The sequence below is a fragment of the Triturus cristatus genome, chromosome 7 (assembly GCF_964204655.1).
Source record: "Triturus cristatus chromosome 7, aTriCri1.1, whole genome shotgun sequence".
In the NCBI taxonomy this organism is placed as follows: Eukaryota; Metazoa; Chordata; class Amphibia; order Caudata; family Salamandridae; genus Triturus; species Triturus cristatus.
In genome coordinates this window covers 1,339,069,196-1,339,141,284 of record NC_140590.1, presented here as the reverse complement: position 1 = coordinate 1,339,141,284, position 72,089 = coordinate 1,339,069,196, and the positions used below count along the sequence as shown (strand labels likewise).

At 46.8% G+C, this 72,089-nt stretch overlaps 1 protein-coding gene across 1 annotated transcript; it reads right to left on the bottom strand.

Annotated features, from left to right (window-relative positions):
• Nucleotides 1-38,505: 38,505 nt before the first annotated feature.
• LOC146811997 (uncharacterized) lies at nucleotides 38,506-52,917 on the bottom strand. The gene is made up of 4 exons (XM_085615118.1): nucleotides 52,579-52,917; nucleotides 42,312-42,912; nucleotides 41,743-41,936; nucleotides 38,506-38,775 (listed from the first exon to the last, which is right to left on the bottom strand). Exons 1-4 carry the CDS (start codon nucleotides 52,915-52,917, stop codon nucleotides 38,506-38,508), a joined length of 1,404 nt encoding a protein of 467 aa, XP_085471244.1.
• Nucleotides 52,918-72,089: the final 19,172 nt, after the last annotated feature.

Sequence of the window (72,089 nt, the reverse complement as noted above, 5' to 3'; positions counted from 1 at the left end):
ATGGACTTGTAATGACAAATTCTCTTTAACGAGAAAGTCGGATTTACCATTATAACTTTAAAAATGTCACTTTTCGAAGATTTCAATACCAAACAATGCCGATACTGACTATTCTTTTACACATACATAGTTTTATCACTATAATTAATAACAGTGGTCACCATTTATTTTTTTGATCATAAATCATATAAATTCTTTCATATTTTTTTTTTAGAAAAAACTCTTTTTAATATGCAGTTAGTTGAGAACCACAGATCAATCATAAGCAATGAAATATACTCTTTGTGGGCTGCTTTCAGGGGGCCTGTACAACGACAAGTATCAATGTGTGTCCTAGTACCCTCCTCATTACCCTCCCCTGCTAGTCTTTCGGTACCCCTGTGGTGTCTCCAGGGTCCTCAGATCTTGACAAATTTGTGTGGGCAACCCCAGGAGCAGTATGTTGCGCGATCCACTAGCTGGCACCAATCAAGGTCCTCCTTCCGTATCTCGGGCCGTGGGAGGCCTGTTTGCTCCCCATAGTCTAGCTAAGTTGTGCTTCGCCACCCCTGCTGCCATGTTGAACCAGGTATGTGCATGTCTGGGCCACCTCTCCTCCCCCGACACATTCAGCAGCAACGATCTGGTCTCAAGCGGGACCGATAAGCCCATCACCTACCTCATTACCTCTGTTATTTCTGCCCAAAAACTTTGGCTAAATGGACACAAGTGTGTGATAGAACGTGCCCACACTGCCACAGTTCCTGGAGCATTCAGCTGAATCACTGCGGCCCTTCTTATACACCTTGGCCCTAGATAGCCCATATGGCAATCTCCCTGGGGATCTGCAGCGCCTCACTCCCCCATCAGCTATCCAGTCCTCTCTGAATGAGTCAAGACAATCTGGCATGCGTTTATTATCTTTCTGTATATTAGGGAGACTGCTTTGGTGGTCATAGGGTCTAGAATCAGTCGGTCCTCCATGGGGGAGTAGTCAAGGATTTGTTCCCCCTCTGGCAGATGGCATTTCAGGGCATGCTGTAGCTGTCGGTATCGGAAGGTCTCACCCTGCATCAGCTCGTATTCTGATTTCTACTCATTGAAAGTTGCTAGTGTGCCACCTCTCCAGACATCTTCCAGCTTATCTTTCCTTACTGTGTGCTTTTGTGTGTGGGTGCGTAACTTTTTAACCTCCCCAGGCTGTCACTGTGTTAAAGAGGGGTCTCCGCTCTTAGTTTATGGTGCCATCCCAAACTATGATTGGTGGCTCTCCACGCCTGCAGCACAGCCTGGGTGTGGGGTGGGAGCAATCCCCTCTTGGCCCTTCCATAGAGGAGCGGCAGGTAGCCCCTCCTTCCTATGGACAGGTGATCCACCCTGTATGCCGGTTCAGTTCTTTCCCCAAATACCCAGTCGTTTAACACCACCAACTGGGAAGCCCAATAGTATTAAATTCTTTCATAATTAATCATACACAGAAGTACAATACGAACATATCATGTATTAACAATATATTAATCCCACACCACATTTAGTTTATAAAAATCCAGTGGCTAAAAACAATTTGCAAATATTGAAAAAAACAAATGACAAAAAATTATTAAAACAAAATATATCAGTTTTTACTTTCCCAAAGAAGAGAAGATCATTATTTTCACATAACACTACAGTTAATGTGTTCACTCCTTATGGCTGGGCAATGCAACAAAACGATGCTACTGTAACCAGAAGTGTTATGACCACATTGTACAATCTCTTCTGCCCTGATTGCCAGGGCCACTATTTTGCTAGTTGGTTGCACAGATGTTTGTCAACGCGTTTCAAACCCGTAACTTATTTAAGGATTCTCCTCAGGACTCAGAACTGTTATCCACTATAAGAAAAACAAAAAAATATGAATCACTACCTCACAACTCATATGACGGGTCTAAAAAACCTTTCTGTCAACGTTGTCCGGCTTCCAATGAATTGACCTCATATTTACTTGACTTTTATACACATGATAGACACACAAGCCCCTGAAGATAATTCCAAAAATACACACGGGTAACTGGGAGTCTTTTCCTTAATACATGGTCCCTGCGTCACCGTTACATCTGACTTGCTTCAAAAAGCCTTCAATCTACAACACAAAGAAACTATAAACCAAGGGGCAAACCTTGCCTTGTAGCTCATTACCGAGCAATACAGCACAACACCAAGCTCCAAATCAGTGTGCTACACAGGGTTAATAGTGATACCGTTCGGCCCGATGCCGATCCTCCTGATATTGTCAATTTATATTATCGTCACCCACAGAACGGAGAAATTGTTTTCAAATTCTACGGAGCAATAAACTGATGGTGAACTTATGGGCTCAATATTACTAGCAGGATGCATTCTACTCTTAGATTAAAATGACATGCAGCCAACTCCCGATTGTTTCATACTATATTGCTGTCAATAAACAAACTAGCAAAATGCTTTCAAATTCATTGGAGCCTTAAAATAACAGTGAACTTATGCGCTAGATGCTACTAGAAAAATGTATTCGAGTCCGTAACTCCATGGCCTTCAAGAGCACGCAAAATGAATAAACACTTACTTGGGCAAATCGTTCTCAGTTCCTCCATGGAGACGGACTTTACTCTTCTGACTCCTTGTGCATACCTAGCTACCAGGGGCTTCTGACAGCTGGAACGAAAACTATTTCCAATAAATTGCGATGCATCTGATTGGTGCAATGGGAGAAAGTATTTCCAGGACTCTGGGTTTCTCGAACAAGCATTCTGGGATGTGTAGTTTGAAAAGACAATCTATGTGTGAAGACGGACTACAAAGCAAATACAGAAAGGAAATGCCATGTTAGAGGCATTCAGGGATCTTAGGTGTGACCTGATAAGTCATCCTGAGAGTTTAGGAGGAAGGAGCTGGGCACAGCCTTACACTTACACCTGGATAGGTTGTGTCCTGTCCTCACTCAAAGGGCTGCATACCCCCTGTAGTGATTCTAGAGCCAGGGCAGGAAAGGAGGACCTATGTGCACAACAAAGACCCTTCTTTGAAGTTTCCCCTTACTTCAAAGGCACCCCTTGGTATAAGAACTGGACCTCAGACCCTACCATTTCATTACACTTCAAGACCAGTGGATACTGTGCCAGGAAGAAGAACTGCTATGCTGCTGAAGGACTGCCACTCTGCTGGACTGCTGCTACTTTCTTGCTGTGCTGACCTGTTGCCTGCTGCCTTTCTGGTCTGGGTGAGAAGAACTGCAACTGCATCACTTCAGCCCGAGAACCCAGAATCACTCCAAGGGCTAGTTGGCCGTTCTCCTAATCTGAATACTCTGGGACATAAAAGACTTTCTACTCTCCTGCATCTGGATTCTGCCATTTGTGAGAATGCCCTGCCAAATGGTGCCACCCCAGTCCTGGACCCTTAGAGGAGGGCCTAAGGTGCTAGGGCTTGAGTCAAAGCCACACATCGTCTCTTGAACTGGCGCATCAGCACCATTGCATGGGTTGGAACTGGCGCATTGCACCCATTCTATGACTAGAACTGGCGCATCGCTTCTGCCTCAAGGATTGACGCATCGCCTTTGGCCAGCACTGCACGGCACTTAACCCGGCCCGAGGTGTTCCTATGTCGTTCGCCAGCAGCCTCGATGATGATGCCAAGAACTTTGCATAGCGCTCATTCGAGCTGACGCATTGCCACTGCTGCGTGGATCAGGACCAGCGCACAGCTACCACTGTGAGGATCAACACCGACGTAACGCTACTACATCAACAAATCGCTTTCGGTTGCCTCCTGCATCCCCCACTTCGACAGGATCCTCGACGTTGACTCAACCCGGACTAAGGTAATTTTGCTCAGCGGGCCAAGCTTGGTCCCTGTAGCCGGCCCGCACTCTATCGTAGTTGGCCTAAACTTTTGACTGTTCCCCGGTCCAGCACCACCAGATATCCCTTTTTGATGCTTCGTACTTTTTAGCAATATTTTCACTTATTTCTTTAAAATTCAATATCTCCAGTTTTACTCATTGGATTTTTGTCATTTTGCTCTATTAATTAATTAAGAGCTATGTTTCTAACTTGGTGTGGAAACTTCGTTTGTGGAATTTTCACTGGTTTAGTGTTTGTGGTGTTGTCCAAATACTTTACACGCTGCCTCTTAAGTTAAAGCTGACTGCTCTGTGCCAAGATACCAGAGGGTGAGCACAGATTAATTTAGGGTATGTTTGTGACTTACCCTTACTAAGATTGTGGTTACTGCTTGACCACGGCTTATACCTCAGTCATCCAGGAGAGCAATTTCGAACAAATGCCAAAAAACTGAATGTTCGGAGAAGGTTTAAAAAAAAAAGTGCATGATTTTATCTGGATTGGGACTTAACTATTTGGATTGTTGAATTACTTGAGACTTGGTTTTATGAATTATCAGGTGAGAACGCAAACATTGATTGAAATTTGTAAAAAATTACTGCAAAAATGGCAACTGAATTTGAGTATGTAGTCAAAACAATCAAATAATTTCAGACAGTATTAGTTGTTGTTAGTAGTGTAAGATGTATGCAATTTTGCCTAGGTAGTCTGAAGCTCCCATCAATTAAAATTGATGGGTGTTTGCAAATAGTCTTTCAGACATCTCTTTATTTTTTGATACACAAGGGTTCAAATTACCTGACGTTGATTGTGCCATTCTCATTTCCTGGAAACTTTGTTCTTCAAAAATTCCATAAAATTATATAGGTTAGGGTGAGTTTTTCCTCTGAACTTGTTGAACAAATTATGCCAACCCTTTATGGCATTACTTGTTTTTGCACCTTCCTCTAAGCAGGTCGAGTAACAGTTCTAATAGTCAATGGGAAACTTTGGCTTCCTTCTGTGACACGACCTGCTTAGATGGCCAATCCAAATGTCTTCAAAATAATTTTGGAGTGGAGACAATTTTTCTTAATTTTGGTTAAAGTAGTCAGACTGAATAATTGATGTGTAGAACTCATCCACGCACTCAGGAGGTACAAAACACAAATAAGTTAGTTTTTTTAATTCATATTGCAGTTTACTATTTGACATGTACTTCTCAGCTAAGGATTTTTTTTTAACCTTTTGCCAATATGCCTGGGAAAAGTGATAAAACATCCTTGAATTTGTGTTAGGATACATTTTAGTAATTGTAGTAATACTTTGCAATTAGAAGTCAGTTATAATTTTCCCAGGACTTTTTTATTCAATGTTTTGAATGTTATTACTGATAAAAATTCAGTGTAAGTGGAAGACAGCTTGTCAGGGAACAAGCTGTATACTAAAGGGATTGTAGTGTTGTTAATGTTGGCATAAATAGTGTAAATGGGAATCAATGGATGGGGAGTTGACTTAAAAGTTCCATCCATCATACAAATATCACTATTCTCCAAGGTTACTAAATTATGGACTCTACGAAAGCTTAGGAATCATTTCAGAGGGTTCTCATATCATAGGAAAGGTTCATAAGCAAAAAATAAAGTAATTTCATGGGGGGTGTTAATACCAGAGTATGATTGTGGAGTTATTCTTTGGGAATACTCACCTGTTTTTGTCATTCTCCCTAAATTTGGTATTGGTGGCATACTACTGGCAACGTGAATGAGGATGTTTTGGACTACCTCCCTCAAAACTGGGATACAGGGTTCATTGGAGGTGGCTGCTAGTATTTTGATTTGCTAAATGTTTTCTCTAACTTCTGTCTCAATTGCAGAGGCAGAGTGGTTATGGTTCTGTGCATCTTTCTACAGTGTCACCAAGCACACCTGCTCTGCCTTTGCCATGGGATAAAAATTACTCGCCACACCTCCAATGACTCCTGGGCTCAGTTAATCTATCCTTACAATAAATGTAGCCACCATCCCTTATAGCTTATTGCCACGTATGGATGGAATGTAGCTTGCTTGCTTTGAATTATCCATGCTTCAGTGATCTGTTGAGAAAAAGACAAAACAAATATATAAGTGTACGGTAACAATTCTGTCGAGGTTTATCTGCTTACTAAGTAAAAAATAAATGAATGGTTATTTTATTAAGTCTTTTGAGGGGAGAAAATGTTTAGTTATCCTGTTAAAAAAGAGAGGCAATAAAGTGTTGGTTAGAGTATTGCTCTGTGAAAAGAACATTTGTTTAAATTGGAATTGTATTTTTATTGAAAAAAACATTTATCTGAAGATTTATTTTTTGTTCTCATGTGGTCCAATAATTTTTTGGTGGAATTGCTTAAATTAGACAGGTATTCGGGTCTGTTGTTGAATATCTATTTAGGTTAGAGATCTTTGTACTTACTGTGTTTTCTTCTTTTAATTACTTACTTTTCTACTCCTGATTTTCTTTCCACTGAGGTCTTCAATTTGTAGTATCTGCTTTTGGTTCACTGAAATTCTTCCCCTTTTAGAAGGTGTGTAATTTTTTTTTTAAGTTCTAAGGAAAAGAAAAAGAGGTAAGTACTTGGCGCAGTTAGAATAGTAATTTTGCCCCCTCAAACACTGCTCAGCATCTTCCCTGATGTAAGAACTTGGCAGAGTTAGAATAGTAACTTTGCCCCATCAGACATTGCCCATCACCTCCACTGAGGTAAGTACTTGGCGGAGTTAGAATAGTAATTTAGTACCCTAAGACACTGTCCAGCACCTTCCCGGAGGTAACTTGGCAGAGTTAGAACAGTAATTTCCCCCAGACAATGTCCAGCACCTTCCCTGAGGTAAGTACTTGGTTGATTTAGAATAGTAATTTTGCCCCAACAGAAACTGTTCAGCACCTTCCTTGAGGTAAGTACTTGGCGGAGTTAGAATAGCACTTTTGCCCGCAGACACTGTCTACCACTTTGCATGAGGTAAGTACTTAGTGGAGTTAGAATAGTAATTTTGCCAGCCAGACACTGTTAAGCACCTTCCCTGAAGTAAGTACTTGACGGAGTTAGAATAGTAATTTTTCCCCCAGACACTGTTCGGCACCCAATCTGAGTATTCCATATGTTTTAGTTAAATTAAATATTGTTCTAATTTTTTTGTTGTTAAAAAAAGGCTAATTTTTAAATTACACTGTTGAAATGCTTGAAAATCTACAGAAAGTATAAGTTGGAGATAACCTTGACAATGGCTGAAAAATTAAAGACATATATGTATAATTATTTGTGTCTGTGAAAGCATTAGTAGTTTAAGGGGGCATTAATTGTTAAGGTTTGTGACGGGGACGAGAGCGCCGCCTCCACAGACTGGAATTGGTGGAATTCACCACCCTCTCTTCCCCTACAGCAGCCAATGGAACGATCAGCAGAGGACGGGTGGTATCCCTATCCATCACAGGACTGGACATCGGAATCGGGACCGGGCTCCTTTAAGGCGGCCTACCTCAAGGACGAAACCACGCCCCCTGATGACGTCATGGTAGAGGGCGGGATAAAGACAGAGGAAACCCGGAAGACGGCGGACGGCGATTCCCTGGAGGCGGACGGAGTGTTGCATTGGAGAAAGACGAGGAGTTGGGAAGAGGAGCGACGTGGAGAGGAGAGCCAAGACCGGAGATCCGAGTGGAGTGGAGACGACCGCGACAAGCCAGGAGGCCAACGATCCTACGAGGCGCCCCGCCACGTTCCCACGGGAGGAGCGTGGCTCGAGCAGGTACGGGGGAAAGTAGCGGGCTGGGTGGGCAGAAAGACGCAGCCTCCTCCCTGAACGTAATTACTGTCTTAAGAGTGATTACAAAACCCCCTCCCCTCACTGAGCACTAAGTCACCTATCAGCTGTACAAACGAGCACTGGAGCACTTGGTTTCCCTCACTCCCGGCCCCGGTTAATAAAAAGAAAAAGGATCGGTGTCCTAATCCGTGGTCTCTTCTTGTTTCCCATTGCCGCATCGGAACGAACACCCCGGAGCCCTTCCACGAGACTGAGACAAGTCACGAAGCTACGAAAGGCGGACTATACAGCCGATCCTCAATCTGGAGCCCGGTCGAAGGAGCAGAAGCCTCCCTCCGGCATCGACTACGAGACGACAATTAGCACGTCAAAGGACATTATTGTCAAAAATAAAACCCTCGTTACAACGCACTGGCTTGGTTGTAGAATCTGTCCCCGCTACCCCGCCACAACTGGTGTCAGAAGAGGGATCACTATCACAGTCCGTCTGTAGTACCGAGATGGACGCGCTCATTCAACACCTCATCAAGGGGCAAGAAAAGTTGGAATGGGCTGTGCAGAGGCAGATGACATCGGCCCAAGCGGATAGAGAGCAGTTCCAAAACACCATCACGGCCCAGATCGAGAGTCTTCAGAAGGTAGGCCCAGTGGCTACGGTCTCACACCCTGGAGAGGCCCGACCCCTAACCCTACCAAACCCAACAGGGATGGCTTTACAAAAGTATGTGTCCGGGGAGGATCCCGATGTCTTCCTCATGAACTTTGAAAGGGCCGCCAGGGCCTTGGGTTGGCCTGAGGATAAATGGCCTTTCTTCCTGGCCCCCCTATTATCAGGGGAGGCACAGTTCGCCTACCAGGTGGCCAACCCCACGGGGAACTCACCTTATACGACCATTAAGGAGGTCATCCTAGATCACCTGGGGCTAGATGGGGAAGCCTATCGACTTCGATTCAGGAGAGAAAGGGGTTCCCCTGGGGAGAACCCAAAGACTTTGTTCTTTCGGTTAAAAATGGCGGCCGACAAGTGGTTACGCCCGGCCTCCAGCACGAAGGAGGAGATAATGAACCGCATATACATGGAGCAGTTCATGGACTCGTTGCCATACGCAACTCAACGTTGGCTTAAACAGCACACAGGACTTACGCTAGAGCAAGCTATAGAAATGGCCGCTAACTATGCTCGGGCCCAACCAAAGACGCTAGGGTGGGACACCGAGAAACATACAAAAGGGCTACCAATGGTAAAATCAGAGAGGAAGGTGAAACCAGCACCGGAACCTCCCCGACCCCGGCCTATGAGAATGGAGGGACCACCGACCCGGGGACCCCAATGCTTTGAATGCGGTGAATGGGGCCATATTGCGAGACTCTGCCCACGAAGAAAACCCACCGAAGAGCCAATGGAGGTCGGGTACCTCCCCCGGACCGTCCTGTATTCGGCCGAATTTGGTTCTTCATATTACGTGAGTGTAAGAATGAACGGTTTGAAGGTTCAGGCCCTGTTAGACTCAGGGTGTAGACAGTCCGTGGTTCGCAAGAGGTTGGTTCTTCCCTCACAATACGTCCAGGGCGCCCAAGTTTTCATACGATGTGTACACGGGGATGTTAGGCCCTACCCCCTCGCCCAAGTGACCCTGACTCACTCAGAAAAAGAGCCATACAATGTGAGGGTGGGGGTGGTGGATTCCCTTCCAGAAGACATGATACTGGGAGTAGACAATCCGGGGTTTCTGTCCTTATTCCAAAGATCCCTGTCACTTCCCCCCTCCTCCGGGTCCCATTCTGTAGAAGCACTACTCTCCCCGGATCCTTGGGTATTAGACCGCAGCTTTCGGTTTGCGCAGGCCAGTGATCCCACGCTGGTCAATGCGTGGGAGAACGCACATGCCACCCAAGATCAGGAGCCAAGAAGGTATCCCAGGTTTAGGATCACGAAGGACCTCCTGTATAGGGAAGGGGAGGAAGGAGGGGATGCCCAGTTGCTAGTTCCAGTGTCCTTTAGAGAACAAGTACTGTTCTTTGCCCACACCCACCTGACGGCCGGACACAGCGGGAAAGAGAAAACCACAGATAACATCCTCAGACATTTCTATTGGCCTGGAATCTATAAGGACGTGCAAGAATACTGTCATCGCTGTGAAATATGCCAGAAACAGAATCTACAGAGACCACCAGCTGCACCCCTGCGACCTATGCCCACCATAGGCCGACCGTTCGAAAGGATCGGTATGGATCTGATAGGTCCATTACCCAAGTCTACAAGGGGTCACGTGTATGTGCTGGTACTCGTGGACTACGCCACCCGGTATATAGAAGCATTCCCCCTGCGGACTCCCACAACAGAACATATTGCTGAGAAATTCATTGAACTATGCTCTCGAGTCGGCTTCCCAAAAGAGGTCCTCACGGACCAGGGCACCCCGTTTACCTCAAGGCTAATGAGGGAAGTCTGTAAAACACTAAATATACATCACCTGCGCACATCAGTGTACCAAACAGACGGTCTGGTCGAGCGCTACAATCAAACGTTGAAAACTACCCTGAAGAAGATGCTCGCTACCGAAGGATCTGACTGGGATAGATTGTTGCCGTTGGCGCTCTATGTCTTACGAGCCCAGAAACAGAGTAGCCTTGGTTACTCTGCCTTCGAACTTTTATATGGACGACAACCGAGGTCTTTACTGGAAATTACGAAAGACGCCTGGGAGAGGGAAGAGGAGCAAGAACAGAGGTCCATGCTAGACTATACACAACACCTCAAGTCCAAGCTAGGTAAACTGCGAAACCTGGCATACTCCAACCTAGAGAAACAGAAAGAAAAACAAAGAAGAAATTATGATCGCGGGACCAAGCTGTGCTCATTAAAAAAGGAGGATTGGGCCTTACTCCTACTTCCTCCCATCGCAGGAAAAGGGAAACACGAATGGAAGGGGCCGTACGAAGTGGTTGATACCATAGGTGACACAACCTACCGCCTGAAGGTGACAGCAAACAGGGTACAATCGTATCACATAAACTTACTAAAGAAATGGATTGGACCCCCTCCAAAAGCTTTAAACCTTCTCATTCCCACCACCAACAAGAAAAGCACCTTGAACGAGTTGGTCGTCAATGAGGAAGTGTCGCAACAGCAGAAGAAAGAACTAGAAGAGACGCTGTTACCCTACCAGGATATATTTTCGGACATCCCTGGGAAAACGACACTGGTGGAACATAGCATCGAAACGCAACCAGGAAAAAGGGTAAAGTTAAGGCCGTATCGCATCCCTGCGGCCCGAAGACAAGCCATTAAAGCAGAAGTGGACGACATGCTACAGCTAGGGGTTATCCGCCCCTCAAAGAGCGATTGGGCCTTCCCCATTGTGATGGTCCCTAAACCGGATGGATCGAGGCGATTCTGCATGGACTTTAGGGCACTGAATGCCATTTTCTCGTTTGATGCCTACCCTATTCCACGAGTGGACGAGCTAATCGAAAAACTGGGCGAAGCAGCATATATCACCACGTTGGACCTCACAAAGGGGTACTGGCAGGTGCCTCTCAGAGAATCGGATAGGAAGAAGACGGCCTTTATCACGGACGAAGGCCTCTTCGAATTCACGGTTCTCCCCTTTGGCCTCCATGGGGCGCCTGCCACGTTTCAGCGTCTGATGAACACCATACTCCGGCCATATCAAACATTTAGTTCAGCATATCTGGATGACATCGTCATTTACAGTAACACCTGGGCCGAACATTTACAACATCTGCAGACCATACTCAGAGCTCTACAACAGGCGGGTCTGCATGTCAACGCCAAAAAGTCACGAGCGGCTTTTCACAGCGTGAACTATTTAGGTTTCGTGTTGGGTGAAGGCACCATCACACCCCAATCAAACAAGGTTCGAGCCATTGAGAGGACCCCTTTCCCTAGGAACAAGAAAGAAGTAAGGGCGTTCCTGGGTCTAATAGGATACTATCGCCGCTTCATACCCAGCTTTGCGGACCTAGCGGCCCCCCTCACGGATCTCCTGCGGAAAGATGTAAAACCCCGAGAGCTCCTAACTCCCAGTACGGAGGCGCTAAACGCATTCAGCAGTCTCAAAACGGCTGTCACCACCCATCCAATCTTAGTAACACCCGACTTCTCCAAACCCTTCATTCTGGCCACAGATGCGTCCGACATAGGTATAGGGGCGGTGTTGTCCCAGGAGGGGGGTGATGGGTTAGAACACCCAATACTGTATATCAGCCGTAAGCTATTCCCTAGGGAGTCCAGGTACCCCACAATAGAACGGGAGTGTCTCGCTATTAAGTGGGCCATAGATAAATTACAATACTATCTAGAGGGCAAACCGTTCATTCTTTATACTGGCCACGCACCCCTTCGGTGGATGTGTCAAAACAGGAGTCAGAATCCCCGGCTACTCCGCTGGTTCCTCTCCCTCCAGCCTTATGCTTTCACTATTCGACACAGGAAGGGGAAGGAGAACGGGAATGCGGATTACCTGTCCCGAGTCTTTCCTCTCCCCGATCGGGAGAATCCAGGGGGGGAGGTGTGTGACGGGGACGAGAGCGCCGCCTCCACAGACTGGAATTGGTGGAATTCACCGCCCTCTCTTCCCCTACAGCAGCCAATGGAACGATCAGCAGAGGACGGGTGGTATCCCTATCCATCACAGGACTGGACATCGGAATCGGGACCGGGCTCCTTTAAGGCGGCCTACCTCAAGGACGAAACCACGCCCCCTGATGACGTCATGGTAGAGGGCGAGATAAAGACAGAGGAAACCCGGAAGACGGCGGACGGCGATTCCCTGGAGGCGGACGGAGTGTTGCAGTGGAGAAAGACGAGGAGTTGGGAAGAGGAGCGACGTGGAGAGGAGAGCCAAGACCGGAGATCCGAGTGGAGTGGAGACGACCGCGACAAGCCAGGAGGCCAACGATCCTACGAGGCGCCCCGCCACGTCCCACGGGAGGAGCGTGGCTCGAGCAGGTACGGGGGAAAGTAGCGGGCTGGGTGGGCAGAAAGACGCAGCCTCCTCCCTGAACGTAATTACTGTCTTAAGAGTGATTACAAAACCCCCTCCCCTCACTGAGCACTAAGTCACCTAGCAGCTGTACAAACGAGCACTGGAGCACTTGGTTTCCCTCACTCCCGGCCCCGGTTAATAAAAAGAAAAAGGATCGGTGTCCTAATCCGTGGTCTCTTCTTGTTTCCCATTGCCGCATCGGAACGAACACCCCGGAGCCCTTCCACGAGACTGAGACAAGTCACGAAGCTACGAAAGGCGGACTATACAGCCGATCCTCAATCTGGAGCCCGGTCGAAGGAGCAGAAGCCTCCCTCCGGCGTCGACTACGAGATGACAATTAGCACGTCAAAGGACATTATTGTCAAAAATAAAACCCTCGTTACAACGCACTGGCTTGGTTGTAGAATCTGTCCCCGCTACCCCGCCACAAGGTTATACTTACCTGTATAGTTTGATGGCAGTGTTTGGAACCGGCTGTTCTTCATTCTCATCTCTGTGGTGCATGTGGTCACGTCAGAAGGCAGGGTACCACTGACGACAAAATGGTGGACGGCTGTTATTATATGTTTTTAGGGGGTATTAAATAGTTCAAAATAAAATATGCATTGGAAAGTAGATTTTATTGTGAATTAAATCGTGACTAAAGATATATTTATTTTATCTGTAAAAAATAATGCGTTTTTAACCTCCTTCGCATTATGTGGCAGTCATCTTGGTTGGGGAGAAGGGTCTCTGCATATTTAGAAATAAAAGAAATACAGATGTTTATATGGTTACACGTGTAAAGTATTCTATAAAATGTCCGTGACATGTTGGCTTGTGTTCCTTTTTTTATTGGAGTGTGAGGAACAATTCCGTTGATAAATTTAGCATTGTGTTGTGTCGTGATATAATTATGTTTTGCAATCTTGCGTTGTGTGCCATTCCTTTGCGTTCAAATGTGTGGGAATATTATGTTGGAAACATTTGTATAAGCTTGACATGCACTGTATCGATTTATGTTGCAATGCCTTGTGTTTTGTTCAGTTGAGTGCAGATGAGCTACGCACAAGTGTTTTATTCATAAACATGTTTAAAACAACAGCTTTTTCACCAAATAACTATTTTCTACTAAATATAATTTAAATTGTTTTAACCATATTTATTAGCATATTTTTATATTTTAAAAAAACGTTGCGTGGTAAAGGCATGATAATGTACCTCTATGCATGTCTTGTTAAAGACATGCATGGTAAAGATGTGCATGGTAATGGTCTATGCGTGGTAAAGACGGTGTGGTAAATGCATTCGTGGTAATGGCATACATGGTTCCGTCATACATCCATTTTTATTTTCTTGCCTAGGAGAACATATGAGTATGATAATCAAATAGTCCATCCAACTGCTCAGAAATCCTGGCTGACCCATAAAGATAAATCAGATTAGTCTTTTGGCACATGAATGAAGAGGAAAGTTCACAAGATGCCCAGAGCTGCTTACATATTCCGTAAGTTGTAGTAGGCAGGACTGTCATTGTTTTCAGAGAATTTGAGCATTTTTGTAGAGGGCATTATAAAATTGAGGATGAGACCTCCCTGCCTTGTAATGGCTGGCTCTCCCATCCCAAGTATTTTCCTTTCTGTGCCCACTTTAAATGCTTGTGTTATTTGTAACATTATGTTTACTCTGGATCTGTGTTTTTTTAACAAAAAGCAACTATGAAATCAAATAAATCATTAACGGATTTGCTGCGAACACACCTAACCTGAACCAGGATACATGCTTGTCCGACAACCTGGCTATGGAGTTACTGGAATATGGATCGGTATTTCATTAACTTGAATAATCTTGATGCTGTCAGAAACCAGGGATGCTTTTGTTGTTTGTTGCAGTAGAAAGAAGCAGAACTCTATCTGTGAGCATAGTTCAAAGAACACGGGAAGATTTTTTTTTCCAAGTGGTTATACTTTTATTTATGCTGCAGCGATCTCACCTATTTAATGCACAACTTAACACAGAGCCACCATTCATACAGTACTATAACGTTAAAGGCACTGACTGCCAGGTACAGAAAGCTCAACAAGCGGCGATAGCCAGGTGCAAGAGAACGCTGCAAGGGGAAGCAGATAAACGCTATGGAATGTTAAAGACGGTGAAAACTAGGTACAATGCAGAAGTTTAAGAGTGGTGAAGAACAGGAACAAGAGAAAAAACTGCTACTCACCATCAAAGAAGAAGATGGTGCCTCACCACATCTGGTTGGGCGCGATGGTCCGAGCACTAGTCAGCAGACTGATGTTCGCAGTGGTGCCACAAGGCCAGAAGACACTGTAGGTCAAGAGCGGTATGAACAGTATATAATCCTGGCAGCAGCTCCAGAAAACAGCACCAAGTATGATGCTTCAGTTTTCAATAAAATCGCCGTCTTCATTTGATTCCACCAAAGAGCAGAGCCTTGACGCCCGATGGACTGCTTGGATTGAAACCTTTGATGATTTCATTGATGCTCTAGAAATAACCCATGACGAAAAAATCATCGAATATCTCAAGAGCATACTAGGCGAATGAGAAAAGGAAGTGATAAGGAATATACCACAGGTGGACAGAGTATCTTACCAGGATGTCAACGTAGCACTGAACCTCAAGTTCAAACCGATGCTGAACGTTGGCTATGAAAGGTACATCTTCAATGAAGAGAGACAGAGTGATGGTGAAACAATGGATGAATTTTTTGAAAGACCTGAAATGCTCATCAAACATTGTAAGCTCAACAAATTGAATGACGAAGAAGCCATTCTTCTCAAAGTCATAGATGGTTGCCTGTCCAACTCCTTCAGACGCCGAATGCAGAGAGAAATGCTGTTTTGAACGTGTGCTCATGGTGGCCAAAACTGAAGAATGCGCCGACAAACAAGCAGCTGACATAGAGGCTAGAGGAGCCCGGAGTGAATTGGCGTTGAGTAGGAATAGCAAGAAAAAACACAAGGTAGAAGGTCACAATGTGATGTCTCTGAAGAAAAAGAAGCTGTGTTTTTCGATGTGCATTGTCCTTTCCACATGAAGGTAAATGTCCTGCCAGTGGGCAGATATGTAAAGGCTGCGTCACGTCATGAAGACAAAATGGCTGCCAATGTGTCACGTTGTGGAAACAGAACCGCTGCCAGAAAGTTGCATAAGCATTCTAGTCATGCCCACCAAGATAAACGGTAACATCAGTTAAGGCAAGTAAAAACTGAAAGAGACCGATTGTCATCTCATTTTTTGTTGAGATGATCTTTTAACGTCCCTGTCAAACGACAGTGAAGAATGGGTGTGCGATGTCAATACTGGCCACAGAAAGACGTGCATGTGGGTTTGGCTTCCTACAAAGAAGAAGGAAGTCGGGAAAGGATCAACAAGTGAAATCACGAAATTTCTTTGGACGGTATGACGAAATCAAACTGAAGGTCAATGGCTGCCATATACCATCCATTATAGACAGTGGCGCGTCGAAAAACATCATGCCAGACGAAAAGTACCATGACCTGTCTCCGGTGCCCCATCTCATGGAAAACCAAAGTATACACGTGGGCAGTCTCGATGCATTACATACTCAAGGTTCATTTGTGGCGATCATGAAACGCAAACAGAAAAAGGTATACGCCCCAATCCATGTCCTTCAGGGCACTTCATTGACTGCATGCTTGCTCAGCTTCAGCACTGCTGCTGACATGGGACTAATTTCAGTGAATTACAATATGAATGCTCATCACAACAGTAAATACGTTTCTGTCATTGTTTCATGGATGAGGAAAAATTAAGACAATGAAAGTGCAGCTCCACATTAATGAGGACATTCGTCCTGTTGCTCAACGACATTGTCGAATTGCATTTCATCTACAAGAAGCTGTTGAAAATGAAATTGAGTCTTTGCTAAAAACATGATACCATTGAGCACTGTACTGGTTCAACGCCAAGGATGTCGCCGATAGTAGAGGTACCTAAAAAGGACAGTAGAGGGTCTGAGAGAATCTGTGTTGACATGCATCAAGCAAACAAGACAATCGAAAGAGAACAACACCCATGTCTGCACATTGCCAATATGATTATCCAGTTGAATGGTTCCAAAGTCTTTTTGCACCTTGATCTGAACAAAGGATATCATCAGCTCGAAATGGAAGAAAATTGCAGGTACATTACTACCTTTTCAATTTGTGTTGGTTTGTTCAGATACTAAAGACTGAGTTTTTGAGCGTCTTCAGCTGAAGAACTTTTCCGAGATGTCATTCATCGCATTTAACAGCCTGTCACGCATGCTTTCAATTGCAGTGTTGATATACTTGTATTTGGAGCCACACGAAAGGAACATGATAGAGTCCTTACACAAGTGTGCCGTCGACTTGCTGATGCAGGTCTTGCGTTGAATGCTGAAAAGTGCAAATTTCACAAAATAAAACAAATTCTTTGAGCACATTTTCTCAGACGTGGAAATGACTCCAGATCCAGCCAAGGTTCAGGCTTTGCCAACAACCTCCCCCCCACAAGATGTAATCATGCTGCGTTCTTTTCTTGGTATGGCCAGCTACTGTTCCAGGTACACCCGTGACTTTGCCACTGTGAGCGCCCCATTGAGAGTTAATGAAACAGAATATTTCATTTCAATGGTGACAGGAGTATTATCAAAGTTTCAAGACGATTAAGCATGCAATTGAAAATGCTACTGAAACTGCTTACTGTGATCCAATATTGCATACAGAGATTGTTACGGATGCCAGGCCAGTGGGTTTGGGTGTGATTTTTGCTTAACACAGTGGACATGCAAAAGCACAAAGGCGAATTGTAGCTTATGGTAGCTGAAGTTTGTCACAGACTGAACGAGCTTACCTGAGAAAGAAAGCCTAGCTGTTGTGTGGGCTTGCAAACACTTTCATGTGTTTCAATATGGGAAACATTTTACGCTTGTTACTGATCGCCAAGCACTGCTCACTATTTTTGGCAATCCAAAGACCAAGATGTCCCCTTGCATTGATAGGTGTGGGCTGCAAATACAAGAGTATGACTACACCATTATGCACAGGCCGGGAAAAGATCAAATTCCATCCAACTACTTTTATTGAGTGCCCAAACTGTGTCAGGGTATCCCTTCTTAAAGTGGCAGAGGCCTAAGTTAACTTCATTGTAAGATACAGTAGTCCAACAGCTGGGTCAGTGGAGCAAATAAATCCTGCTTCCAATGCAGAGAGGAATATGCTCATCCTCAAAGACATTATTATGCATCAATCCTGGAGAGCACATGCTTGACCTCTTGATAACGACCATGAATGTCAGAAATTCAGGAATGTGCATGATGAACTGTACATTACACAAGAAGGGATTATCTTGCGAGGGTCAAGACTGTCATTCCTCAAAGTCTATGGCACAAGTCATTGAAGTGTTACAGCAAACAAATGATGGACGGAATGCTGACAATGCAAACATTCTCCCCCAGTCAAAAGATCTGGGTTAAATCCATCGTTCTTTTGCCCACTACGCCACCCCAGTTGGGACCCAGCCATATGCAAATCAGTCTTGACCCTGTGCCCCATGGGAATAGTCCAGACCGAACTGCCATGCCAGGTCCTTCCTGGACCGGAAACAAGCAGCTTGGGACCGGTTTCTGGGTATGTCACCCTTCTTCAGCCAGGCTAGCTTGAATCCAGTGGCACAGTGAGCAAGGGACCCACGTCTGGGCATACCAATCCCACTTAGGGCGAAAAGTGTTACAGCAAACAAATGATGGACGGAATACTGACAATACAAACATTCTTCCCCAGTCAAAAGATCTGGGTTAAATCCATCGTTCTTTTGCCCACTACGCCACCCCAGTTTGGAACCAGCCATATGCAAATCAGTCTTGACCCTGTGCCCCATGGGAACAGTCCAGACCGAACTGCCATGCCAGGTCCTTCCTGGACCGGAAACAAGCAGCCTGGGACCGGTTTCTGGGTATGTCACCCTTCTTTAGCCAGGCTAGCTTGAACCCAGTGGCACAGTGAGCAAGGGACCCACGTCTGGGCATACCCATCCCACTTAGGGCGAAAAGTGTTACAGCAAACAAATGATGGACAAGTCATTGAAGTGGCACATGAGGAACATCGTGGAATGGTCACCACAAAGCAAGCCCTCCAGGACTGTTTTTGGACCCCTCATTTTAATGAGCAAGCTCAGAGAGAGCTCCAGGTTTGTCATTTGTGTAACTGTTTCCCTCTCAAAGCAACACAGCCTCCTTTTCCAAAACATGTCTGAAGGAAAATTGCAGTTGACTTTTTTGGACTCCTTGAAAATGGCCATTACCTCATGGTAATTATAGATGAAAACTCCCAGTTTTCTCTGGTGGAAGCCTTTTAGTCAATCACTCATGATTGAGTAATTGAAAGACTACAAAGCATATTTGCAACCTGGGGTGTTCCATCCATTCCAAAATCTGACAATGGCCCACCATTCAATGGTTTGGCATTCAAAGACTTTCTTACTCATTCGCAAATCAAGCATCAGAAAAGCACACCTCTATTGCCACAGGCTAATGTCGGTGTTAAACGTTTCATGAGCACTCTTAAGAAGGCTGTCCAGCGCGCTGCACTAGAGGGACTTGAACTCAAGTCAGTTCTTTATTCTTTATTCTACTCCTTGTGCCTATAGATCTACCCCCCAATCTACAACTGGCGAAAGCCCGGCCACCCTGATGCTTGGGAGAGCATTCGGAACCAAGCTGCTCTGGTGAACCACTGAAAGAACAATTGATGCCCAGAAAGTTCGATACACTGATTCATCTCACAAGTTCAGAATGAAAGCTTATGAAGAGAACCGTCAATGTGCTCGGGACATTATGTTACAGAAAGGGGGTTGTGTCCTTGTCAAGCAGAGACGAAAATGCAAATCTGATGCACCATTCATTGCTGATCTATTACAAGTTGTGACAAGTAAGAGACACATGGTGACTGCTCATCGCCCTGGAAAATCCATTAAGAGGGATTCCTCACATTTCAAGCACCAGCCTCAGAGTCTGTTGGTACAGACATTCGTAGGGAGACTCTGTCATCAGAGGGCCAGGAGAACCCCAGGACTACTTCAGAGGTTAGTGTAACACGGGGCTCCGGACTGACCCTGAAACCGGGCTCCCTGATGACGATATGCGCTGTCCCTTTTCCCCTCTTTCCCCTCAGCAACCTGAACGGTCACCACGGAGATCGGATGTTGGAACGGTGGCAAGCGAGGAGGAGGCCTGTTACTTTAACTGGGATGAGCTTGGCCTACGACACGCCCCCAGCGATGACGACGTGGAAGGAGGACCTTCAAAACACGGAAGCGGCAGGACGGAGGTGTGCGCGAACACCGTTGGAGAGGAGAGTGGGACGCGAGCACTTGGAGAGGAGAGAGCAGAGGAATACCGACCGGACGAGAGAGCAGCCGCCAGGACGAGGACGGAGGCAGCAGAGCCAGGAGGCCAACGATTCGGTGACTCGCCCGCCACGTTTCTGGAGAAGCGTGGCACCAGCAGGTACGGGCTCGTATCCTGGGCTGGGCGGGGCGGCATAACGTAGAGAAACCTTAGGGCGATTTCCTATCCCGGTACCCGTACCCTCACTTCCTGACACACTTAGCAGGAAACAGGCACGGTGTATGTCCTCACTTCCCCTCCCCTCACGATTGTAGGACACGAGAACCACATACTGACACCGTCTCCCTTCTTTTTCTTACACGCACCACGGGGAGACCTGCCACCCGCCGTTCTAACCCGACACCCTGGACCGGAGAAGCGGCAGAAGGAAACACCAGCACCCGCGAACAGCTCCGGAAACCCCGGACGACGACCCCCTTCCCTTCTACCGACCTTATGTGCAAAAGAAAAGAGTGTACAAAATAATAAAACCACCGTCATCAGATACCTTGGTCTCCGACCCTTCTTATACCCCGCTACAAGTGGTGGAGAATGCGGGCAGACTGAACCCCATCTGTGAAACAAAGATGGACGAGTTACTACAGCATATCATAAAAGGACAGGAACAACTGGGATGGGTCGTGGAACAGCAACTCGTGTCAGCCCAAGCCGACCGGGATACCTTTAAGACTACCATCGCAGCCCAGTTGGATGGTTTACAGGCCGTTATAAAAGACCCCGTAGCCGGCCCTCCCCAAAGCAGCAGACCCCTCCATATGGGCCCATCGGGGGTGTCCTTACAGAAATACGTGGCAGGGGAGGACCCCGACGCATTCCTCCTGAACTTCGAAAGAGCAGCCTTGGCATGCAGCTGGCCGGTAGAGAAGTGGCCTTACTTTTTGGCCCCGTTACTCACCAGTGAGGCCCAGGCGGCTTATCAGGTGGCCAACGTCACCGGAACTGTGCCTTATACGACCATTAAGGCCATCATACTGGATCACCTAGGGCTGGATGCCGAAGCGTATAGGGCGAAATTTAGAAAGGAGAGGGGGTTACCAGGAGAGAACCCAAAGACTTTGTTTTTCCGCCTCAAAACCGCCGCGGACAAGTGGCTAACTCCTACCTCCAGCACCAAAGAGGAAATAATGGACAAGATTTACTTGGAGCAATATCTGGAGGCTCTACCGCTTGCTACGCAACGATGGTTGCGCCAACACCCCAAATTAACCACCCCACAAGCTATAGAGATGGCCTCCTCCTATGCACGGGCTCAACCCCGGTATACTCCTGGGGAACTAGAGAAACAGGGCAGACTGGTCCCGGGGAAAGTAGAAAGGAAACATCGCCCACAGGGGGGAAGCCTGCCTCCACGACCCTTGAGACCAGAACCCATCTCCTTCAAAGGGCCTCAATGTTTTGAGTGCGGGACCTGGGGACACATTGCCCGACTCTGTCCCCAACGGAGAAGCCAAGAGGAACCCATGGAGGTGGGCTACGTTCCCAGAGCCGTCATGTATACGGCGGAACTAGGAAGCTCCTTTTACGTAAGTGTAAGGGTGAATGGGAGTACGATACGGGCCCTCCTAGATTCCGGATGTCGACAGTCCGTGATACGGGGGAAGTATGTGGAAAATTCCCAGGTGGTGCCCCACTCCTTAGTCAACATCAAGTGTGTGCATGGGGACGTGAAACCGTACCCAGTTGCCCATCTACCACTGGAAGTCCCTGGGGGAAGGCAACACATAGTAAAGCTAGGGGTCCTAGACACTCTACCAGAGGACCTAATAATAGGGACCGACAATCCCCATTTCCTAGAGCTATTCACTTCCTCAACCCTCATTCAGCCCCGCTCCCTCCCCAGTCCACAACGGGGTAGAGGCCACCCGGCATACATCACTCCCGAACCCTGGGTAGGGGACAGAAGTTTTAGGTTCGCCCAGACCAGCGATCCCACCCTCACTAACGCTTGGGAACAGGCTCACGCAGAGCAAGGGGAACCCAGTGTCAGGTTTCCGCGGTTCCATATGCAGAATGGATTACTGTATAGACAAGGGAGCCCCGAAGAACCCCTACAGTTGCTAGTGCCTCTCTCCTTCAGAGAACAGATAATGTTTTATGCCCATACTCATCTTCTAGCGGGGCACATCGGTAGTGAAAAGACGACTCAGAATGTCCTACGCCACTTTATCTGGCTAGGGATCTATAAGGATATTAAACAACACTGTACCGCCTGTGAAGTGTGTCAGAAAGGAAACATACACCGCCCACCCAGAGTGCCGTTACAACCACTGCCCATTATAGGAAGCCCCTTTGAGAGGGTATGCCTAGATTTAATAGGTCCCTTACCTAAAACTCCGCGAGGGAACCAACACCTGTTAGTGATAGTCGATTACGCCACTAGATTCCCGGAAGCGTTTCCCTTACGAGTCCCCACTTCTAGAGTGATAGCAGAAAAGATGATCGAACTTTTCTCCCGAGTGGGGTTTCCAAAAGAGATTTTAACAGAATAGGGATCTCCGTTTGTTTCCCGTCTCATGAAAGAAGTGTGTCAGATGGTGGATTTGCGACAGATACGGACCTCGGTATATCATCCGCAAACCGATGGTCTCGTCGAACGCTACAATGGGACCCTCAAGACTACGTTGAAGAAGATGTTGGCTGTCAGCGGCAAGGAGTGGGATACCCTCTTACCCCTGGCCCTATACGTCATCCGAGGACAGACACAGAGCAGCTTAGGGTGTTCGGCGTTTGAAATGCTGTATGGTCGTCAGCCCCGGACACTGCTCGAGATGACCAAGGAAGCGTGGGAGAAAGAGGAAGGAGAAAGTAAGGGGCTGTTGGAATACACACAAGACCTGAAATCCAAACTGGGGAAATTGAGAGATCTGGCGTACGTAAATCTGGAACGCAGCCAAAACCGACAAAAACATTTCTATGATAAAGGTAAGAAATGGAGAAAGTTGGAGGAAGGGGACTGGGCCCTATTGCTACTCCCTTCACCGACCCGACGGTTCCAAACAGAGTGGATGGGGCCGTATAAAGTGGTCGCCTCTATTGGTAACACCAGCTACAAGTTACAGATCTCGCCTCGGAAGACGCAGGTGTACCACATCAACTTATTAAAGAAGTGGATAGGGCCCCCCCCCCCAAGTAGTACAGATCGCACTATCACCAACTGACCACACCCTCTCCACGCTGGACCAATTGGTCATCAACGAAGACCTTAGACAACAAGAAAGAGAGAGCCTATGCGAGACCCTAGGCCCGTTCTCTTCAATATTCTCGAATATACCTGGAAAAACTACCTTGATTGAACACCGGATCGAGACAGCACCAGGCACCGTCGTAAAAAAACGGCCATACAGGATACCAGCAGCCAAAAGACCCGCCATACAAAAGAAAGTCAGAGAGATGTTACGTCTTGGTATAATCGGACCATCGAGGAGCGAGTGGTCATCCCCCATAGTGATGGTCCCGAAGCCCGACGGCAGCACAAGATTTTGCATGGACTTCCGAGCACTGAACCAAGTGTCCTCCTTTGACGCATACCCGATCCCCCGGATCGATGAGTTGATCGAACGGCTCGGGAAGCAAAATACATCAGCACACTCGACCTGACAAAGGGCTATTGGCAAGTGCCGTTACGAGAAACAGACCGCAAGAAGACGGCATTTGTCACCCCCGATGGTCTGTTCGAGTTCAACGTACTACCGTTCGGCCTACATGGAGCCCCCGCAACGTTTCAAAGACTCATGACCGAAATCCTACGAAACTACACCTCCTTCACCTCAGCGTACCTGGATGATATCATCATCTTCAGCTCCAGCTGGGAACAACATATGGAACACCTCGAGCAGGTCCTGACGGCATTACAGAAAGCGGGCTTACATATCAACGCCGCTAAGTCCAGGGTAGGCTATCAGAAAGTCAAGTACCTGGGTTACGTCCTGGGTCACGGGTTCATTGAACCGCAGATAGAAAAGGTGAGGGCTATTTCTGAGACCCCTTTCCCCGCTTCAAAAAAAGAAATGAGAGCGTTCTTAGGGCTCATTGGCTATTATAGGAGGTTCATCCCCGCCTTTTCAGAGATAGCGGCCCCATTGACCGACACCTTAAAGAAAGACTACCGTGCCCAGGGTTTGCTTTCCCCAACCCCCTCCATGTGGAAAGCCTTCACCTCCCTAAAAGGGATCATCACCACGAACCCCGTGTTAGCCTCCCCCGATTTTAACAGGCCTTTCATCTTGCACACAGACGCCTCCGACTATGGGGTGGGGGCGGTGTTGTCCCAAACGTCTGACAATGGGGTCGAGCACCCGATTCTGTATATCAGCCGAAAGCTGTTCCCCAGAGAGGTGAAATATGCCACCATAGAGAAGGAGTGCTTGGCCATTAAGTGGGCTGTCGAAAAACTCCGTTACTATCTGGAGGGCCACCCGTTCACCCTATACACCGACCATGCCCCTCTTCAGTGGATGAGCCAGAACATTTCCCACAATCCCAGGGTTTTACGATGGTTCTTGGTGCTCCAGCCCTTCTCCTTTACTGTGCACCATCGGAAGGGGACAGAGAACAGTAGCGCTGACTTCCTCTCCCGGTTTCCTCTCCCCGATCGGGAGAATCCAGGGGGGGTGGTGTGTAACACGGGGCCCCGGACTGATCCTGAAACCGGGCTCCCTGATGACGATATGCGCTGTCCCTTTTCCCCTCTTTACCCTCAGCAACCTGAACGGTCACCACGGAGATCGGATGTCGGAACGGTGGCAAGCGAGGAGGAGGCCTGTTACTTTAACTGGGATGAGCTTGGCCTACGACACGCCCCCAGCGATGACGACGTGGAAGGAGGACCTTCAAAACACGGAAGCGGCAGGACGGAGGTGTGCGCGAACACCGTTGGAGAGGAGAGTGGGACGCGAGCACTTGGAGAGGAGAGAGCAGAGGAATACCGACCGGATGAGAGAGCAGCCGCCAGGACGAGGACGGAGGCAGCAGAGCCAGGAGGCCAACGATTCGGTGACTCGCCCCGCCACGTTTCTGGAGAAGCGTGGCACCAGCAGGTACGGGCTCGTATCCTGGGCTGGGCGGGGCGGCATAACGTAGAGAAACCTTAGGGCGATTTCCTATCCCGGTACCCGTACCCTCACTTCCCTGACACACTTAGCAGGAAACAGGCACGGTGTATGTCCTCACTTCCCCTCCCCTCACGATTGTAGGACACGAGAACCACATACTGACACCGTCTCCCTTCTTTTTCTTACACGCACCACGGGGAGACCTGCCACCCGCCGTTCTAACCCGACACCCTGGACCGGAGAAGCGGCAGAAGGAAACACCAGCACCCGCGAACAGCTCCGGAAACCCCGGACGACGACCCCCTTCCCTTCTACCGACCTTATGTGCAAAAGAAAAGAGTGTACAAAATAATAAAACCACCGTCATCAGATACCTTGGTCTCCGACCCTTCTTATACCCCGCTACAGTTAGCTCACCAGTGCCTCCTGCGTATGCCTCTCCTGTGTCTCCTCAGCCTCACACCACAAGATCTGAAAGAGTGGTTCAAGCGTCTCACCGACTCGTTGAGGAACTATGATGTATATGTGTTTTGTTTGTATCTTTTTATTTAACAAGGGGAGATGTAGTGTCTTGTGTACTTTAGAGCGTGAAACCCCTATTGTCCCTAACAGACTCCATAGTCTAGTGACGTAAGTGATATTTTGTGGTTAATAAAATTCATGATGCAGTATGTCTCAGCTAACAGTTACACACTAGAGAATAAAGGCATGTAATACCGAGCTCCGTGTGTGGCATGATTTATTTACATGCTACCAGTCCGGGGAGGACGATACAGCTCCAGATACAAAGTTTCCTTTACTTATTACTTTTTCCAACTGCGAAGGCACCATCCCCTGCCACACTCACTCCTGTCCTGCATGCAGCTGACAACATGCGCCACATGTAAAAGGAATGTTTTATGAATTCCCTGTAGGATTTCATTTTGCTTTAGATAAAAGGTTATTTTGACTGCTTATAATAAATGTTCACCATCATGTAAATGACAATTAGGGTCTTTATGAAAACATATGTCTCTGCATTCTTCTTTTGATACAAGCATTTTGAGACTGCATACTGAATACAAACATGACATCTCCTAGCCAATGGAAGGATAATAACAGCTCTCAGCAGGGACTGACAATCCTGCCTTTATGATTTTTGTATATATCACTTTGAAATACAGTGACCATTCTTTCATGAAGGTGGCAAGGTTAAATGAATGTTCAACAAAGGTCAAATTGAGTGATTCTTATCGCAGAATGAGATTAGGTGTTTTTGCTGCACCTTTTTTGGTGTTAAACACACTCAAGCAGAAGTAGCAGTTTGTAATATGCAAGACGGCATGGGAGCTGTGAATCAGCAGCATCTGTGAAATCCACTTAAACTGTGTATCAGCCATCCGGTGCTCAACAACAACAATTTGGCATCCACATCCCTCTATGTGCATGAAAACCCCATTTTGCCAGTGCTTAATTTGAGCTTGTGGTTCCATGTGCTCGGCACTGGTACTTAAATGTCAACACCAGCACCAAAGACAGTCTGCCATGGTGGTGCTGTGTATCTAATTTGGAGAGCTGCACAACAACAGTTGTTTATTAACTCAATATTCTTTAAAAATGACTAATACCTGCCATCCAAACCATTCTTCTAGCTTTGAGGGCGTGGAATAGTCTAAAATGTCACACTTGTAGGTGTGTGATGGTTAGTAGCTGTGTTGGTACTGTTATTGGGGGTGCTGGCACGGGCATTGGGAAGTGCAAGCTGCAGTGGGCTCCTAGTGATGGCACTGGCACAAATTAGGCACTGACTGTACAGCACATCTATCTGCTGCAGTGCAAGAGCTTTCCTGGCCGCCAGGGAAAGCCGGTGCTTCTGCACGTTGAACTTGTACCGTTGTCATTGTGCTCCCTTACCCAGTCACCCTTGATGCGTATACATATTATGTCAGTGCCTGGAGATTCTGCACAGAAGCAAGAAGTCAGCAGACCTTCGAAGGCAGACACATCTGTAACCATGGGTGTGAGTAAAATCAAGGTCGGGTGGTGGGTGAAACCTGGCACCATAGAATGTGAGGAGAGTACTATAGTGGAGATGACAGTATGGCACAAAGAGCTACAGATACTCCTGCAGACACACAACTTTCAACAAATAACGTTTGTAAAATATTCTCTATTACCTTTCAAATGTATAGTAATGTCTCTTGTTCTGTCTCATTTTTTCCTCTTTTCTTCCACCTCAATATTTCCTCTATCCCTTTTCTTTCTCTACTACCTAAAGCACAACTTCTATCCTCTCTCCCAGCATTTAGCTCTCTCTTCACTCCTTGCCCGCTCCTTATTACACTCCCAGGACTTCTTCTGCCCTTCCCCTCTTCTCTTCTCCTTGTATCATTCTCTCCTGGCCTTTATCAATATAATTATCCAAGTTCTCCCACCACTGACCTCTCTCTCTTTATGTCTCACCCCAGGGGCCTCTCCTCCTCACTTTCTTGTTTTATGTGCCCCTTATCCATTAAAATCTGAGACCTGCCTCTGACTTGCCTAACTATCCCTCTGTCTCATTCGCCAGTCAGCCTATCTATTACAGTGCATGTCACCCTCACTCTCTGGCTGTTTCTGTTTGTCCTCCCCACAAACTGTCCTTTCTCTCTTCCCTTTGCTCTTCTTTATTTCTCCCACTATCTGGTATCTTTTTACAATATATACAGGCGGTAGTGGTGGTATAAACAGTCGCACATCAATCCTTGGAAAGTTAAATATGTTTAGCATTGCTGTTAGAAACCAAGTGTCTTGGTGCCCCTCGAGGTAACACGAACACCCCACTACCTCGGATGTCAATGCACGAACGTCAAGCCAGACTCTGGTGCCAAACTGAATACAACAATTGTACCTCGGCACTCTCAATATTAAATCTCTATTCATAAGCAATATTCAAATCATTGGTCCCATATGTATTTAATGTGACAACTCACAGGAAACACCAGTCTAGAAAAGAATTTTGAAGTGTTCATTCAATTTAATATTTTGTAACAATGTTTCACTTTGTACGTTGTAATTGATCTGGTTTTTAGTACAGACAGGCATCTGTTGTTTACATTCAAACTGTATTATAGAATTTATACATGAAGATCCATTTCTTGTAACATCATTGATGGTAAAGGATAATGGCAGCTGACACGTGTTTCGTTACAACCGTAACTTCTTCAAGGCTTGAATCTGTAGAATCTGTAATCACATCACAGGCTATTTAAGAACGGGTTTTAAACCAGTATAGGGGCAATAGGTGGGAAGTAATTTAATAAGGATATTAAGAAATAACACAACTAGTTTCTGGTTAACCTTACAAATATATACCGTTTTAAAAATAGATATTAAAGATTAACTGTGCCTTTCCCTAAAAAACTGTACATGGCAGTAAACATCCATACACTGCTCAACTTTCTGATTGTGAAAGCAAGGACAGAATGTCAACATAGAATGTTGCAAGCAGAGACAGCAGATCTTGTAACATTCTTTTGAAAAACAACACTGCTGATTAATTAAAAAAAAAATATTGATTCACTTCAAAGTAAGATAGCATTATAGACTTGCTGCATTGCATTTGTATGCAATGTAAATGTTAATTACTTTAAAGTAATTAAATGTTCATGTTACATCGTTGTTTAGGATTACGCAGAAATAACTGATAACCATTTTGCACAATTTCTTAAGACTTTTGTATCAACTACTTTTTTGGGAATGTATGCCCTTTTTTAGCAAGCTTTTACATTATCTTTGGAGGGGACACAAGGAGAATGCAAAGGCTTCAGTAATATTTACAAAGCCACTCAAGGGGCGATTTGAGTCACCTTGTGTGGCTTTGTAAAAAAAATGCAATGTAACGCAGTGACTTGCTCTGCACTATGTTACATTTCAAGCTAGGGGGCGTTCCTTGGGCAGATCATGGACATTCCCATGTATCCACCCATTGATTATGGCGCATTCCCAGATTTACAAAAGCTAGTAAACCTGGGAATGCGTCAAAATGCTATGCATACCCCCGTGAGGCATAATGAGGAGAAATATATTATGTCTTCCTATTACTTCTTCTGTCTATGTGCGACACGGTGCATCACACACAGAAATAGGAAAAATGCTTCTACGGATTGTTTTTGCGCAGGAATGTATTCCTTCCTGCACAAAAGCAATCCTTCCTGTAATGCAGGAACCCTTGCACTATGGTGCTAAGATTCCTGTGTTGGCGTTACCCAGCACATGGCGCAACAGGGCAAGGACAGAGCAGAAATGTTTCATATCTTTGTAAATATGGAGCATTTCTGCTCTCTCCCTTTCACGCAACACAGCACAGCAACTTTGCTAGCTGTCCTGTGTTGTGTGGAAGATTAGTAAATATGCCCTTAATTTGCTTCTTCTTTGTCACTCAGACTGCCAAATTCCTCTTTTCCGCTACAAACTATTCTTCCATAGCACTACATCAGATACACAATGCACAGGGATGAAGATCATGAGAAGGAACCAGTTGGATGATGCGGTGGTTCAGTGAGAGGCGGCCGCGTAGCCTCAGGTGATTCTCCCGTGATCCCGCACCCTGTAATGGCGATTGGAAGCTCCAGCGTCTGAGACTAGCGGCAGCACTGTCGGTGGCAGAGCTGTTTTTACCGTTTTATACCACAATGGAGAGGCTTCCCTAACAGCAGATTGTCTGCAGTTAAGGGGGGCTCAAGAAAAGATGACGTGATGGCGTGACGGCCCTGGCTATCCTGAGAATTCTCGGGCGCTGAGTCGGCTGCGGGCTGAACTTGCTGGAGGCTCCCGGATTCTTCCTGGTCAGATTCAGCGCCCTTGGACTGATTTTTGGAAGTCCCCTGGAAATCTCTGAAATACCGGTCAGAGTGCTGGACGAGATGCGGATCCTCTACAGAGAATTGTTTGAAGAATAGAGGCGAGGTGAGGTGAGGGGGCTGCAGCTGAGGGGGTAAGAGGATTTGGACTTGCAGGAGATGGGTTTTTTTTTTTTACAGCTCGGACAAGGGAGCATTTATCCGGACTTTGAAGCCTTTGAGGTGAAAACAATCAGCTGTCCAGGGCCGCGCGCTGTATAGTATTTAGAGCTGCACTCTGGGTATTGGAGTCCGGTATAGATTTACTCAGCTTTATGATGACAAGCCTGCATAAGGTGCTGAGATGAAAGGCCAATAAAGATATAACCTTGTCAGGACTCTGGTTAAAGGACTTAAAGGTACGAAGATTTAAAGGCTCAAAAGCTCGGACAGTGTAATCTCACTACCTATCCTCGACGGTAGGTTTTGGATATTCCCCGTTGGCATAGTTCACAGCAATTATTGCAGGTGCTCTGGGTTCAAGACTCGATACCGGTGAAGACGTCTCAGCGAAAAGAGTGTGGCGGAATAGAGAAATCTAGTCAGAAAGAGCGGTTAACTCTGTTCCTGAAGGCAGACTTTAGGTCGCCATAAAATCTGCGGTTCTGAGCTTTCTGAGATGGGGAAGTTACTGAATACTCACTTGGCGAAAGCGAAGACTAGCCGACTTCTTGCTAGGGAAGCAAGAGAGGCTAAAAAAGCAGCCCGATTAGTCGATGTAGAAGGTACCTCTCCCTCTCCGCCTTCTCATTTCACAGACTCCACGGCTGAGACCTCGGAGGGGGAAATAGAGGAAGAAAGCTCAGTCGTTGATAGGCAACAACTAGCCTCATCAGATCAGAGTGCTGTTAAAAAGTCAGACACTACAAATATTGCTTCCCCTTCGATAAGTCTACAAGTAGAAGGCGAAGGCAGTACACAGAAGATATCGAGAGACAAAAGTGACAAAAGCGCGACCAAGCAATTCCCACTCTTTCAGAAAAAGGTCACCAATTATTCTGTTACAAGAAACTCATATCTCGACTATAAAAATTTTGGAATTTTCAATGTTTAAAACCTGGGCTAGCTAAAGGGGTTTTTCATCCACCTCTGCATCCCATAGAGGGACTGCTATATTTATAAAAAAAAGGCTTACAAGTGGAGTGCATTAATTCGGGTAAGGATCAATTCGGGAGGTGGTGTTGGGTGACATGTTCTGTTAGATCTAAACCATACCCTTTGACATTTGTAAGCTACTATGCACCCGTGGAAGATGACGCCAAAGTATATGACAATCTTTTTCTCTCTTTAAATCATGTTGTAGGAGATTTGATTGTGGGAGGGGATTTTAATATTTTGATGAATCCACATCTTGATTCCACAGTCCAAGAAAAAAGGCAGACAAAGCCCAGATCTTTTAAAATATTGAAAGACCATGCTGATATGCTAAATCTACAAGATCCTTGGCGAACAGCATTTCCGACTTTAAAGAAATTTACATGTGGATCAGGACGGTTTGGCTCTTCCTCACGCATTGATTTTTTTTTGATCTCCCAGAATTTAGATTTTTGTCAACAAAATTTCTTTTTCAATGGGTTCTCAGATCATGCCATGCTATCTTTGGAAATTTACGTCGGCCCTGGTTTAAAATCACCTAAACGCTGGGTATTTAATAAGGTGCATCTGAATGATGCCGAGTGGGTAAAATTTATGGATGTTGAGATCAGACAATTTTTAATTCAGAACATTCATTCCGCAGAACCAAATATAGTCTGGGATACATTAAAAGCTTTTATCCGGGGACTAGTAGTAAGCAAAGAGGCAGTTACTGCCAAAAACGCTAAGGTTGAGAAATTAGAAATTGAGGATAAGATCCATATTTGTAATGCGGTCTTTTTAAAGAATCCCTCTTCCACCACCAAAGCTCAGCTCGAACAAGCCAAGCGTGAGCTTTGCACTATGTATAGCACTCAAAGCGAGATCTTCTTTCAACAGTATCAGCAGAAAATCTATGAAGATAGTAACTTTACTGGTAGGTTATTGGCGTGGCAGGCCAAGGAACAAGCAGACACGAATCAAATCAAAGCCCTGAATTGTCCATGCGTAGCAGGCTTCACGGAGGATTCAGGTGAGATTAATAGCATTATGCTTGCACATTATCAGACCATTTATGGCCAACTTCAGTTAGTTGATGATCTGTTGTTGAAAAAGTTTCTGCTTGAAAATCCACCGCCTATGTTGATGGAAATAGATAAAAATCTTATTTCCACTCGTTTTCATTTACAGAGTTGGAAGAGGTGATAAAGAGCTTACCCAACGCTAAAGCATGTGGCCCAGATGGCCTACCCGCCGAATTCTATAAAAAACATTTTAAGGCGTTCGGTGAATTCTTTCTCTCCTTGATAAATTCTATGTTAGAAGGGGGGGGGGGGGTATTCCAGAATCCTTTAAACAAGGAAATATAGTTAGTTTTCCGAAGAAGGGCAAAAACAAAAGGGATCCCAATTCTTATCGCCCAATTACATTGCTGAACTCGTGTTACAAAATTGTCACAAAACTTCTATCTCTCCGGTTCAACAAATATGCGGCAAAACTGATACATGTCGACCAAAATGGATTTTTGGCAGGCAGACAGTTAGCTACCAACACTCATTTTCTCGCAGAGGCTTTGGATTATTTTGAAATTCAGAACATCCCCGCGCTAGTTTTATTACTAGACACGGAAAAAGCTTTTGATTTAGTGGTTTGGAAGATGTTGTTCTGTATTTTGAATTCTTTTAATATCCCAACGTCTTTTATACTCCTAATTCAGAATTTGTATAAGAATGCAGTGGCAAATGTATTTATTAATTCGACCGTGGTAGGGTCCATTAATATTAAGCGTGGTACAAGGCAAGGGTGCCCTTTATCTCCAGTACTATTCGCTTTTTTTATTGAACCCCTCGCAATTGCAATACGGAACTCCCCAGATATCCTCCCTCCAATCCCGACTATGCCGTCGTTAAAACTCTATGCAGATGATATTATGCTTTTAATTAAGCCTACAATAGAAGTACAAATCAAAGTCTTCAAACTATTTGAGGACTTTGAAGCATTAGGAGGATATCGAATAAACAGAGCTAAGACGGAAGTTATACAATGTGGGAGAGCTGCTTTCGACTTACATCCAGATATCCAAGGCTCAGTAAATCTCAACCCAAAAAGATATCTGGGGATTTTTTATTCAGCGTCGTTCGAAGATTTATTTAAACTAAATTACACGCCACTTTTAAGGAAAGTTCAAGGGTTATTGATTCGTTGGAATATGCTTCCTTTATCCATTTTAGGTCGTGTTGCTCTTATCAAGATGTCTGTTTTACCATTGTTTAATTTTCTGTTCTCTTCAATACCATGCACTTTATCAGGCTCGTTTTTCTCTCAGGTTGAGTCCATGTTTACAAATTTTGTATGGGCAAAAGAAAATCCACGTTTAGCACTTGGCACTTTATATGAAGACGTAGATCATGGAGGGCTTGCACTCCCGAATCTGAAATATTACTATGACGCATATTTTGCACAGTATTTATCTAGGTTCAAACCTCTACCACACATACATTTTTATTGCAATTTCTTTTTTAATTTAATTTGCTCTGAAACTCAGATCAACTCTCTCATGTTATTGTTTAGATACCCAAAGCTGGTACGATATAAATTTCTCCAATGTATTTTTAAAAGACGGCAGGCCTTCTTTAAAAAATATTCTATCCCAGAAATTAATTCAGCCACCTCATTAGAAGAAATCTCCCCCTTAATAGGAATTAAACAACCTACCTACCTGACATCAAAGTGGGCGGAAGTCGGGTACCTTAAAGTATCAGACTTCTTAAGGGATGGTAATTGGATGACGGCAGCAGAAATATCTTTAAGGATTGCTAAGGATTTTATTATGGTTAACTCTTATGGCTGTCTATATAAATATTTAGTAGAAATAAACCCCACTTCTTTTATGACCCAAAACCAGCTTGTAGAGGATTTGTTAGCTAAAGCAGTGAACAAGACTCCAGGGGCTTGGAAAAAATTACTGGCCTCCTTCAAACAACCGGATCTTGAGTCAAAAGCAATTAAGAAATGGGCAGATCATGAGAACTGTGTAGTCTCTCCTCAGATTTGGTCTACAATTAATAAGTTAAATTTCTGCACTCTCAGAGGGGCTAATTGGCGTAGGATGCTTTTTTTTTAGTAAGTGGTTATTGTATCGAACTCCCGCCGTTTTAGCTAGGATGTTCACTAACCAGTCCTCTCAATGCTTTCGCTGTATGAATTATACACACGCCAATTGGTCACATATTATGTTGAGCTGCCCAAAGATTAATATTTATTGGACTGAGGTATTTTTTTCCTTAGAACAAGAGTGCAATATAAAACTTGAGGTTAACAGTAGGCTAATTTTACTTGGTTATGACCCAGATCTTCTTTTCTCGGAATCCATGACGAGGTTGCTCTATATAGCAACAGCGATCGCAAGATCGCTTCTGCTTCAAAATTGGCGTTCCGATTCCATACCCTCAGCTATGAAATGGGTTCAGAAGATGAGGAGGGTCAAGAAGAGCGAATATACCTATGCCGCACGCATTGGAGGCCTTAAGCAGTTTGAGAAAATATGGGGTACCAAGTTTGATTTTGATTATTAGCCATGGGAGATATATGAAATTGTCATTAAGAAGTGATTGAGTTATGGGAGGCTTGAGCTGTTTATGAATTTTACTAAAGTTGCCTTTCAGATAACTTTTTGTCTTATATTGTTAAACAGGCTGATGATTTGTAATATTGTGTGATCCAAAAATTTATTTTTTCATTAATTATTTGTGTTGTAATATAATATCATGTTTAACTCCGGCTGCAATATAAAAGAAAAAAAACTATTCTTCAGCTCGGTGGCGATGATTATTTGTAACCGAAATGGAGAGCTGTCTGGCAACCCTGATTCAAAGAGACCAACACTTGAAGTGGATCAAGGTCTTATTGAAATCCCTGAAATTACAAATCATTTCCTACCACTGAGTAGGAAACTTAACGGAAGCTACAGCCTAATTCTCAGTGTCAGCATCCGTCATAAGAGGGGCCTGCAGCCCAGGCATTTGTGAAGCTCACCCGGGTTCTATGCAGCAGCAATAATAATAGTGGAAAACAGGGTTATGAAGCTTATAACGTGGGGAAGACCGATAGTGTGGCAATGGGGGCAAAATTAATCACTTTCTCATCCTTATCTGAGGGGGGCAATCCTCATTCAAATGAAAACAGGCAACAATCTTCAGAATCTTGTCCTTAAAAAAGCTGCCACACTATCACAGAAGCCTTGGGAACTTTCCATGGCTTGCTGTGCTGGTGGAGTGGAAAGATTTTTAATCCTTTTGAAGAGTTTTTTAGGATCATTAGTGGCAGACCCTATTTTTTGTGATGATGTAGCAGGACTTAGCTAGCATGATAGCACATTTGTAACTATGCATCAGTTCTTTGTGTTTATCTTTTTCTTCAATAGAAGGAGTGAGCCTCCACCTTCGTTCTTGCCTCCGGCATAGACATCTGAGCTCTTTAAGAGCCTCTGAGAACCAAGGAGCAGAGGTTCTGGTTCTAGTCCCTATCTTAAGAGGCAGGAGGAGCAATTTGGTTTCTACCCACGAGTGAAAATCATCTGCAGCATATTCCAGTTGCCTATCGTTCCCTTCTAAAGATTCACACAATGCCACCTCCATGTTTTCAGCTGAAATTCCATTCCACCCCCTAAACATGGTGATTTTGCTCTGCAACTTACCCCTGGCCTTCTGTATTGTAATTTTAAAAAGTACTGCACAATGGCCATTCCAGCAGAGAGGGAGAAGATCTCCTATCCCCAGATCCCTGTGATTGACAAAAATACCATCTATGGTATGTCCTGGCATATGAGTGGGTAAGTTCAGGCAATTTGTGAAATTAAAGTCCTTCATAAATTCAAAAAATCTAGTAGACTCCATGCAATCAGTGTCCTCCAGGTGAAAATGTAAATCGCCAAGAATGGTACAACTGGGGCAGGTAATATAGGGTTCAAATTCTAGGCCCCGTGCCTCGATTAACTTTGTAAGTGAGCTCAGGGGCAACAAACCAAAAGCCCAGAGAACGTGGATATATTATTAACTTTAATTCTGCAGCTTGCCATCTCAAATATCAGATGGAGCCGAGCATGTAGCCTCCAGGATACAATTAAAAGAATCTTTAAAAATGATGGCTAGCCCTCCTCTTGCGAGCAGGGGTCTATCTAGCCTAGCGATAGCCTAATCCGGGTTTACCGCTGCTACAAGATCAGGACCAGAATCTTTTTTCGCCCAAGTCTCTGTAATAAACAGTCTGATTCCTGGGACAGAATCAACTCATGGATTTGATGTTGTGCTTAACCATGGACCAAGCATTAATTAAGGCACAGGAGATCACATTTAAACAGGTGATTCACTGGGCCTTGCCACTTTCTTTGAAGTTAGGTGTGGGGATCCAACATTACCACAGACTGTCAGTTGCAATGCCCCATGGGAGTGTAGACCGGGTTAAAAATATCACACTCTCCCCACTCAATTTTTGAACTCCAGCCCATGAGCTTGGCGTGTGAATATTGTCCAGGCTTTTCTTTGGCTCACCAGAAGCGCATCAGCACCCTTTTATCCCCCACAATGCACACAACAAAAAGAAGCTAGAGTGCTCCCTCACGCCTCACTGTGGCACGAGAAATATGGCTAACGGAAGGAGGCAATGATGTCGCTGGGAGCTCTGACAGGAGAGAAATCCAGAACAGGCAAGGCAATACGATTTACAAATTGGAGATTCCCACAGATGGCAGCAGTAGAGTGAAGATTAAAACACCCCACCCATAAATAAAAATTTGGTTGAAACAACAGTTAGACCCAGAACAGAATCATAAAAAAAAATTACCTTCTCACATGGTGCAGAAGCTCTTGACTGAGCAAGCATCCGTGCATCGGTGCACCCTTTATACCCCACAATGCACATAACAAAAAGAAGCTGGAGAGCTCCCTCGCCGTTGCACAAAAAATATGGCGGAAGGAAGGAGGCAGCAATGGCTATGCTGGCTCAGGCACCGCAGGACAAAGGAGAGTAATCCACAACCAACAAGTGCTAACAAGACAAGGTAAAACTATTTAAAAACCAAGGATTCCCATAGATAACAGCAGTCGAGTGAAGATTAAAAAACCCCAACCACAATATAAAAATTGTTTAAAACAAGAGTTAGACCCAGATCAGGATATTTAAAAAATAGTCTCTCACATAGTGTAGAAGTTCTTGAGTTATGTCAAAGACCCATTGATCAAGGTGATTTTTACCCACCGGGACAGAAACCACTGTAGTTTTTCTCTGACAGGTTTTGTGTTTATGGGGGGTGGAGGGGGGGGGGGGGGGGGGGAGTGCAAGCGAGTCACTGCTTTTCAGGGGCGGCCGCATTGGGGCCTTCGCCCCTGGTGTTATTGCCCTTGATGTCCCTTCAATAGTAGCCCACGGAGAGGTCTACTGCATTTGCTGTCTCTGGAAAGGTGTGGACGCCTCAATAGAGGTGGTCTAGGAACCCTCATCTGCACCGAGACCAATGAAAGGGATCACAGATAGAAGGTATTTGTAGTGCGTCCATGGCTTTCGCGGTATCAGTGTCCCTCTTTATCTTCTTGAGCATCTGGTCAACCTGCGGTCTAAAGAGGTGCTCCCCATCGAATATCAGTTGGAGCAGGTGCTGCTGGACTTCCGGTTTGAAGCTGGAAACATGCAGCCTGGCATGTCGGCAAAAAAGGACACTTGATATTATCCTGCAGGCTGCGGTTTCACCAGCATTGAGGGCACACTGAATATTGGTGTTAGATGAGCTTGCCCTCTGGTACAAGTTCATATTTTGTACTGGTCCAGGAGGTGCTGAAGAAGAGCCTCCATTTTGTCCCAATGCACCCTCTTGTACCGGTAACGTAAACTAACAGAATTGGCACCACAGCAATGTTTCACACACTAGGCAGCGACGTATTTAGCTTCTGCATCTATTTTCTTTCTATCTCTGTCTGGAGGTGGTGCATCGCCTGTGCCTTGGACGTTGGCACGATTGCAGGTGGTATGGGTGACAAAGTCGTCGGATGGAAGTTGTCCTATACTGGTCTGAGGGGGACACCATTTATTTCTTACCCAACGTGGGGGTAATACCCAAGGCTTTTACATGCTCCTAAAGATGTCATGAGCAGGCTTAAGCATTCCCTTAAACATGGGGAGGTACTGCATGTTGTGCTGGGTGGAAGAGAGACTTCAGCAAGAAATCATCATCCTTCGGTAGAGTATGCAACTCGACATTATGGTATGTTGCCATCCTATTGAGAACCTTATGGTAGGAGGTGATGTCATCAGGTGGGGAAGGCTTTGCAGGGTACCGGTCGGGATTTGTATCCCCAGGTGAGTCAGCATTATAAATGTCCCTTGAGTTCTCTTAAGGGTGTGGATCTAAAGGCGTGTCATAAAGACCATGAGGAGATCCTTGACTCATCCAAGTCTAGAGTGTGGTAACCCCTGTAAAGAGTCAGATGAGGGGTCAGGATGTGGTGAAGGTGGAGAAGGTGGCAAAGGAGGAGTAGGGGAATGGCGAGGTGAAAGTAGACAAGGCACGAGATGGTGAACTTGTGTCTCTTCCCCGGCGCAGTGGAACCTTGGGCAATAGCTCAGCTGATGGGTTGAGGGCCTCCTCAAAGGTCAGCTTCCTTTTAGTAGGAGTGGAGTCTTTGGATTTTGGAGAGGCCTGAGCAAAGATCCAACAAGTCTGTAGGTGGATGAGGATTCCCTGCTGCGGGGCACCAAGCTCATCCTGAAGGTGAGGGAGGAAGGGCTGATCTTAATCTTCAGAGGTGGAAGAGGATGACGCTTTGGCGTCAAAGATAGTCTTGTGGAACTGAGGTGGATTGCAGCTCTGAGGATTTTGAGTCTGACGATGGCTTTGAGGGTATCTTTGAAGCCAGTGCCAAAAGGGCAGTCAGAGATGAATGGCATAACTTTGGTACCTGCTTTAGCGCTGAGAGCTGAGTAGGTGCTGGGTCCGATGCATGTTGACATTGCCAATAATGGCCTTCTGGCAGTGGCAGACTGCAAGCCTCACGGCAGTCTTCGGGACTTGAATCTGGACCCCTTCAAATGTGATACTCAGCCACTGTACAGTACCGGAAATATGTAGGAAGGGGGCGGTCTTACGGTTGGCATCTTCGATGGATGACGATTGAGAGCTGGAACTCTCTTCTAGAGAGAAGCCTGCCCCTCTGCGGGAGAAGTCCCCTGTTACGGCTTGACGTTGACGTCCTGATCACCAAAGAGAGCCAGAGTGTGTCACACTGATGATACCCCATGGAGATGGATGGGAGGGGTCATGTTTGACTGTAGCACATGGTCTTCTTAATATGGAACGCGAGGCAAGTAGTCCAGCAGGCCGCGCCGTGCTCCAGAGACAGACAGAGGTTGCACACCTGGAGCCGCGTTATACATGGGGCGCATTTTCCTTCATTGCGCTGGGCATGCCTTTTAAAAGGTGCACCCAGCGCAATGAAGGACAATACACCGTATTATGATGAATGTGCTGCCATCAGGGCAGCCATGAACTCTTGCTGCCCTGGGGGCAGCATATTCATGTGAAAAACAGAGCAGCTGCTTTGATGGCACTCCGTGTTTTCACAGTGCAAGCGGCAACCCACCTGCACTTTTAAAGGGGATTAGAGATCCCCTTGCAGGTGGGTGCAGTCAGTGACTGCGCCCACTTGCAAGGCGATGTCTGGGGGCTCCATAGGACCCCCTTTACCCCCTCCAGAGGGTTGCTCCCAGGGGGCACACTGACAGTGTGCCACCTTTTAGATGGTGAACTGTCAGTGTGCCTCATGAAAGCTTCTTTGCCTCTGTGCCCACATCTGTAATACGGAGCAGGCAAAGAGGCAAAGGGATTTCCTCATTTACATGGGGCACACCCCCATGCAAATGAGGGAACGCCCTTTGATGATAGCATTAGCACTTTATGTGCGTCAGCCCTATTGGTATTACAGAAGGTGCCTCACAAGCGCCTGGTCCCCCTCATGTCATACCAAAGTGCCCCAGGGGCACGCAAAGCGGGCGCAAACACCCGTTGCGCTGCCGGGGCACTTTGTGTGATACGACCCCAAATGGAGGTCTATCCATGGATACTCGGAGCAACAGTTCAGGCAGTTTCTAAATAGAGTACTTTCCTTTATGGATGAAACATTTCGGGAATCAAAGTGCAGAGAAGGGCCCGGAGGGCAGAAACCCCAAAAATGTCTGTTGTGAAACCAAATGAGTGAGGGTGTGCAATGTTTCTAGACTAAGGGAAGACATGACGATTGTTACACCGATGCCTCAACAGGATCTGAACGGGCCCGGTGACAACACCACAAAACGTCTAACTGGAGCTCGGTGAGAACATGTCTGAACCCGATTGTGCAAAAAAAAAAAAATCTAAGAATGGAGCATATGCCCATGTACATTACTAGCAATAGATTGAGTCACTAGGCCTCGTGACTAGAAGACTTCTTCGGAAAAAAACAACTTGCACACGTCCAAGCCCAACACTAGATGGCAGGAGTATGCCGAGCATCTGTATCTACAGTTACACGTCACAAACAAAATAGTTGTACAAACTTAAAGCTTTTTTTTTTTATAATGTATCAATTTTTTCTTTAAGGGAAAGTAAGCTACATTGGAAAAAACAGCATTCCTGTGATGATAGAAAATTGTAGTGGGTTGCAATGTGAAACTTACCTCATTAACATTCATGAGGTAGGACAAACCGAGTCCCACTGCGGTTTGGAATTTTGTGAACCGACCTATTAGTACACAGGTCAGTTCACAAAAATACCTTTGAATTCACTAAAAGTCATTGCACAAATAGCGACCACTTTTAGTAAATATAATGTATTTAGATGTAGCCTATAGATACACACATCTTGACGTGATTGTGGAGTCCATTCTCTGTTTCAGTCTGTTTAACTCTCAGCTAATTAGAGAGTGTCTGTCCTATAAGCAGAACTAGATGTTATTTTAAGCTTTACACCATTTTTTAGATGGATATTTTTAAGAATCAGCCTCTCAATGTTAGAATGAGTCAACTTAAAAAATTATATCCGATACCAATATTGGAGAACTACGCTCAGATAAGGAGTGAATTTTATGTAGACTGACAAACTTAAAAATAGACTAATAAAGAAATATTTTGAGGAAGCAATTTGAGAATGAGTTAGGCGAGGATTTAAAAGAGATTTCCAAGTACTGCTTACTTGTACATCTGCTCGTCAGTCACTGGGTAATGCCTTGTGACTGCATGGGTATTACACCACCTTGTCTCTATGGTCATTTAATGCAGAGGTGTGTTTACAAAGGTGTCTGTCATGGTGGCAGCCCATCTTGTTGAGGAGTTGTGAGGGGGTAATAGTGTTTTGGGCTGCATATAAAGTGGTTTGGAGCTCTGCTTAGTCGTGTGTAAACACTCATATAGACATAGTTGTGTCTTGGAGTTGGATCTCAGAATGGGTGTGAAATTGTGTCCTTCATGACATGCTTTTTTAGTAATAAAGAAGTCATCATGATGTTTCAACGTATGCCATGTCCACTTCTAGGGGAGAACCTCAGAGACAATCTAGGGTTTTCAACTTGGTGTCAAAGGGTTTTCAAAAACAGTATGTCATTCTATTAAAGATGATATGTGTGAGAAGTGAAAAAACAGGGAGCATGAGGGTATAATGTTTGATCTGCACCATGTGATGTTTTCGGGTTAAGGGCCTACCTGTTGCCTGTCTTCCTGTCGTGAGCGATGTGAGAGATCAATGATGCTCTGTAGAGAGAGGCTATGTACATGTTTCACTTCACAACACAGTTGTCTTTGTCCTCTCGGAACTCCAGTGTCAGCTCTCTTTTCAGCCTCTTGTGTCACCAAGAACAGGCCATTCCAGACTGGATCAACGACTTCTTTGGATGTTTCTGAAAGAGTAAGGTGTCATAAAATGAATGATGAGGCGCCCGCGTGGCTAAATTATACATTTTGTAACCTCTGGAATGGTAGAGAAGCTGTGCCAGCACATAACACTCACTGGCCCCGCCCATTCTCTCTCCCAGGAGGGCCCACAGCGGTTCAAATACTAGGACATAGAGGCGGCCAATCAATGCATCCACACATCCTCACTCACATAATCTGCTATTGCAGTAACCGGGGTGGTGCCAGAAGAAGTCTCCACAACTGACACCTCTCACTGACCTGAAGCGCCTTTTTGTCTGGGTGTCACAACGGACTGTGACGGGGCAGAGCTCTTCTGCAATCTATGAGCCAGCGACTCTTCACTCTGAGTGGACATTTACCTTTGCGAGCGGTGCTACTAGCCTGCTTTTTCGGGCCCAGGTTTGATTTTAGTCGGGGGTATGTTGGTGGCCGCATGAAGCCCGCAAGCTCTTGGTGTGACATAATTGCTGAATTGTCCAATCCTCCATCACCAGTGCATGATTCAATCCTCGCCCCATCCAGCAGATCCCCTTTGTGCTTCTTTTGTGATGCTCTGACTTCAGAAGGTGGACCAAGAATCTTTATCTTGGAGACAGGACCAGTGTTTTTTAGCATTCGATCTGAAGGTATTTGCTCTTTACCGAGTTGGGGGCTCACGTCAGAGGGGCCATGCTGCAGGTGCTTGGTCGTGGGATGTGGAAGAGGTTTTGTGGGGCAATTATTTGCAAAGTCATCTGGTTGCACGCTTGCAGTAGCCCCCAAGGCGGAGCATAACTCTGTGTGGTTGGCAATTGCTTCCAGAACTCCGATGCCTTTGAGGAAGTGCCTCTCCAGCAGCTCCAGTGATGTGTCTGCCTTTTCTAGCAGGGTGGTTGACTCCTGCAGGCTTGATATGAAGTGCTCTTGTGGAAGGACAGGTTCTTTGGCTATACCTGGCGAGGAACTGCTGGTGTCCGTATTCTAAAAATGAAGATACAAAATAAACTCAGGCAATTCCATAAAATGATTGTCAAGTAAGGCATCGGTACATGCACTTTCAATAAGTCTGGACAGAGTATGATAACTACTTTAACAAGCATTGGTAAATGCATTAGGCGTTGTCTATGTGATTAATAATAACCTGGTTTTTCTTGTAAGGTGTACCTTGCTGAGTAGTTGTACAATATGTTACATAAAGTCTGTTAAAGTGTTATGACTTGTTTATGTACAAAAGGCAATATATTGTGCTGTTACTAGTGGTATAGTGCGGGTAAGTAATAGCAACATTTAGAAAAATGAAATGAAACAGGGAAATAATATAATGAATTGATGTAATAGCAATATTATGTGTTTAGAGGAGTTCTGACAACTTTTTTCCCTGGTGCCACTGCACCTGCTGCCCCATTCAAATTAGGACCGTATTGCCTGTAAGGTAACTGCACTTGTGACTGCCTAATTATCAGTAAAATATTGCAATATTTGGACCCCGATGTCACTGCACCTGCTACACCACTGAAATCATGACCCTAGTACCTGCAAAGTAACTGCACTTGTGACTGCCTGCTTAGAAGTTAAATATAGCCGTGAAAACATGCATTTGAAAATTGGAGTCCTGAGAGGTAAGGGGCAGCGCATAGGATGTTTTGCAAATGAAATGTAGGTGACACTGTTGTGCATGTATATTGTAAGCCTTTAATCCATGTTAGTAAACTATGCGGATGCATAAGGAAAATTTGCTGCATCCAACAGTTAAACGTGCAGAATAGAGCCAGTGCATATTGCACAGTGGTGTGTTTATACTTTTGCCGTGTGTATCCATTTGAAGCAGGTGACTCCATATGTGATCCGGTGTTTGGAATATAGCGCTGCCTGTTGGTCTTCCCTTCAATGATGTAAGCCACTCCCTTCTTGTGAACTGGAAGAAACTGGTGCACCGCTGGGCACCAGTGTCTGAGAAAGCAGTGTGGCAATGCTCCTCCGCCCACGTGGAGGAGCCGCCCCTGCACCCATGTAAGCTCTGGAGAGGATTCTGAAGGCTATGTGAATTTCTCACAGTGCCTATCAGTGTGTCATGAAGGTGTTCAGATTTCATGCACAGGCAATCTTTGGCAATTCTGCAGAGCATGTAAAAAGAGAGATTCTCTTGGGTATGTATAGCCACCTAGACCACAATCGTGTCAAGTTCACTCAGAACATGCAAACAAACAAACTCAACTGAGGGTCTGAAATACCCAAAACAATAGCCGCATATCTCTCAAAGACAAAGAAACAAAATGGAATAAAAATTGAAGTTGTAGTTTATTAATAACGATATGTCCACATATCTGCAATTATATAATCGAGTTCATACAGACAGTCAACATAAAATGCAAAAACATAAACAATGTCTAAAAAATATATAGTTAGAGAGCAAGGATACGGTGTGAAATCGATATATTCATCACAGAATGGTGTAATTCCAGTATAAATCAATATATATGTATCACAGGTCTATTCTTAATACAGTAGATCCAAATATGAGACAGTTTCTGGATTTTAGACCGATTCTGAGTTGTACAGGCGTCGACGCGTTTCGGTGGTAGATTCTAATTAAGATCCCACCTTCCTCAGGACAAAGATAAAAACTCTCCAATTTTTCTAAACAATTAAAAACCCCTATTGCGGGTGTAGTCCATTTGAAAAGACAGATATGTGAATGTTATCTGTTACGAGTGTGTTCTTAATGAAGTACTTTGAAGTCCCTGTTTGTTGAAACTATAGGGATCTCAATTATTGCACGTTAATGCGGAATATAGGGAACTCAGCCCGATAGGATCCGGCCCACTAATTCATAAAAAATCTGCATAAATACTGCAGGATTGCCAGTGACCAACATAGGCTCCTCGTTGGAGATATATTTCAAAATTGCACCTTCATAGAGTGGCGGTGTCTAATCGTGATGAGGCGTTATCTGATCCTCTAGGATATCGTGCCGTCTCCCCGTATTTCTCGTACGCGGGTGAGTAACTGGCAATCCTGCAGTATTTATGCAGATTTTTTATGAATTAGTGGGCCGGATCCTATCGGGCTGAGTTCCCTATATTCCGCATTAACGTGCAATAATTGAGGTCCCTATAGTTTCAACAAACAGGGACTTCAAAGTACTTCATTAAGAACACACTCGTAACAGATAACATTCACATATCTGTCTTTTCAAATGGACTACACCCGCAATAGGGGTTTTTAATTGTTTAGAAAAATTGGAGAGTTTTTATCTTTGTCCTGAGGAAGGTGGGATCTTAATTAGAATCTACCACCGAAATGCGTCGACGCCTGTACAACTCAGAATCGGTCTAAAATCCAGAAACGGTCTCATATTTGGATCTACTGTATTAAGAATAGACCTGTGATACATATATATTGATTTATACTGGAATTACACCATTCTGTGATGAATATATCGATTTCACACCGTATCCTTGCTCTCTAACTATATATTTTTTAGACATTGTTTATGTTTTTGCATTTTATGTTGACTGTCTGTATGAACTCGATTATATAATTGCAGATATGTGGACATATCGTTATTATTAAACTACAACTTCAATTTTTATTCCATTTTGTTTCTTTGTCTTTGAGAGTTATGCGGCTATTGTTTTGGGTATTTCAGACCCTCAGTTGAGTTTGTTTGTTTGCATGTTCTGAGTGAACTTGACACGATTGTGGTCTAGGTGGCTATACATACCCAAGAGAATCTCTCTTTTTACATATTTGTGGTACCCTGTCTCTTGGGCAGTGGGGTCCCTCCCATTTTTTTTACATACAATTCTGCAGAGCAGGCAGAGCGATGGGCACATATGGGACAATTGTAATTGTGATTTTATGGAACATTATGTGAAAGAGGTTCACAGCTGTGAAAATATTGACACGACAAAAGGAAAATAAAAATGGTGTGCGTCAAGGGATGGTGAAGTGAGGAGATCAACAGCAGTATGTGCAGAAGAAGAGGGTGGGAACTGAAAGAGAAGAGGAAAATGATGTGTGAGATATCCAGATGGAGGATTTTCAGAATGATGTGGAGAGAAAAAGGCAGCAAGTGTCTGACAGAGTGAGAGATGGCAGAAGGAAGTGGTGTGAAGGGGAAACAGAATTAATTGAGACACTCTGAAGATAACCACCCCTTCCATAGATCTTAGGAATGTATTATTCAGTCTCACATTTTCCTAATTGAAACATTTTCTAATCTAATAATTAACAACATTTCATTGTTGTTACACATGTATTTGATCATTCTAACAAGCATTGGCAAGGCCAATAAGTCTGACTTGTTTTTTTAGACATGTCTGTTGTTGTGTTGTATGTCTGGATGCGAAAACATAAAACTCACACAGAGGCACCTAAATACTGGCCAGTTGGCATCCTTTGTAAAGCACAGGATTTTGTTTTTCATGTTTCAGGCCACACCCTCTATTACATAGGCCAAGCCCTCTTGAAAAGGATTCTTATTTACACTTTTTTGCCAATACCCTTTTTAGGGACTCCCAACCTTCTCCATCCCACTTAAAGCATTGGCCTCCGGGGATGATTACCACAGTGACCTGTGCTAGAGCTTCAAACCCTCTCGGACCTTGTGTGTTGCTTGTACGCTTGAGACACAGAGGTTCAGCAATTGAATTTGGTTCTCAAATAATGTGTTGCCTGCAGCCGTAGCAGGTTTCCTCCATTGGTATCCCCTTGTATATTAGAAGTATCAGACAAGGGATCTGCATGCCAGTGACTTTATCTTTTTGTCTTTGGCCCTAAAAACCCAGCTTTGTTCCCTGTCACCATTATCAAGTTGGATTTTCTAAGCCCCCTGCACTGCACCACCCACTACCCTTAGGCTCCACCTGGGCGTCTTCCATCTGTATCTGCAGTGTGACAGAGGGCCATGGGACCAGTGATTGTGGAGGAGAATAGCAACACAAACAGGTAAACTTGACTGACAGTTCATTAGCATCCCAACGTTTAGTTCTTATAGCGCTTCATGTTGTGTCATTCTGAAGCATTGAAACAATGAATGTTCTCCTAAATCAGGACACATGGTGAACACAATTACTGGAGTCATAGTTGCATTTGTGACCTTAGAAGACGGACATACATGTCACCCATGATATACATCACTCTGAGATGGCTTCCGGCTATTCTGTCTGATTCTCTTAGAGCCAGCATGTTTGTCAGTATAGAATGTTTTTCCACTGAGTGGTGACACCTAAGTGCGCATAAACCAACCCCTGTCACCCTGCATTATAGGGATTCTACATGAAATTACGTAACAGTGTTACCCCATCACAGAAACATTAAGGAGCATCTAGTGGGTGCCCCATCTCCTTTCAAGACCTGCATTAGCGTCACCAACATTCTCAGAGAAGAATATTCAACATTTCTGTGTATGATGAAGTTATAGGAGGGCCTGGAAATAGTACTTAAATAGCAAGTGGTGTAAAACTCTAGGTATTCTTTTTCTTTACCATAGCAATTCTGCCTCTGTGTACATTAAAATGTTTAGGAATAGTAGAGACAGCTCTAAAATACTTATGGCATGTTTGATCATGTAGTTACTGCTTTGAATTGTGATGATTTTCAGGATTTATTTTATCTGACTTGCCGTGAAAATCCCAGAGAAACCAATGATTACAGTTTCAGTCCTCTTAAAATAGCTTAGATGGTTAAGGCACCTGAACAAGAGCATTGCATGTAAGGTCTTACATATGTAGTCTATTTAAGTAATCTTTGTCCCCACGACTCCTTATTAGCGATAAATAAGGAATCGCAAATAAGGAATCGCTTTGCGGGATGCATGTACAGATTCGGTAAAATTTAGCGTTTCCTTAAAAATCGCTAAAACTAACCGAAAACACAATAGCGATTCCTTAAAATAAAGAATGGCAATTTCCGAATTCGGTATTACCGAATTCGGAAATTGCGAATTCGGAAATAGCGAATTCGCTAAAAACGGGTCGCACAAGAAGCGGGCTGATGACATCACAACCAGGAAGTCATCCAGCCCATCCCTCATTCACTGCCCTGAGGAGCTCACAGGAGGAGGCAGAGCATACAAGCTGAGCCAAGATACTTCACCCTCAGAACCCATCCAGACTACCTCCATCCAGGATGGACACGAATGCACCTGCTACATCAGACACGCCCAGGAAGAGGAAGAGAAAGTTCTCCGACAGGGAACTTGAGCATTTGATCGAGGAGGTGAGCAGCAAGCATGATAAGCTGTTTGGGAAGCTGTCACTCAAGGTGCCCGAAGCCGAGAAGCGCAAGATATGGCTTCGCATTAGGGAGAGGGTGAATGCTGTCGGAGTGACGCACCGCAGCATCGACGACCTTAAGAAGAGGTGGTATGACCTCAGGAAGAGGGCAAAGGAGCGCATTGCCGAAAGGGTCAAGGAAGCAGCTAGCACAGGAGGGGGACCATCCAGAGTACCTGCCAACACTGCCCTGGTGGAGCTCGTTGAGGGGACCATTGAGCCAGAGGCAGTCGTCGGAGTAACCCAGATGGACACCTCCGGCGCAGCAACCACAGAACAAGGTAAGATGCATGCCTGCGCCTATACGCTGCATATTGTATACCCATGCCCATCCCCCCCAGGTCAATGACAGTGTGCAGGGAGAAGTGCATAACACTTATACCCTCACATTAGTATTGCATCATGGGAGTTGTAGTCATGTTAGCCAAGTGTGCATGTATGATCAACAATGCACATTAAATGAGATCAGCAGTACAGGCCCAACAGTGTGTCTAAATATGTAATTTATTGTAGGAAATCAATGCAGAATGACAAACAGATATAGTCACAAAATAAACTAACAATGCACTGTGTCACACACAGATGCATCTACGGTGGACTCTGATGACAGTGGGCGCCTCATCATCTCAGAGACACCGGCAGATACCGATGGAGAGACTCTGCAGGAAGGTCAATCCACACCACCACCACCGACAATACCACCACCACCACCACCAGCGACAATACCACCACCACCACCACCAGCGACAATACCACCACCACCACCAACACCGACAACACCACCAAGACGCAGGGCACATGTCCCCTCCCTGCGTGTGATGGATACAGAGCCGAGACCAGCACCCACAAGTGTCCCCAGTCTGACACGTGTCACACCGCCAGCCCCACCACCAGCATGTGGCCGAGTCACACAGCGGCACAGGACAAAGCGCAGTATTGCAGAGCGCCCCGAACAGCCAAGGAACATCTATGGTGGCGTAGAGGCCCAGATGCTGCGTGTTCAGCACCTGCAGGGGAGACACATGGGAACAATGAACCTCAACATCTCCAAACTGGCAAAACACATGTGCACTCTGATAGATGCTGTGCGGCACATGACCACAGTTGTGGCTGAGGGCAATCGGGACATCAATAAGAACCTACAGGAGCTCACCCGTGCCATCCTAGCAGGACACACAGAGAGCGCAGGAGGCATCGGCAGGACTTGCTCCGTACTACTGCATCTACCAGGGCCATCACAAAGCTCTGCAACAGCACTGCAGTTTTGTCCCGCCGCTCAGTGTCACTGCAGGTGGACCTCGGGCATTACTGTGGGGATGTGGCGAAGGCCTTAGGCCAGGTGACCAATCCAGTGGAACACTTACAGTCAGGGACATTTAGTGACAGCAACTTGGGAGTGGAGGCGGGCAGTGAGGCCGCATCTAGTGTGAGCAGCGTGTCCGTGCCGGAGACCTGCAACACGAGGCGCAGTTCGCGCAGCTCTACAGCCACAGACACACAACGTGGTGAGGTAGGGGAGACACGCGACAGGAGGCTGGGGGTACGTGGGAAGTGGCACTAGACATTCAGTCCCGCATCTCTGTCCATGGTGGTGTAACCATGGGCCACTTGCATTTTGCTTTAGCACTCCTGTGATGCCAACGTATATGTTTTGCCCACAATGTGCAGAAGCACTGTAATTTATTCTACTCATGTTACATCACTTTGACAAGTGCTCATGTGAAGTAAACATTAGCACTTCAAAATATATTGTCATGGCTCTTTCTTACCTGGCTCTGAAATGATGTTGTGTGATGTATGTCCGCCTCCTTTGACCTTCAGCTGTGTTTGGCACGTGTCTTGTGCGGGTGGTTGGTCATCCCGATCGTTCTCATTTCTGTCCACCTCTATGGGTATCACCCTTCTGGTTGCAATGTTGTGCAGCATGGCACATACTGCTACAATCCTGCAGCAGGCCTCTGGGTTATATTGCAAAGCACCACCAGTCTTATGTAAGATCCGGAAGCGACTCTTCAGGATCCCGAATGTTCTCTCAATCACATTTCTGGTGCTAATATGTGCCACGTTGTAGCGTTGCTCCTGTGGTGTTGCTGGGTTGATGTAGGGGGTGAGGATATATTCCTGCAAGGCTATGCACTGTCACCTACAGGGGGGAAGCAAAGGTTTAGCGGCAGTAATGCTAATACATGTGTGATACTGATGTAATGTATAGGTATGAGTATGTACCAAGCAGGAGTCCCTCTCAGAATTCTCCATTGAGCAGATGCCTGTGGATGCCACTGTGTCTGAATATATACGAGTTGTGTGTGCTCCCTGGAAATTGTGCCACTATGTCCGTGATTATGTGCTTGGCATTGCACACGACCTGCACGTTGACGGAGAGATAGGACTTCCTGTTACGGAAGATGTACTCATTGGCTGAGGGGGGACAGATGGGGACATGCGTGCAGTCAATGCATCCTATGACATGGGGGAATTGGGCCACCTGGTAGAATTCCTGTTTGGTCTGGTCCATCTGCTGTGGGGTTGTGGGGAAGGTGATGTGGGTATGTATCATTGTCACCATGGCATCAATGAATTTACGGAAGAAGCGCGAAAGTGCGCTTTGTGATACGCCTCCCGCTACCGCTACGACCCCCTGGAAACTTCCAGACGCCAGGAGGTGCAGGCTGCATAGGACCTGGACGTGCGAAGGTATGGCATTGGTCCTACGTGACTGGTGCTGCAGTAGTGGTTCCAGGTCAGCAATTAGGCGCATAATCATGGCACGATTGAGACGGTACTTGTCATATACTTCCTCCTCATTTTGGCCCAGCAATGTAATGCGCACTCTGAATACCCTCTCCTGGATCCTCCTCCTGCGCTGTGCTGCTGCATTTATTCTCATCCTCCTTGCGAGCACGTAGAGGGCTGCCATTTTGTAAAAGGAAACGGGGTCTCCTGGCCCATTTTTGAAGGCTTTCTGATTAATTACACCAGTGGTACACTTTGACTACTTTTTTATTTTTTTGTGTGTGTCTGCAACTTTACCTCCTGGTTCAGATTCCCCTTATTCTGCTCATGCTAAATTGCGAGTTTGTATGTTTTCGGTATTTGCGATCTTTGATGCATTCTTTAGCGATTCTTTATTTGCTAATCGCTATTGCCAGGCGCTATTTGTGTTTTCGCTATTTTCGATTCTTTATTTTGCGATTCTTTAATGTAACGGGGATTATTTTAGTGATTCTTTATATTTTTCGCTATTGGGGTTGATGCATTGGAATAGGTTGTTTGGCACTCGCTAACGGACGATTTTAGCGATTCGGTATTTTAGCGAGGACAATTTTGGTTGATGCGTGTGCCAGTTTCTTCCTTTTTTTAGTGTCTACTTTAAAGTCTGTCATCATCATCTACACATGGAAGGGGGGGTTGATTTGGGCTCGTTGTCTCCCATCCTCTTCCTGCCTCAGCCTGGTTCCACTTACCATTTCTATCGTTTTATCCCTCCAAGTTGTTGGACTGTGGTGTTCTGTCAATGCCAGTGGATGGGGAGACACCCCCTGGGGCAATCAGCTAAAAGCCACCCAGATGGTTCACTGTTTGCTAGATCTGTGGTGCATCCACCTCAAGCCACACTTACAAGTCACCCTACAACAATAGTTCACACTAAACACAATTCCGGTCACCTTCATATGCATAACATAGCTCAAAGTCATACAACTGTATGTCCCCTCAGTGGAACATTCTTACAACGTATACTGCCAAATGATATTTTATCATTAATCAAGGTATCCACTGTGAAAATCTTAGATTAAACCGACTACATCCACAAACACTTAGAATGGCATCAAAGCCAAGTAATCAGTAAAGATAGCTCAAAAATTACCAATCACTTGCTGCAAAGCAATGGACAACTGTACAATCCAGTAGAACAAAACAAATTGCAATGTTCTTCAGTACACAAATCTGTGTACTTAGGCCCATATTTATCAATGTTTTGTGTCGACCTTGCACCACGCAAGGCGACGCAAAGCCTAAAATGAGATTTACCAAACCACGCAAGGCCACCTTGCATGGCCCTGCGGGGTTTGGTGAATCAGGAGTAATTCAAGGCAGTGCAAGTCGCTGCCGTGCGTTACTCTGCCCTGGGAAGGCGTTCCATGGGTGGAGCGTGCGTGTTCCCATGTGGTGTAGTTTTAAACCTAATTTTTGTACTCTGGTCTTGTATTATTGTTTTGTATTCCATATCAGCAGGGCCCGGCGACATCCCAACGGCTACACAACAGCACTGAATAAATGGACAATGAAGCAGTACGTTTTTCTACAGTATTTGACCAACATATGCACTTGTACTTGTATTCGTTCTGGAAAGAATGGCTCGGAGACATACCGCTTTGAGGTACCCTAGACTGCTGTGGTCTGAGCTCTGCTCTGAGGGCAGTTCGTCTCCCTCGGTGTCCTCCGTAGTAGTCTCCAGGACCAAGCTGCTTTCTGAAGAGGTGGAAGAGGATGTCTGAAGTCTCCACGCTGCAGGCCGTGCAAAAGTGTCATCTGAGGGTGTTGCGGGGCTCTGTACTGATCCCAGTGAGGCAGAAGAGAGGGAGGAGGATTCCAGGCAGTCTAAATGTCTTTCCTCTTCCAAAGAAGGACTGCATTGCAGGCCATGTCCACCAAGCACATCTCTCTCGGAGTCCTTCATGCCACGTGCATCCAGCTCGAAGTAAGGCATTCCTGAAAAATAGATAGGGCACATCCATTTTCAGCAGAACACAGGGTGCAGATCACCAAAACTGCTGTTCGAAAATGCATTGTTCAGGACAGTTTACAGTCTATGGCAGGGGTTAATCTGTAAAACAATAAGTGCCATTGCCCTGGTCAGGAAGACATGGCACCTTGAACTATCACTGCCAGCGCTGCTAATTACAGTACCAACACAACTACTAAGCATCACACTCCTACAAGTGTGACAATTCATACTATTCAAGGCCCCCAAGGCTATAAGAATGGCTTGAGTTTCACGGATTAGAAATTGTTAATGTATATTATATTAATAAACAGCTGTTGTTGTGCTCATAACGAATTTTGGAAGCCAGCGCCACCAGGTGGCAGACTGTCACAAGCACCGGTGCAAACAATTAAGTGCCCGTGCTGACTCTGCCGAGCACCGGAAACCACCAGCTCAAATTAAACACGGCCATACATGGATCAAAGTACTACCCTGCATTGCTGTAAACCCTTGACAATACTTCATCTATATCAGTGGCGGCTCCTCTATTGGGGCGTCGCCTCACTGCTTTCTCTTCGTGCGAGAAGGAAAAATATAAAATGGTAAAACTACCATTTCATGTTTCTACTTCTCGCACGGCGAGAAAGCAGAAGTGCCTGGAGTGCCTGGTTGGGGGCGGGCGGGTGGGCGTTCCTGCTTGAGTGCAGGGGAGGCGTGACTAGCCCAATGTCTTTGGTCCTGATTGTTTGTTCGGCCCCAGGGCCGACCAAACCAGTCATGCGCAGTTGCACACTCTCTCTTTTTCTCTATGTAGGCTGCATGCAGCCTACATAGAGAAAATGGCTCCCTGGCCTACAGGCGCCGTGCGCCTCACCGCACCAATCACAATGCGTTGTGATTGCCTTAAAGGAGTGGGAGGGAGGCTGCCTAGGTACAACGCAGGCCCAGCCGGGAGCAGCAGGAGCGGTGGCACGTGACCCGGTGAAAGCAGTGGGAGGAAGGTGTTCTAGTTGTTGGTGGGCTCCTGCAGGAGTCCTCTTACCAGGTCGCCACAGTGGCGTCATATCCTTTGCGCCACACAAGGGGAGGGCATATAAGCCTCCCCCACCCCTCCTGGCGGTCTCTGTTCGCCGTCTCGCCAGCCACACCGTCGTAGGATCGCCTGCCGTTGGTGGTCATTTCGTGGGGGTCGCTTTTGCTGCGTTGGTCACCTGGTTGACCTTGACTAAATTTGAGGTAAGTCGCCCGCCCCATCCCTGTAATCCATTCGCAGGGTTTCCTCGCAGCCTAGGGGGCCGAGGGATCCGTGGATTCCAGGCCCAGCAAAGGCTCACGATGTCAGAATGCTGCGTTGCAGCTTGGGCCGAGCTGGCGAGTGGGTGAAAGGGGGCGATCAGCAGAGACTTGCCCCGTGTTTAAGTCTGGGGTATTATTCCTCAATCTCTCGAGTGACCCCGATCTTCACGCCCCCCCCTACGCTCCCCTCCCGCTACCGTCCAGCCGGATTGTTTAAGCGGGGGCTGCTAGGGCCCGGCATTCGTACATGTGGTTGTGAGGCATGGGTTGGGTGGGCCCATGAGGTAGGGGGCAGCACGTGGGGGACGGGGCAGAGGGATTTCAAATATGGCGACCACCAAACACCCCCCCACCTCTTCCGTGGTCATGTAGAGCCCGGGCCTTCCTTACGCGGATAGTGAGGCCGGTTTTCGGTGAGTCCATGTGGTATTGGGCAGCTAATGGGGCATAACTGTGGTTTCCTTTCGCAGTCGCGCGGTCATTGCAGACACGCGCAGGCATCCACGGTATCCCCCACGACACCTTGAGGCACATCGGGTGTACCAGTTAATGGGGTTTACAGGCTCATTGTTGGGGGGCGGTTAGGCCCGGGATAGCGTGCCCTTGGCGTGGTTTCACGTTTTGAATTGTGTTGGCAGTGCGGCCGGCGACACGGTTACCTAGCAGTGTCGGAGGTAACAGTTGGCAATGGAGGCAGAGAACGGCGAGTGATAGTGGAGTCGCTACTGGCTAGAGTGACTATCATAACACTGAGGGAAGCACGACAGGGCCTTTTTAGTGGGTACAGTTACATTAAGTTTGTTGCCCAGTATTACCGGGTGTAGATGTGGACGAGTGCCGCCGCTTTGCCTGCTGGTGCAGGCGGAGCGCCGAAGCTTCAGAGGAAGCGAGGGGTCATTTAAAGCACGCGCTTGGGAGCAGGCGGGGCGCCAGCAAGGGGGCTGCGGCTCGCTGGTGGAGAGCTCGGACCTCTTTAGGCCTGCCCGTAGGGCGGGTGGCGCTCTGCGCTGGGTTGGCTGCCTGAGTGCCAGAGATATACTGTGGTCTAACGGATCCGGAAGGGCAAAGAGCACAGGCTGCGGCAACGAAGGTTTTGAGTGAGGCATGCGAGATCATGCCCGAGGAGGGAATGCACATTCAGCACGACGCGGCGGTCTGCATTACGGGCGTACTCCCCCCCGCCCCCCCCCCCCCCCCCCCCCCTCGACAGGCCTTTTATGGTGCATAATGCAAACAAGTTGCAGGGGACAATGCGGGTGCGAGGCTGTGAGGTGCGCAGCAAAGGTACAGGGGTACATAACTCACTCGATTTTAGCATGGCGGGGCTGCCACTTGAGCAAGATAAACTGAGAGACTAGATGCTCTCACTGGGGGCACAGAAAATGTGTACTGATGGGGTTGCGACAGCAGAACTGTCATACTCTTCAACGAGTACGCTATTGTATGTTTCATTGCAAGGTTTCTCGCAGACAGGGTAAGCGAGGTTTGGTACGCTCACCTCCAAGCACGGGCCATGAAGGCGGGTGGGGACCACAATGCGCAAGAGTGAACGGAGAGAGCTGATGACCGCACTGGGGTGCACAGAAACTGTATACTGATGGGGTTCACGTTTTGCCATTTGACGGGGGCATGCGGAAGGGTGAGGGCCGCGCTTGTATACTAATTGTGACAAATTTGGGTCTCCACAGCAAGCTATTTGGAAGCCGCACGCCCGGGACCAATACGGAGGGGGACGTCGCAAAGACAAACAGGTACTGGTTAGAGGATCAGGGTACATGAGGGTGACCCTACAAGGTGTCCACCGCGGCCTGGTAAAGCGGGACAACAAGTTTGGGGACAGCGCAGACGAACCTGGAAGGAGGGGTCGGGAGTTGAAGTGTCTCATCCCGTATTTGAATTTCAGCAACCTGAGCACCCGTGGCTTCTGTTGTCGTGGGCGCCCCCGCAAGTGTGTCGAACAATCACCGCTAAGACCCGTCGTTCTCACGACCGCTCAAGAAATAGGTGGCAAGGAATAAAACGGAAGTAAGAAACGGGGCACGAGTGGGGTTGGACACGCGGCGGGGACTGGGGAAACTGGCCTCCCTACGGCTCAGCACTGTGGCGGAACCCTCAAGAAGGGGACTGGCATGTTGTAAGTTGTCTCATTTTACAATTTTAATTATAGCAACCCCTCTACCCATGGTCCACGTGTTGTGTGTGCACTCGCTCCCTCAAGCGCGCCGACTTTCCACCGCGCCTATCGTCCTTCCCGCGAACATGCAGGAGTGTCAAGAATCTTGAAGTGAAGTAAGTACCTGGGCACGAGTGGGTTGGACACGTGCCGGGGTTGGAGAACGGGGCTCCCTGCGTCCCAGCAGTGTGAGGGACCCTCAGGATGGGGAGGGGGCACGTATTTACGTCTGTCTCCCCCCTCCAGGCACGGCTAGGCAGTCGACTTGACAATCTGAGGCAATGGACAGCCAGGGAACTCCCGCCTCGTTGTTCTCACAGGTCTCCTGAGTAGACGAGTCCCAGCCCACCACATCGCAGGACACACTATGGGAGAAATTCAAGGCTAAAGGACCGGAATGGGCACAGGGATTCCTCGATGCGCGAAGGCAGGAGGATTCCGGGGTGGTGGTTGACACCTCACCGGGGACACAGGCAGGGTTCGTGGATCAGGCAACAGGCAGATCCAAGCGCGTGCGCAAGCCCACCAACAAGGACTTTCCTGCGGACCCGCCCCTGGCGAAGGCCAGGGTAGTGATCACCCTGCGAGAACCCGAACTCACAGGAATACCAGCGGCCGTACTGACGACTATCACCCCGCGTGAACCCGAACCCACAGGAATACCGGCGGCAGTACCGAGCACTAGCGCAGTAGGCGCCGAGAACTTTGATAAAATGGGTAAGGTGATGGACAATATGCTGATTTTAAAGGGGAAATTTCAGACGTAGCTAGACGCTATGGCAACAACGCCTCCATTGTGGCTGCAATGCCGGCGGCACCCACAGTATTGCAGGTTTGGGGGGGGCAGGCAAGTTGCGCTAATACAGCCTTCAGTGTGGTGAGGTCTGGGGCCACTACAGGTTTAGGGCCAGGGTTCGGCGCAGCGTTAGCCTCTGACATCGCAGCACCAGCCAGTTCTGCCACCTGCCAGGGGGACAGACCACTGACAACACCACCAATTGATAGTGAAGTGGCCGCGACGAGCTACCCGCCGACCAGCGGCTCAGCGACGGTCGTGACCACCCCACTTCAGCTAAGCACCATCTCCCCCCCAAACCAGCAGCGGTAACGGCACCCCTGCCACCCGTCACTGTGGCACCCTTGGCTTCTGGGCGCTGCTTCCTGGCTTGGCAAGTGCCCCAGGCGGCAAAAGAGGGGATATGGAGACAGGAATTTATTGATATCCTGACCTTACTAATGCACGGGGCAGCAGGGGCAGATACTAGGAGAATGGGTGGCAAAGAGGAAGATAAGAAGGTGAGGTATCAACGCTGGCCAGAAAAAACTATAGAGAACTGGGTGGAGGCGTTCACCATACTCTCTGCAGTAATTATGGAAAAGTATCCTGAGCAGGGGGAGGCCTTAATGCAATATTCCCACACTTTTCAGCACGAGGCCAAAGTGACGGGAGGGGTCGGTTGGTTCAACTATGACCAGGACTTCCGAAAGAGAATGGCCATATGCCCGGATTTGGGATGGGATCAAAAGGAGATCCAGCTCTGGGTACAGCACATGTGCAAATTCACCACAGAGTACAAGGAGGGGGCGGGTAACACACAGAAGGAATGGGATAAGCAGAAAGGGAACAAGCAGACAGACAAACGCCCGTTCAAACAGCCTTTTCGAGGGAGCCAAGGTAGGGGACAGAAGCAGGGGAGTAGGAAGTTCAACCCCGGCACCTGCAGGCTTTATAATGCCAGCTCTTGCACCTGGGGCACGGCCTGTAAGTTTGTCCACAGCTGCAGCAAGTGTGGGGCCACGCACCTGACCATGTCATGCACTGTCAGGCAAGATGGACCTCCGCCTCGCAACAACAGACAAGATAACTAGGAACACAGAGGAGACAGAACCACCCGTGAATTCCCACCCTACCTCTCCCATCCCCCTCTGCTCACCCCCCAATGCCAGCGAGCGCCGGCCTGACATCCTCAAATGTCAAGGGTCCTTCCCCCATCATCTTAGGGAACCTCCTCCCCCTGCTCAGGTCCTATCCCAACCACAAAATCAGATTGCTCTTGGCCCAAGGCTTTATCGAAGGGTTCAGGATCCCATACCAGGGACCCCTGGGTTGCCGGGTGGCAGGGAATCTCAAGTCAGCCAGGGATTTGCCGGGAGTTGTAAGGGAGAAGGTCAGTAAGGAGGTGGCCTTGGCAGGGTATCGGGCCCTTCAACCACCCCCCGGAGCACTTTGTTATCTCCCCACTGGGTGTGGTCCCCAAGAAGCAGTGCGGGGCCTACCAACTGATTCAACACCTGTCTTACCCTGAAGGCGAATCTGTGAACCACTGGCTAGAAGAGGGGTCATGTTCGGTCTCCTACTGTTCCCTAGACATGGCAGTGGACATGGTCAGGAGAGCAGGCAAGGGGGCCTGGCTGGCCAAGGCCGACATCGAGTCTGCCTTCCGCCTGCTCTCGGTGCTCCTGGCCAGTCAGCACCTTCTAGGGTTCAAGTGGCAGGGGGAGGTGTTCTTCGATCGCTGCATGCCCATGGGCTGCGCGGTGTCCTGCGCGTACTTTGAGGACTTCAGCTCCTTACTCCAGTGGGCGCTCTCCTGGGCCTACGGCATCGAGGGAGTGACCCACTACCTGGATGGCTTCCTGTTCATCGGGGGGTCAGGGACCCTGGATTGCAGGGAGGGGTTGCAGGGCTTCCAAAGTCTGGCTGAGCATCTGGGGGTCCCCCTGGCACCTGATAAAACTGAGGGTCCAGCCCAGGTTCTCACGTTTTTGCGCATCGAGCTGGACACCATCAAGGGTGAATCCAGGCTCCCTGCCGAGAAGGTTGAGGATCTGAGGCAGGATATTCAGGCGTTACTGGGCAAGGACAAGGCCACCCTGGGCGCAGTCCAGAGTCTCCTGGGGAAATTGAATTTTGCAGCTAGAGTCATCCCAGCGGGTCTTTTCCAGAAGGCTAGCCAGGGCCACGGCCAAGGTACATAAAAAACATCACCTGGTGAGGCTAGGCAATGGATTGAAGGAGGACCTTTTGATGTGGTTTGATTTCCTATTTGATTTCAATGGTACAGTCATATGAAGAGCCCCCTGGGCAGGGAGCCCGGAACTGTGCCTCTTCATGGACACCTCAGGAAGAGAGGGTTTCGGTGCCATAATGGGGGAGGAATGGTGTGCGCAGAAGTGGCCTAAAGCATGGGGGCAGCGTAAGATAACTTTGAACATAACAGTTCTCGAGCTGTTCCCTGTTGTCATCGCCCTGCATTTGTGTCCCAAAGCGTTGGCGGACAGGCAGGTAATTTTCTGGTCCGACAACATGGCGGTGGTACAAGCAATCAATGGCCAGACAGCGAGGTGCCCCTTGGTCCTGTGCTTATTGAGAGAGTTGGTCAGGGCCGGCCTGCGCAGCAACATCAAGTTTAGGGCTAGGCACATTGAGGGGGACAAAAATGTAGCAGCTGACGCTCTCTCTCGTTTTCAGTGGCTCCGTTTCCGGGAGGCCTGGCCGCGAGTGAGAGCGAAGATGACACCCTTCCCAGCACACCTATGGCGCATCCTGCAGTGGAGCAGCGGCTGAGAGCCCTGGGTCAACGCTCCTTGGCACCAGGGACCAGGAAGAAGTACAAGGCCCAGCTTGACACATTCATATGCGTCACAGAGACTCTGAACACAGGCTCGCTTGCTTTGGACCAGCGGGTCCAAGCATTTGTCCTATGGGCCAAAGACCAAGGGAAGAGCCACACGTGGTTCTGCGGCCACCTGGTGGCGTTGAGCCATGATACCAAGCTTAAAGGGGGGCAGGACCCAACCATGTCCTTCTTAACCCTTTGGATGCGCCGGCCGTCCGACATCAGGGTGGGCGTGTGCGTCGGACGGCCGGGAGCCGTCCAATCTGCGCACGCGTAAAATTTTGCCGCATCACGGGGGAATTCCGCCCGCATTCAAAGGGTTAATCAGAGCTGCCCTCAAGGGATGGGCCAGGGATGAGGTTAGGACCCCGGACCCCAGGGCCCCCATTGATTTTCCTACCTTACAAGGGATGCTAGATCTAATACACCAGGTCACCAACTCCCAATTTGAGGCCAAGCTATTCTCGGCAGCCTTCTGCCTGGCATTTTTCGGGGAGTTCAGGGTGGGTGAATTGGTAGCCAGGTCAAAGACAAACGAGTCTGGTTCCGTCTTGAGCAGCAAGGAAGTCAAAATAACGGACAGGCTAGTGATATGGATCAGGAGGTCCAAAACTGATCAGGCAGGGCGTGGGGTGGATGAAGTTCTGGAACCACTAGGAGACCCTAGGTATTGCCCAGTGGCCAGAGTCAGGGATTACACATTCCGTGCGCCCCGCGGCTCAAGGGTACTTCCTGATTCATGTAGATTTAAACCCACTAACTAAATTCCAGATCGATTGGATGATGGGGGCCTTCCTGGCGTGCACGGGCCTTGCCCGCCATGACAAAAAGTATTTCAGCCACTCATTTAGAATTGGGGCGGCTACAGCCGCATTTAAGGCAGGTATGGAGCCTGAAGACATTAAGAGGATTGGGCATTGGCAATCGCGCTGTTTTGAGCGTTACATTCGCCCATGAAGGCTCAACATGTAAATAATGAGTGCTGTGGTTTGCAGTGATATTGCCTAAAGTGTGATTTAATAGTTATTAAATAAGTTTGTAAAAGTTGGCGTCCATTTATTCACCAGGTTCCCGAGTTTGGGTGATCGGCCATTCATTCATTGCCAGGATGGCGCAGTGGGCAACACACAGAAAGTGGATGCGGGGGTTCACACAAATGCAGTTTGTCTGGATGGGCTTCTCGGGAATGAGATGGAGCAGCCTCACCAGCAGACTAGAGCAACGACTGGCACTAGGCGGCGTCTTCCCCAGCATCTTGGTGATCCACCTGGAGGGCAACGACCTGATTTCCATCGGGAGGAGGGCACTATTACAATGCATAAATTCTGATTTGGGCGAAATCAGCAAACGCATGGGTCAATACGAACTCTGGTGGTCTGAAATCATCCCTCGCAGGAAATGGCACGGGGCCAGGTCCAGCGAGGCGGTGGAACATTCGCGTAAGAGGGTCAATGGTGCGATGCATAAGTTCACAGACCAGAGGGGCCTTGGTTTCATCAGGCACGAGCTGATTCAGGCCGGAGTCGAGGGATACTATGAGAAGGATGGGGTCCACATGTCTCCGGTGGGGATGGACCTGTTCTTGCTTGACTTGCGGGAGGCACTAGAAATTGCAGGTTGCCGTTGAAGGTGTAGCTTCGATGTGGGGGGCTCCGGCGACGACGGGAGCCGCCTCCAGAGCTGTGGCGGAGTTACAGGGCGATCTGGAAGCAGACCGGTACAGTAAGGATACCTCTGTGGCAGACGGGTACAGTAAGGGTACCTCGGCACGGTACAGTAAGGGTGCCAGAGCCGAAGACCAGGAGCCTCACGGCAGGTTCCTGGAAAACCGCGACGGTGCCCCGTTAGTCCTTCGGGCGGTTGGGGGCCTGACCAACCGGGGGTTTGCCATGCTACGCTTCGCCCTGAAAAGGGCGTGAGTAGAAGAGACCAATGTGTCACGTGATCCGGAAGAGGATCAGCAAAGGTAGCACTGCCGGGGTGTCCCACAGTTAGTGCTGGCTCACCAGGCGGGCGAGGGCAGCATAGGTTGGCACAGCTGCCTGCCCTTGGATCACCCGTAAGATAACCCACATATTGCATACCTTTGTATGGAATAAACATGCAGCAATGTTTTCCCTGAACAAAGTTGTCTTGTGTATTTATTGGTTCGTGCATGCTCAGACCAGGGGTGGGAGAAGTTGCCGGTAATTGTACTATGCGGCTGTCCGCGGCCCCCGCAGGGGGCCACTCCAGCAGGGCGGCCCTATAGTACCATTTTTGGCACCGGCCACCCATTCTAGTTGTTGGGGGGGCTCCTGCAGGAGTCCTCTTACCAGGTCGCCACAGTGGCGTGATATCCGTTGCGCCACGCGAGGGGAGGGCATATAAGCCTCCCCCGCCCCTCCTGGAGGTCTCTGTTCGTCAGCCACGCCGTCTCCCACCCCACCTCTTACCCAGCGTTATGGCTGGTGAACAGGGTATCCTGAATGCTGTAATGTTTTCTTTTGTGTTGCAGGCGGAGTTACAGGGCGATCCGGAAGCAGACCGGTACAATAAGGGTACCTCTGTGGCAGATGGGTACAGTAAGAGTACCTCTGCGCGGCACAGTAAGGGTGCCAGAGCCGAAGACCAGGAGCCTCATGGCAGGATCCTGGAAAACCGCGACGGCGCCCCGTTAGTCCTTCGGGCGGTTGGGGGTCTAACCAACTGGGGGTTTGCCATGCTACGCTCTGCCCTGAAAAGGGCCTGAGTAGAAGAGACCAATGTGTCACGTGATCCGGAAAAGGATCAGCAAAGGTAGCACTGCCGGGGTGTCCCACAGTCAGTGCTGGCTCACCAGGCGGGCGAGGGCAGCATAGGTTGGCACAGCTGCCCGCCCTTGGATCGCCCGTAAGATAACCCACATATTGCATACCTTTGTATGGAATAAACCTGCAGCAATGTTTTCCCAGAACAAAGTTGTCTTGTGTATTTATTGGTTCGTGCATGCTCAGACCAGGGGTGGGAGAAGTTGCCAGTAATGGTACTAGTGCCGCACACTCCCCGTTTCATTCCTCTGTCAGTGAGTAAAGGAGATTTCCCGATCCCGAGGCAGTCTGCTGGAACAAAATCGAGCGAAACCATGAACCCAGACCGAGGTAAATTACTCAGTCTTCTCTCTTTTCTAATCTTACCTGCCAAGCGCTCCTCTTTCGAGGCGGGCACACGTGGGTGGTGGATTCATGCCACACGTTTGTCATGGCACTTGGAATTATGGTTAATGTAGCTTGTTAACTTTAGTCAGTACTGAGCGGCTGTTCAACTAAAGGGAAGAGAAAGTTAAGCATATTCCTCCTCTTCCCTGCCCGTCATAGAATTAAAACTTTCAGGTTTGGATGTTTTTATTTTCCTGTGGCTTTTAGATGACAAATGGCACGGGTCTGACTTTCAGGCTATGTTTAGGAGGGTTTGGGTTATATTTTTGTTTTCACAAGAAGGCCTGCAGTAATACTGCTAACTGGACATGAAAAGAGGAAGAGCAAGAGAGTAGGAAGTAATGAACGAGAGGGATGCATGAAGGGAGAGTGTCTGTGAGAAAGAGAGAGATAAAGAGCGAGAAAGAGAAGATTATGGAGAGAAATTAAAAACAAAGAGGCCGTCCAAGAGGGACAGAGCGAGGAAGAGAAAAAAAGAGAGAGGTTTAAAGAGAAATGATAGCCAGAGGAAGAGAGTGAAATAGCAACAGAGGGGGGAGAAAAAAGAGGGAGGGGCAAGAAAGAGACATAAAAATGTGGTAGAGACTGAGAAAGAGGGAAGGGTAAAAGAGAGAGATGAGGAAGAGGGTGCAGGACATACTTTAGTGAAGCTGAGTCTTTAACGCTGGAACTGCTGGTGTTACAGAGTGAACCAAAGCGTTAGAGAGGCCATAAAGTATCTCGTAATTGTGTGTAAGGAAAGGAGCGGACAGTGCCAGAGCAGTGCAGCCATCCCATTCATGAACTGGAATGGGTGACAGCACTCACCCTAAATTTTAGAGTGGTGTGCAGGGAAGCACATTCAGCAAGAGGTGGAAGGGCGCGGAAGGCCGAGTGAAGGTAGGGATTATAAAACCCCAGCCCAGTCTATGCACTTGGTGGCCAAAGGACTACATTGATCGAGGCCAGATGCAGAAACATGATATTCTAAAGCACTCCTGAAACCAAGCCAAATTTAACCCCACTAGAGCCAAGAGAGAGAGGTTTCTGCCCCACTGCCAAGGATGGCCTTGTTACTGGGCACTTTTGTGCTTGAGGCATGTCTGACTTCGAGTAAAGATGATTAAAAGCATGCTTTCGTCTTTTTGTTAAACATTTATTCAGGGAGGACAAAACAGTAGGAGCAGTATATAAAGGGGGTGGGTTTGGATTTTTAAGCTAAATAACTGGAATCTGTTTGGGAATTGTGCAACTCTTTAGTCTTAAACTAAACATAAGGCAGGAGGATGCTGAAAAAAAACTATGCGGAGCTCTTCTAGTGCGCTTTTGTCTGTTATGGCAAATTACCTCAATAGTAAGGTAGCTCAGTGAACAATGATTGTATTGTAGTGATCTTCCTGTAACCTAAAGGGCATCTGTAATTTGGCATGCATACTAAGACTCGTTTCAGACTCGTATTTTTGAAGGAGGGGAAAGGTAGCTGGTGAGAAACCCAAAGAGTCTAAATGGGCAAATGTAATTTACATGCCTGTATTTTTGACATATTTTATTTAAAATGGTGTTTCCTACCTGATCAAAAATGTTTGTTTTGTTTAGTTCGTTTTGATGATGTGTTGTGGCCTTTCCCTGTATTTTTCTAAGTCTCTGTATGTAAGCAACAGTTCCTACACTGCGAGGTTTGTGACATCCCATCTGTACTAAACAATCTTCTTTGTCTGAAACCACATAATTTGGCTCATTATGTTACTGCTTTGGACGTGTTGTTTGTCTGCCCTGTTGAGTCACAGTATACTTTAGCACAAGAATTTGCAGTAAATATGTGGTGTAAAACCCACCATTTGAATCCTTTTTTTGCTGGGGGAGAACCCCTCCCGCGCCCTCCTTTTGCAGTTTGAGATCGCTTGCTTATTACATTAGGGTATAAAATCTTTTGCCTCACCACTTTCAAAGTCCACCAGCCGCCACTGATCTATATAGAACCTCTTTTAGTAATAGTGAAAAATCAGAAGAGTAGGTGGAAGAGCGGCGCTGGGAACGAAAAAAGGCATAGTCCAAAGAGAAACCGAGCGACTAAGCAGTTAACTTTATTCTGCAGCAGCATCCCGGCTCTCTTATCCTAATGGGCCAATTTCCCAGCCAGAAGACGGAGAGGTATTTATGTGATATTTGTATAGCATGAACCTAGGCAAAATAAAGCAGAGCGCTACACATGAGCAAAGATGGAGACAATTACAGGAAATGTAGCAGGGTTCAGGGAGCAGAGGGGGGCTGTTACTACGTTGTGATATAATGTTCTGTAAATGGGAGAGACTTCAGCTGTTTCCTAAACTGGAGCAGAATTCTGAGTGTTCTGATGGATATGGGGATTTTGTTCCAGATCTAGGGTGATTAGATGGAAAAGGCCTGTTGCCCTGTTTTTTTTTAACTTCTGTGCGTCCGGTTAATGGTTTTTGGTTGTGGGTGCACGGAAAGCCACCCGAGATGACGAGCTTGACATTCAGATAAGCGGGGGCAGGTTATAATGGTTTTGTTAATGATGCAGCTGGTTTTGAAGATGGTGTAAGCTGCCAAGGGGAGCCAGTCAAGGTCATTAAGAATGAAGGTGATGTGGATATATTTTTTCAGGCCATGGCCAAGAGATACTGAATTATGTAGAATGCCCTCGTAAGGAGACTGTGAGGAGTCTGGATGGTGGGGAGCTGGACTTGTCACCATACAGATGGGAGCGTACAAGGGTTTGACCAGCAGTTCTGAAGTTGCTTACTAGATGGAAAGATACACAGTCAGTTCAGTTCATAAGGCTTTATTCGGAGCTTAAAACAAGTCCATAAAAGCAAAAAAATACACATCAAATACATCAAACAATACATGGTTAAAATGTAGACAGGTTACATGATTTAAGAATATAAATAATTAAAAAAGCATACCAGGCCTTGCTTTGATAGCTAATAAGAGGTAGGTTGCGGTAAAAAAGCATACATCAAGATAAGGTTTAAAAAGCAACTTCATAGCATCTTTCCTGTTCCTTACTCCATATTTTAAAAGGATGGGTTTAAGATAGGCTCGACGGTAATTATTATAAAGATTACAATCCAAGAGAAAGTGCATAGTGCTTTGATCTGATACGTTATCGCATGGGCATGGGCCTACCGGGTATTTTTTTATATATGGGTAGGCCACCAGATGATGAACTATCCCAAACCTTAATCTGGTGATAACGTACCTATGGGAGGGCCGGGTGACTAAACTCAGATATAGCTGGAAACCCTCACCTTCGCAAAAACTACTATAAAAAACACATGTACTTAAGTTTCTGCTTGTTTTTTCCCTTTGATTTTGTACAAAATTCATAAAAACAGATTTCATCACATTTTTAGACAGACTGGAGGAGGCGTTACAGTCATTTTTAAGACTAATACCATAAATCTCGAGGTAACAATTAATGACATATTTAATCCAAGGAATTTTCATATGGCCATCAATGGAGAGACAATCATCAATAATTGCTCTGCTTAGGGAGGTTTCTTCTTTTAATCATACAGAACGCCACAACATTAGGGGCCTTAGTGCCAATAAATCTGAGAGGTGGGAGATACCTAGTTCTCTATGAACCAGATCATTTGTGGCAGATTTAGGTAGACACAACAACCTTTTTAAAAAGTGGTTTTCCTCTACTTGCAGGTTCCCTGTCTTTGTATGCCCCCACACTCCGGCTCCGTAAAGGGCCACGGACAGACATCTCATTTTAAAGATTGTCAACATATCTTTGATCCGTTTGTCTCCAATGTTTGTAGCGAATTTGAACACTCCGTGCGAGTTTTTTGCCATTCTAGCCTGGACGTTATTAATCTCACTAGTCCAGCTGCCTGATTTAGAAAAGGTGATGCCAAGATAATTAAAAGATTCCACTGTAGACACCTTGTGACCTTCTAAAAAATAGGCATGTGGCTTCTTACACACCGCCCCGCATTCCATAATGAAAGTTTTAGTCTTGTTGATCAACAGTTTTCTATCGTTGATGAACAGCAAAAACCTGTCCATCAAACGCTGCAGACCAATAGGGGTCCTAGACAAAATTACAGCGTCGTCCGCATAGAGAAGTACGGGGACGCTGAAATCTTTTATTTTTGGTGCGTCAGCCGCAATTTCCTTTAAAGCAGCGTCCACTTGGTTAATAAAAAGAATAAAAAGCAAAGGGGCAAGCACACACCCTTGCCTAATTCCCCGTCTAACCCCAAACTTAGGGGTACACTCCCCGGCCTGGCCATAGCGGACACTAGAATTCAATTTAGCGTAAAGTCTAGCTAGAAAGTAAACAATTGCCTCTGGGGCCCCCAATTCCAATAGCGTAGACCATAGAATACTGTGATCCACCATGTCAAAGGCACTACTCAAGTCTGCGAAGCAGAGATAGAGCGATCCTTTTTTTGCCTTAGTATATTTGCCTATGATTAAATCTAAGTTGAGGCATTGTTCCAATGTTCCTCTGCCCGGCCTGAAGCCGTATTGGGAGTCCGCAAGGATATTATTGGACTCGGCCCATTCTTCTAACCTGACCATGAGTACCCGGCTCATGACTTTCACCGAGGAGTCCAGGAGGGATATTGGGCGATAGTTCTTTGCATCCCCCCTGTCACCTTTTTTAAAAATCGGTACGATAATGGATTCTTCCCAGGTGTGTGGGACCCCAAAACGTACAGCAGTATTAAAAACTTTTGTGAGCAGTGGGCCCCATAGTTCAGGTACTGTTTTATAGACGTCAATAGGGACCCCATCAGGTCCCTGGGCCTTCCCACCCTTGCTGGATTTGATACTATCCCACACTTCAGCAATAGTAATGTCCAAGGGTATAACAGGCCATCTGTCGTCATGGAATTCTCCAGTTTTGGTCGAATCAAAGATCTGGGAGAAGTGGGTAACCCAGGTCTCCGAACTAACATTAGCTGTTAATTCTGGGATCTTTTCGTCCTTCAGAAAAGGGCTGTTTACTGTTGCCCAAAATAGAGAAGAGTCCGCTGTAGTAGCTGCTAGATCTAATTTTTCCCAGGCCTCTTGTCTAAGTTCATTTTTCCTGGACTTGGTAGCCATCTGGTAAATCCCTCGTAATTCCCTGATGGTTCCAGCATCTCTCTTCTTATCTGACAGTGCTGTTTTAAGTTTTTTAAGTGCGGTAGTACATGCGTGATCAAACCATCCCTTGGGCTGGTGTTTCGTACCCTTGTGCGGTACAATAAAGTTGCTACTTATAATTAGGTTAAGATTAATAAAAGTATGCAAGATTTCAGCATTATCCTCCTCCCATTCTAATATAGTAACTATTTCTTTGAGACAATTTGACACAATGACATTAGACTGGATGTCCGCTTTATTGCCTTTCCATCTAATACGAATACCGTTAGGGCGGTGGGGCTCTATATTAGTAATAATACATGGGGCAGACACAGGTCGTTCCTTCCATAGAATTAACTCTGCTGTGATACAATTATGATCGCTAATCAGGTTGTCTACCACCACAGGGGTAGAACACCTTGGAGCGATCCCAGATGATAAACAAATAAAGTCAATCACTGTATTGGCGTTCCTTCCTGTATAAGTTGGGACAACCTCACCTAAATTGTTAGTCTGATTAGTCAATATTTCCATATCATATGTCATTAAAATTTTATTCAAAGAATTACCATATGCATTGTGAGGAAAGTGAGGAACCCCGTCTCCCCAACAATCAGTAAAACCACACACCTTTTGGGTGGCGAAGGGGCACACCGTTGTATTGAAGTCTCCCACCCAAATGATATCAAAAACAATATCAAACTTGGTTACTATACTTTCCATAGCAGATTCTAAAGCAAGTACAACCTGGTACCTTGAGTTGTCAAAGACATTGTTATAAAAATTAATTAAAAGCATATTCCTGTCCTGCTCCTGTTGTAGCCATAAGATCTGAGAATGTGTTCCAACCAACACATGTTTTTTGACTTTGACAGGGATATCAACAGCAATCATAACCAAAAGGCCGCCCTTGGCTCTACCCGATAATGAGGCCTCAGCTGGTAGGTTATAAGAGACAAAGCCATTGTAATTGATTGGATCAACACACCAGGTTTCCTGGAAACATAAAATGTTAAAACTGTTAATAAGTTCAACCCATCCTGGGCAAATAGTCTTAGAGGAATGTCCAGCAATGTTCCAGCTAGCGATCGAACAGGTACTCTGATTCCGTGATCTAAGGCAAGAGGGAGGGCTGTTGGAGTCGGGGTGGATGGGGCTACAGGGCTGGTCACTAGGCAAGGGAGCACAGCTCTCGTCTTCACATTTGTCAAGATTTCCAGTGGCAATAACAGTCCCACTAACATTCACTAAGTCTAGAGCCCTCACTACTTCAGTCCATCCCTCGTCTCCTGTGATATTAGCCACAATAGTTGGCTCAGACAGATCTATCCCCAGTCAATCATTCCCATCTAAACCACTCAATGCTTCAAATCTATTTGCCGTGGTAAAGATAGGACCAGGGGGAACATACTTATCTCTTTCCCTCACCCCTGTGTGTGCAGTATTTGGACGGGTATTATGGTGTCTGTAAAAATATCCTAAAGGCCGAAGGGATATCCCTTTTTCCAATGAGGGAGAGGATTGCGCTCTTAACAGAGCTGTGGAAGCAAGGTGCGGGTTACGGAAATTAACAATAATACAATCACCCCCACAGGTCTTATGTGAGCTCCCAATCCAATCAACTCTTCTAGTGCTTATGATGTCCTTAGCCAAGGCTACTGGGAAGCCACATTCCCGGTGCAGCCAATCCACGGTTTTGTTTTTTAAAGAGACATGGGTTTCACTAAAGTTACGCCCATTTTCTTTAACTTGTGGCACATTTGTAAGGACCGCCACAAACGGGGCGCAGGCTGGGGGCAAGTCGGGCCTTGGGGTACCCAAATTTTTTACACCAGAACCAGGGATATAAGACGAAACTTGTTGATCCGGGATCGGCAAAGAACCAGAAAGATTTCTACTTACATTAACTGGCATACTTAGTGGGGCCTTGGGGGGATTGGTCGCTGGGTCAACTGACTCAGAGGTCTGTCGAGAAGCACGGCTTACTAGGGTTTCAGCGATTGCTTCAGCTCCAGTGCTTTCTTTGAGATGAGATTCTAACAAACCTCCCAACCTAGCCACCTCATTAATTGCCATATCTAATTTATTCATTAAGGGTTTGATTAGTAAATCAAACTTGGCATCAATCATGCTAATTAGAAGATCCAGCTGACCACTTTCAATAATAACCGGGTTACTATCCATCACAGTGGGAGGAGTTTGGGTAGAATTCATGGCCAAGGAATCAATTCTTTTAATTAATGTTCTACCCCCCCCCCTCCTAGAATGCACGGTCTTATTGGATGTCTTGTTATGTGACCGACTAGAACGTAGTATTCTATGTGATGAGGTAGCCGCTGTGGCAGCAGTCAAAGAGTCTCCAGTACATGTTAGGTCCTCAAGAGATGGGTCAACTATATTGGTGTCATCTGGGGGGGCAGGCACAATAAGGTCTGCCATATTATAGATTCCATCATGGTTACTGGGCTCATGGTTGGCATTAACATTGTCTGTAGCAGATAAGTGAGAAGGAGGGTTGGTATCTACAAGAATAGGGTCGATTACCTCCACCCGCCCCAGTGATTTCCTCCGCTCCTTATTTATTTTATCAACCATCTTCACCAAATAATTGTCCATGGTTGATTTGGTGGAGGAAGGTTTAGCTTTGGACATGGGGTTCTCTAACACCACACTGATACAGTTCAATACAAATAAACTGTTATGTCCCCTGATACTTCAATCACGTTCCCCTCAGTTCACAGTAGCCTATTACCCGGTGGTGCCCCACAGTAACAAGGGGGGAGTGGAGCACCTCCCGTCCTCCACAACCGACAAGATGCCACTCGCCTACTGTTAGTTTTGACAATAGTACCTTCACACAGTGTCCCGGTATCCCAGTGTCCGTTGCGCAATACCTCAGGGGGGTGGCCCAGCCCGGCCTCCTCCGGCCCCGGACGGCCACAGACGGCCCGCCCTCTGCCCGGGCTCAGCCCGCGCGCGTCCCGCGACGCGGAGGGAGCTCCTGGCGTTTAAGCGCCCCCGGGCGCGAACTGGCGGCAAGTGGGCGTGCCAAACCCCTAGAGCACGCTGGGAGCTGTAGTCTCCCCTGCAGCGGCCGTGCGAAGCTGGGAGCTGCGGCGGCGGGGGAGAACTAACAGCGTCCGGGACCCAGCACCAGTAATGTCCGTGGCAGAGATTCGCTGCAGATGAGAAGAGCCTCCCGCTCCACCGAGGGAGCTCCTGGCGTTTAAGCGCCTCCGGGCGCGAACTGGCGGCAAGTGGGCGTGCCAAACCCCTAGAGCACGCTGGGAGCTGTAGTCTCCCCTGCAGCGGCCGTGCGAAGCTGGAAGCTGCGGCGGCGGGGGAGAACTAACAGCGTCCGGGACCCAGCACCAGTAATGTCCGTGGCAGAGATTCGCTGCAGATGAGAAGAGCCTCCCAGATACACAGTCTTTAACAGAGAGAACTGGTGAAAGGGACCTGTTTGCCTGTGAATGTTTTCCTTGAGGGTAAGGTTGTGTCCAGGGTAAATCCAAGTAATTTGGCTTTGGATGAAAGTTGGGGATCAAAACCAACTAAGTTCATGTCGTTAAGCTAGTTGTTCATTGTTCTTGCAAATAACTGGAATTTTGTCTTGGTCGAGTTGAACTCCAGGTAGTTGGTGCTAGGTCTGGATGAGGTACAGTCAGTGCGAGGTCTTGGATGTCTGAAGCTCAGAAAACTTTCAAACCAAGTGATGTATCATCAGCATATTTGTGAATTATGATGCTGTTGTCAGTGAGGTGAGCCCCGAACGGCTCCATGTAGAAGTTGAAGATGAGGGAGGAAAAGATGGGATACAGG

What these genes read in the sequence shown, in the direction of transcription:
- LOC146811997 (XM_085615118.1), bottom strand. Translation starts at nt 52,917, where the DNA reads ATGCCTTACTTCGAGCTGGATGCACGTGGCATGAAGGACTCCGAGAGA. An exon ending in TAGTAGCACCGCTCGCAAAG is followed by an intron (nt 41,937 to 42,311) that starts GTAAATGTCCAC and finishes TTACTCTTTCAG; the next exon opens with AAACATCCAAAGAAGTCGTT. An exon ending in GACAGGAAGACAGGCAACAG is followed by an intron (nt 38,776 to 41,742) that starts GTAGGCCCTTAA and finishes CCTCACCTTCAG; the next exon opens with GATGAGCTTGGTGCCCCGCA.